The sequence below is a fragment of the Mesoplodon mirus genome, assembly GCF_964341445.2.
Source record: "Mesoplodon mirus genome assembly, chromosome: 5".
NCBI classification, from domain to species: domain Eukaryota; kingdom Metazoa; phylum Chordata; class Mammalia; order Artiodactyla; family Ziphiidae; genus Mesoplodon; species Mesoplodon mirus.
Window position 1 is genome coordinate 40,775,081 of NC_138980.1, and position 72,089 is coordinate 40,847,169.

At 42.2% G+C, this 72,089-nt stretch overlaps 1 protein-coding gene across 4 annotated transcripts; it reads right to left on the minus strand.

Moving 5' to 3' along the window:
* Positions 1-15,832: 15,832 nt before the first annotated feature.
* On the minus strand, positions 15,833-54,964 carry ZNF333 (zinc finger protein 333). 4 transcript variants are annotated; one of them, XM_082623713.1, is made up of 12 exons: positions 54,762-54,964; positions 52,111-52,154; positions 50,911-51,034; positions 50,393-50,488; positions 33,569-33,651; positions 30,425-30,541; positions 29,124-29,211; positions 22,327-22,415; positions 21,597-21,723; positions 21,084-21,179; positions 20,506-20,582; positions 15,833-20,003 (listed from the first exon to the last, which is right to left on the minus strand). In XM_082623713.1, the coding sequence occupies exons 1-12, from the start codon at positions 54,823-54,825 to the stop codon at positions 18,906-18,908; spliced, it is 2,103 nt and encodes a 700-aa protein (XP_082479839.1). In that variant the 5' UTR covers positions 54,826-54,964; the 3' UTR covers positions 15,833-18,905. The 4 variants fall into 4 exon arrangements, with proteins under 4 accessions (XP_082479839.1, XP_082479840.1, XP_082479838.1 ...); XM_082623714.1 differs by having other exon boundaries at positions 22,327-22,412; positions 50,393-50,491; XM_082623712.1 differs by having other exon boundaries at positions 50,393-50,491.
* Between the last annotated feature and the right edge of the window lie 17,125 nt (positions 54,965-72,089).

Here is a 72,089-nt window from a genome sequence, read left to right on the forward strand (position 1 = left end):
CTTCAGAGAGGAGTTGCGTTAGTTGTAAATGTATACTACAAACTCAAGGGCAATGACCAAAAATGTAAAAAAAAAAAAAAAAAAAAAAAGTTATAATGATATGCTAAGAGAAGAGAAAAAATGGAATCAAGTAAAATGTCCCCTAAAAGGTAGAGAAGACAGAAGAGAACTGGAAGACAAAAAAGAAACAAAGAACAAGGGCAACAAAAAATGGTAAAAATATGGCAGATATTAATCCAGCTACATCAATAATCACTTTAAACATCAGTGGTCTAAATACAATAAGTGAAACAAAAAAAACCTGCCACAGTAGATTAAAAAACAAAACAAAACTGGGCTTCCCTGGTGGCGCAGTGGTTAAGAATCCACCTGCCAACGCAGGGGACATGGGTTCAAGCCCTGGTCCGGGAAGATCCTACATGTCATGGAGCAGCTAAGCCCGTGTGCCATAACTACTGAGCCTGCGCTCTAGAACCCGCAAGCCACAACTACTGAAGTCCCCGTGCCCTAGAGCCAGTGCTCCACAGAAGCCACCGCAATGAGAAGCTCACGCACCGCAATGAGGAGTAGCCCCCACTCGCCGCAACTAGAGAAAGCCCGCATGCAGCAAAGAAGACCCAACGCAGCCATAAATAAATAGATAGAGAGATGATAGATAGATAGATAGACAGACAGACAAACAGATAGAATACCAAGGGGGTCAGCATGGATGAGTGGCTGGAAGGCTGGTACCAGGAAGTCATAAGGACTCACAGCAACCAGGGCTTGGAAATCCAAAAAAGGGCTGCAGACCCTACTAATTGCTCGCTGAATCAATCAGAAGCCTTGCACACCAGCTGCTTGGGATACTCTGCCTGAAGACACTTCCAACTGGCCATGGGCACACCCAATGCTCCATATACGTCAACCCCCACCCTATGTCTGGCTCCTCACATGACCCTCAGATGAGGAGCGCAAGACTGCACAGTAAGCACACACATGTAGCTCATAAGCACACACATGTAGCCGGCTTGACTTGGTGGGATTAGGAGCACATACAAACTTGAGCATTTCAGGGGAAGCAAACACAGCACCCAGCCTGGATGTGAGGGATCAAGGAAAGGCATAGAATTTTAAGAATTCTGTCCAAAAGAGGGAACAAGAGGCAGGAAGTGGGCATCCACAGAAAAAGCCTGAGAGAAGCTCAGAATATCCATCTGGGTTGAATGGTGAAGGTGTTTCTCTCCGAAAGCCAGTCAGTAAAAACTGGAGGAGGTGACTGTTTCTTCAAATGCAAAGACAGCAACACAACAGTTCATGAAAAATGAAGAAGGAAAAAAAAATGAAGATTGTAAGGCATTCTGCTAGCTCAACAAGAGAAGCCACAAGTATCTATTGATTCCAGAAAATAATGATGTTGGTTATTATTTCCATGACAAGAAACTGTTTTGTAAACAATCATACCTGAGCACTTCTGCTCTGCAAGCCTAAGCCCTGGAATTATTGATACATTCGAAAGCAACCAAAAGTAAGCTATAGACTTCAGAAACACCCACTAAGGGCAGGAAAAAAGGGAAACAAATTTGAACACAGGCATTGTACTAATGTTATATTTTACTTTTCTGAAATTCACCTCTTTCTTTAGTTTACAGTTACTGTAAAACGGTGACTAAAAAGTGAATAAAACTTTTTAGGCTGACAAACCCATGGAGAAGCAGGAACATTTCTCAAGCGGTAGCTACACCCAAGGGCTTCCCATGGGATACAGGATGTCTGTGCCCAGGAAAGACTCTGGGGGGAGACACCCAAGGGTTTCACACAGCCTAGATACTGGTGGTTATTCTCTGCTCTCCTCTCATGGTAAAGTATCCACAAACCAAAAACTACACCTTTAAACATGAGCCATTCACTGGCTGTGAAAATGACAAAATTCTGCATCCCCCTCTGCCAAAGAGTGGCTGTGGGACCCTGTGTAAGGATTTAAATTCTTGGATCCTTCAATGTTTGCTACTAAAAACTGAGCTTAATATTTACTACGTGTTAGGATTCAATGAGATCTGTGTAAGGTGTTTGCACAGTCCCTGATATATGGTGAGCATTAAATAACTTTTATTTCCATTAATAATACTATTGATTTTATTATTAAATAAATGAACGCATAAATTTTCTGCCCTGTAAAGAAAAATACCGTGTCTGTTTGACATGCACCACGGAGGACAAATAGTTGATAATGATGTTGTGAATTAGAGACGCAGTTGGCTTTGGGAAGGCGGGGAGGGACCTGGAATTTATGGATTTAATGCCAGCCCTAGGAAGAGCTAGGCTGGGGCGACAGGTTCGTGGATTTGAGACTCTGCTTCCCCAAACATTTGGAAAACTCAGGAGAAAACGGGTCCTCTTGGGGAGAAAGGTAGCACTGGGGTCCCCACAGACTAAAGCTCCACCCACACTTAAAGACCAGACACAGAGTCTGAAGACTCTACACGAGGTCAATGCACAATCTGAGGAGAGATGGGTTGCGGGTGCAGAGCTGCCCAGAGAGGCTCCGGGGCCAAAGTCACCACGCACAGTGATGGGACAGGACGCCCGAAGTCTCGGCTGCTGGCCCAGCTCCCGCGCTGAGAGCTGGAGGGGGCTTAGGTCTGAGCCGAGCCCCGGGCGGACTTGGGTCTGCAGACTCCGGAGTTGACCGCAGCAGGGTCCAGGTGCCACAGTGGCAGGTTCCGACTCAACCCCTCCTCCCCGTCCTGGGACACGTGGCCCCTCAACTCACCATTTCCTGGCTTCTGGGGTCCCCCTGCGGACCTCCGTTCCACTCTTGCCGCCTCTGCGGTTCACAGCATCATATACGCTGCAGAGAGACACCTGGGACCCGGCAGAGCCGATGAAACTTGACGCTGAGCACCTACTGGAGCCTCTAAGTGGTCGGTTACGTGTTGCCCCACCCACCTTCACGTGCTGCGCCCCTGACTGGACAGTTCATGAGACCCCACCCCCTTTCCCTGAGTGACAACAGGCAAGAAGGTTACGTGATTGAACATAATGAGTTTCAGCCAGTGGGCTGGAACTTGCCCCCTCCAGAGAAGTTTGCTTTTAAACAAGACTTTTTCATAGGTGTTCCTAACCAATATTATGCGTAATCACACAGTGAAAGCCACAGGGCTTATGGGGAAAATGGGATTGGGTGGGGTTCAACACTCAAAACTTGTCACTGACATTAAAAAAAAAAAGGAATCTAATAAAACAGCATCTTACATATATTGAACGGTTAAGAAATACAAAAGCACTACAAGAAACAGAGCACTTTACCTTGAAAGAGGCCTGTCCTTTGCTTGTAGAAGTGATCATCAGAAGGATTGACACTTGTGAGTTATAATGAAGAAGTGGAAGGAGTTACCTAAAATCACACAGAAAGTCAGAACCCGGATGGATATGGGGATCCCTCATAACACCTGAGAGGCACTGAATGAGCTGGCAGCGTCTTGAGCTGTGCTCATGTGTTTTGTGTATTTCTGAGCAGCTAGGTTCACCTGGGTGCAGTTTTCTGCAGTTAACTCCTGTGTCTCTTGTGTGCCTTGCAGATGAAATTGCACATAAGCAAACATGAAATTTACATTATGTTCAAATTGTTTCCAAATTTATCAATACCCAGAAAAATATCATGTTTTCAAACAAGCATTATAGCAGAACTGACTGCATGTTGATGTAGATATAATTTTTTTCTGAACCATTTGAAAGTTGAAAATATCATGACACTTCACCATTAAATATTTCAGCATGAATCACCCAGAATCAGGACATTGTCCTGTGTAATCATAATACCAATATCACGCTTCAAAAGTTGAGACTATTTTGGTATCATCTAATATTCAGTCCATATCAAACCAAGCAGAACCCGTGGGGACTTTACAGGGGACAGACTGCTGTATCCCCCACCTGATGTTCATATTGTAGAAAATCTTTAGCCTCCTAGGCCTTCCCGGAGTTCCAAAGAGCAAATTTAATAAGAGAAGGGGGAGAATGCTGAAACAAAGGAAAAGTGTCAAGCAAGACAAAATAATAATAGTTTAGCCAGAAAAAGTCAAGGACCTGAGTTCCTCCTCAAGGGTATATATAATAATCTGAGCTGTATCTTTGAGTTGTTTTTCTGATAATAAAACTCCCACCAGGTGGAAGAAGTTAACTGTATGCTGACCACAAACACATGGACCCCAGAGTGGCTGGAACCAGAAAGTTGATGCTGTTAACTCCTGAAATACCACCCTGTTACGTCACCATCCACCAATTAGAGAATTGTGCAGCGTGACCCTCTTCCTCACTTTGTCTATAGAACATTTCTCTTAAAGCCACTGGGGAGTCCAATTTGTTGATAAGTCCAACAAAGTTAGCCTAGGTACCCAACTAACACAATCGGCTATATAGTACTGTACTGTAATAGATTTATAATACTTTTCACACAAATAATACATAAAAAACATCTTTTTGCCTCCACTCTCTCAATTATTTTCATTTTTTCCCCATTTTTATCCCTTGGTGCTTCTTCACTGTACCAGCTACATCACCGCTGCTTTTACGCTTGCTTCCAGACATCTGGGCTTGAAATAAAGATGCTGTGCTACTGTACTCTATACGGTACTGTACAGTAAAGTACACAAAAGCACAACCACTTGTAGAGGATGCACGCACGTGACAATGTATGCCAGACACTTGAACTAACTTACATGATTGGACATGCGAACCCATGTTCGCATCTTTGAAAGTTCGCAACCTCAAGGTTCGTGTGTAGGGGACTTACTGTATTCCAACTGTCTTCAAATATTTCCTTTTTGTAGGTGGTTTTTTTCAAACTAGGATTCAATCCACCTTCCTATATCAGTTAGGTTATTGACTTTTCACTGTCTTTTGATTTAGTCCTACTCAGAACCTCACCTCCCTCCCGCTGTGTTTTTTATTATGACATTGACTCTCAAAGACGCCAGAACAGTATCTGGCTTTGTCTTCTTGCTTTTAATATACTCTTGAATAAAGCTATACTTGAAAGGAATTATTCATAGAGTAAGTCTTATTAAATGAGAAAATTGGTAAATTGGAAAAAAATGTTAGTGGGCAAATTGCTCCTCAGGCAAGTTCTCAAATGAGGCATTGAAGGATAAACGTGCCCAGGAGTGTCCTCAAAGGTGCCCTGGTAGGAGGAAGAAATGGGCTCAAGCCAAGACTAGTTGTTCTTCCTGACTACCTATTTCTCACATGTTCCCATGCCAATCCAACCCAGCATGAGGGTTTTGAAAGATTTCAGGGTTGAGCAAGAAAACAGATATGACCAAACACAAGGTGGCAGTAGCCCACACAAGCTTTACGAGGCAACACTTGGACGAGTATGCATGCGGGGGAGGTACCTGGGAGCACATTTTGAAGAGGTTATGGCACGGAAATCACTACTCAGAAGGGTAGAAGGGCAAGGGAACTCTCACTAGAGAGAGGGGAGGTCGTCAGTGAGGAAACGTACATGTCTAGTTGATGTGACTCAGCAGCCTCGTGGGGATCTCTGGTTTAGACTGCTCTAAAGGACATCAGGGATTAAGGCATTTTACAGCCACAGGGTTTATCTTTTTTATGGTATCACATGTTGTGTGCAGTTTCACAGGGTATGCAAAGCAGGCAGGTTCTAAACGAATTGGCAACTTTATCAAACAGTAAGCCTCTATATTAACAAGGGATTGATTCTAGAGCCTCTGTATTCTTATTCAATATTTTGGTTTTTTCCTCTGATAATGAACTCTGGAGATTATTTTGGTATATTACTATTTTCCATATTCTCTCTCATGTTCCCCCACCTAAAATGTCTTAGTTCTCCTTGAAAAATTCCCTTCCTTGTGAATTTGAGAATCAACATCTTTACTTTCTAAAAATTACATTATGGTTTTAACTATATTACATTAAATCAAATATTTTGGGTGAAAATCAGCTCTTTCCAATATTGTGACCATTGATAAAGATGGTATGTCTCTACTTAATCAGGGATTTTATTTCCTGTCATATTACTTCATCATAATGTGTTTCCTTTTCTCTATTGTATTTGTTAATTTATTTAAAAAATATTTATTTGGTTGCTGGGTCTTAGATGCAGCATTTGGGCTCCTTAGTTGCAGAGGTGGTCTCCTTAGTTGTGGCTCCAGGTCTACTTAGTTGCAGCTCCAAGTCTCCTTAGTTGCAGCAAATGGGCTCCCCAGTTGTGACATGCATACTCTTAGTTGTGGCATGCACGTGGGATCTAGTTTCCTGACCAGGGATTGAACCCGGGCTCCCTGCGTTGGGAGAATGGAGTCCTTATCTGTTGTGCCACCAGGGAAGTCCCTGTTGTATTTGTTTAGAATTCATTGATTTGTCATTATTTTTATGATTACCTTCCTTCCAATCCTCCAGATTTACTCTCCTCTTCTTTTTAAAATTTCCTGAGGCGGAGTTCAGATTATTGATTTCAGACATTTCTTCTCTTCTAACATAAGCATATAGTGCAATAAGTTTCCCTCTCGGCACTATTTTATTTCCATTCTACAAACTTTGAAGTGCTGTATTTTCATGTTCATTACTTTTGTCTATTTAAAAAAATTTTTTGAGGCTTTCAATTTTTACCATAGGTTATTTATAAGTGTGTTGAATAATTTCCAATTATTTGGAGATTTTCCAGTCATTTTTATGTTAATGCTTTGAAATTGGTTCCATCATGGTCAGTGAACATCCTCTGTATGATTTCAATTCTTTTATATTTCTTGAGTGATTTTTTAATGGCCCAGAATATGTTCTATTTTGGTGGATGTTTTATGGGGGCTTGACAGTAACATGTATTCTGATGTTGTTGAATGGAGTGTACTATAAATTTCAACCCAGTGTTCTATAAATGTCAACATGATACTGATGTTTGATAGTTGCTCAGTTTTTCTATATTCTTGCTGACTTTTTGTTGAGTAACACTATCACTTCCTGAAGGGGGGGTACTGAAGTCCCCAGTTATAATTTTGGACTACTCTATTTTTACTTTCAGTTATGTCAGTTATTTTTTTAGATTTTGATTTTATCGTGAATATTTTCATAAGTATAGAAAACCTCAAAGAATTTAGGTGAACACGTGCATACTCACAATATAGATTTTACCATTTTTAACACTTGCTCTGTCTCATAGCTATGAACAATATATCAATGAAACCATGTTATGTTTTGATGTGTCTCACTCTTTTTTTCCAGCTTTATTAAGGTAGGATTGACAAATTAAAATTATAGTACTTAGTTTGTACAGTGTGGTTTCTTTTCTCTTTAAGATGCACAGTATCATGACATATTATTTTTTGTTTCATGTATTGGGTTGGCCGTTCGTTCAGGTTTTTCCATAAGAGCGTACAGAAACCCGAAGGAACTTTTTGGCCAACCCAATATTTTGGTTCTCTGCTGTAATTACTATGTTCTTGGTGGACTGACATTTTGTCATCAGGTAATGTGCTTTTCTGTCCCTAGTAAATTTTTTTTGATACAAAATATACTTTATTTCACGGATACAGATACTCGGGATTTTATTATTACTATTGGGTTGACCAAAAAGTGACTTCGGTTTTTAAGTAAAAATAAAAGGCACATTTTTCGTTTTCACCAAGGACTTTATTGAACAATGTATTCATCTTTTTGTTCCACTACCCTCTGCCATTTTCAGGCAATTTCATAATTTCATCTTCCCAAAACTTTTTATCGTTTTGAGCAAAGAACTGTTCCAGGTGCATTTTACAGTCTTTCAGGGAATTGAAATTTTTTCCATTAAGAGAATTTTGTAAAGATCGAAATAAATGGAAATCCAAAGGTGTAATGTCTGGTGAATACGGTGGATGAATCAGAACTTCCCAGCCAAGCTGTAACAGTTTTTGCCTGGTCATCAAAGAAACATGCGGTCTTGCGTTATCCTGATGGAAGATTATGTGTTTACTGTTGACTAATTCTGGATGATTTTCGACAAGTGCTGCTTTAAGTTGGTCTACTTGGGAGCAGTACTTGTTGGAATTAATCGTTTGGTTTTTCAGAAGGAGCTCATAACAGCAGACTCCCTTACAATCCCACCATATGTACAACATCACCTTCTTTGGATGAAGACCAGCTTTTGGTGTGGTTGGTTCATTTCGCTTGCTCCAAGATCTCTTCCATTCCATGTTATTGTACAGTATCCACTTTTCATCACCTGTCACAATCTGTTTTAAAAACGGAACATTTTCATTATGTTTAAGTAGAGAATCACATGTGGAAATACTGTCAAGAAGGTTTTTTTGATTAACTTATGTGGAACCCAAACATCAAAGTGATGAACATAACCAAGCTGGTGCAAATGATTTTCAATGCGTGATTTGGATATTTTGAGTATGTCGGCTATCTCCTGCGTGGTATAACATTGATTGTTCTCAATTAATGTCTTGATTTGATCGCTCTCAACTTCAACCAGTCTACCCAGACTTGGAGCATCATCCAGCGAGAAATCTCCAGCACGAAACTTTGCAAACCACTTTTGACATGTTCGTTCAGTCACAGCACCTTCTCCATATACTGAGCAAATCTTTTTTTTGCATTTCAGTTGCTTTTTTACCTTTCTTGAAATATTAAAGCATAATGTGCTGAAAATGTTGCTTTTTTCTTCCATCTTCAATATTAAAATGGCTACACAAAAATTCACCAATTTTGATAAGTTTTCTTTGAATGCACACTGATATAACAGCTACAATCTAACAAAACTGTTTCAAATGAAGGTAAAGACAACCAAGTGCTACTAGAGCCATCTTATGGAAAAAACAGAATGAACATATTGGCCAATCCAATATTATTGTTTACATGTTATAACTTTTCCAATACATACAGTAAATTTACACTTGTTAAAATTGAAATTAGATTTAAAGAAAACCACTTTCCATTTATTTTTGAGGGGTATCCCACTGTAGTAATGGGTCCTGTTGATTATCCATTCATGCAGTGAAGGATGTTGGAGTACCATCCAGGTTTTGGCAATTATAAATTGAGCTTCTAAGAAGCATTTCTACCTGCAGTTTTTCATGAATGTAAGTTTTTATTCCTGAAAAGCAACTATCTTGAGTGGAAAAGTTGCATCAATTGTTGTGTGATATAATAGTATAAAAGAAAATACTGCACTGATATCTCAAGTGATTGTATTATTTTGCACTCCCACCAGCAATGGATGAGAGATCCAGTTGTTGCACAGCTTAAACAGCCTTTAGTATCATCAGCAATTTTCACTGTGGCCATTTTTATGGGTATGTATTATGCAATTAATGGGCTTCTAATATGGAAGTTTGAAGGCATAAATAATATAATTATTCCATCCAGCAATCCCACTCCTGGGCATATTTCTGGACAAAACTATAATTCAAAAGGACACATGTACCCCAATGATCATAGCAATATCCAAGACATGGAAGTAACCTAAATGTCTATTCACAGACAAATGGATAAAGAAGATGTGGTACAAATATACAATGGAATACTTCTCAGCCATAAAAAGGAATGAAATAATGCCATTTGCAGCAACATGGATGGACCTAGAGATTATCATACTAAGCGAAGTCAGTCAGAAAGGGAAAGACAAATACCATATGATATCACTTATATGTGGAATCTAAAATATGACACAAATGAACTTATCTGGGAAACAGAAGCAGACTCAGAGACATAGAAAACAGACTTGCAGACTTGTGGTTGCCAGGGGGAAGTGGGTGTGAGGGAGGGATGGATTGGGAGTTGCGGATTAGCAGATGCAAACTATCATACAGAGAATGGATAAACAATAAGGTCCTACTGTAAAACACAGGGAACTATTGAATATATTCAATATCCTGTAATAAACCATAAGGAAAAGAATATGAAAAACAATATATATATATATGTATAACTGAACCACTTTGCTGTACAGCAGAAATTAACACAATATTGTATATCAAATGTACTTCAATAAAATAAATTAAAAAGAACATAATGATTCTACATAAAAAAGGAAGATAGGATAATATATTTTGAATGTTTCTATTTGTGAACAGCAAGGAACTGTAAAACTATCAGAAATTCCTAAAATTTTAAAACTGCAATGAAGGTAGAAGGACGTGCTCTCACTCCCTCTTGCGAGAACACCAGAATCACAACTAACTGCAGGACAATCATCGACAGGAAGACACTGGAACTCACCAGAAAAGATACCCCACATCCAAAGACAAAGGAGAAGCTACAGTGAGACGGTAGGAGGGGCGCAATCACAGTAAAATCAAATCCCATAATTGGTGGGTGGCTGACTCACAGACTGAAGAACACCTATACCACAGAAGTCCACCCACTGGAGTGAAGGTTCTGAGCCCCAAGCTTCCCAACCTGGGGGTCTGGCAACAGGAGGAGGCATTCCTAGAGAATCAGACTTTGAAGCCTAGTGGGAATTGATTGCAGGACTTCGACAGGACTGGGGGAAACAGAGACTCCACTCTTGGAGGGCACACACAAAGTAGTGTGCACATAGGGACCCAGGGGAAGGAGCAGTGACCCCGGGGGAGACTGAACCAGACCTACCTGCTAGTGTTGGAGGGTCTCCTGCAGAGGTGGAGGGTGGCTCTCTTTCACTATGGGGACAAGGACACTGGCAGCAGAAGTTCTGGGAAGTACTCCTTGGCGTGAGCCCTCCCAGAGTCTGTCATCAGCCCCACCAAAGAGCCCAGGTAGGCTCCAGTGCTGGGTTGCCTCAGGCCAAACAACCAACAGGGAGGGAACCCAGCCCCACCCATCAGCAGTCAAGTGGATTAAAGTTTCACTGAGCTCTGCCCACCAGAGCAACAGTCAGCTCTACCCACCACCAGTCCCTCCCATCAAGCCTCTTAGATAGCCTCATCCATGAGAGGGCAGACAGCAGAAGCAAGAACTACAATTCTGCAGCCTGTGGAACAAAAACCACATTCACAGAAAGATAGACAAGATGAAAAGGCAGAGGACTGTGTATCAGATGAAAGAACAAGATAAAAACCCAGAAAAACAAATAAATGGAGATAGGCAGCCTTCCAGAAGAAGAATGCAGAATAATGATAGTGAAGATGATCCAGAACCTCAGAAAATGAATGGAGGCAAGATCAAGGAGATGCAAGAAATGTTTAACAAAGACCTAGAAGAAATAAAGAACAAACAGACATGAACAATACAATAACTGAAATGAAAAATACACTAGAAGGAATCAATACCAGTATACCTGAGGCAGAAGAATGGACAAGTGACCTGGAAGACAGAATGGTGGAATTCCCTGCTGTGGAACAGAATAAAGAAAAAAGAATGAAAAGAAATGAAGACAGCCTAAGAGACCAATGGGATAACATTAAACACAACAACATTTGCATTATAGCAGTCCCTGAAGGAGAAGAGAGAGAGAAAGGATCCAAGAAAATATTTGAAGAGATTATAGTCGAAAACTTCCCTAACGTGGGAAAGGAAATAGCCACCCAAGTCCAGGAAGCACAGAGAGTCCCATACAGGATAAACCCAAGGAGAAACACGCTGAGACACATAGTAATCAAACTGGCAAAAATTGAAGAAAAAGAAAAATTATTGAAAGCAGTAAGGGAAAAATGACAAATAACATACAAGGGACTCCCATAAGGTTAACAAATGATTTCTCAGCAGAAACTCTACAAGCCAGAAGGGAGTGGCATGATATGCTTAAAGTGATGAAAGGGAAGAACCTACAAGCAAGATTACTCTACCCAGCAAGGATCTCATTCACATTCTATGGAGAAATCAAAAGCTTTACAGACAAGCAAAAGCTAAGAGAATTCAGCACCACCAAACCAGCTCTACAACAAATGCCAAAGGAACTTCTCTAAGTGGGAAACACAAGAGAAGAAAAGGACCTACAAAAACAAACTCAAAAAAATTAAGAAAATAGTCATAAGAACATACATATCGATAATTACCTTAACTGTGAAGGGATTAAATGCTCCAACCAAAAGACACAGGCTTTCTGAATGGATACAAAAACAAGACCCATATATATGCTGTCTACAAGAGACCCACTTCAGACCTAGAGACACATACAGACTGAAAGTGAGGGGATTGAAAAAGATATTCCATGCAAATAGAAACCAAAAGAAAGCTGGAGTAGCAATACTCATATCACATAAAATAGACATTAAAATAAAGAATGTTACAAGAGACAAGGAAGGGCACTGCATAATTATCAAGGCATCAATCCAAGAAGAAGATATAACAATTATAAATATATATGCACCCAACATAGAAGCACCTCAATATATTCGGCAACTGCTAACAGCTATAAAAGAGGAAATCGACAGTTACACAATAATAGTGAGGGACTTTAACACCTCACTTACACCAATGGACAGATCGTGCAAAAAGAAAATGAATAGGAAACACAAATGACACAATAGACCAGATAGATTTAATTGATATTTATAGGACATTCCATCCAAAAACAGCAGATTACACTTTCTTCTCAAGTGTGCATGGAACATTCTCCAAGATAGATCACATTTTGGGTCACACATCAAGCCTCAGTAAATTTAAGAAAACTGAAATCATATCAAGCATCTTCTCTGACCACAAGGCTATGAGATTAGAAATGAATAACATTTCTAATGTTATTAGAACATAATAACACATAAAACGTAAATAACACAAACACATGGAGGCTAAACAATACGTTACTAAATAACCAAGACATCACTGAAGAAATCAAAGAGGAAGTCAAAAAATACCTAGAGACAAATGACAATGAAAACACGACAGCCCAAAACCTATGGGATGCAGCAAAAGCAGTTCTAAGAGGGAAGTTTATAGCTATACAAGCCTACCTCAAGAAACAAGAAAAATCTCAAATAAACAATCTAACCTTACACCTAAAGGAACTAGAGAAAGAAGAACAAACAAAACCCAAAGTTAGCAGAAAGAAAGAAATGATAAAGATCAGAGCAGAAATAAATGAAATAGAAACAAAGAAAACAATAGCAAAAATCAATAAAACTAAAAGCTGGTTCTTTGAGAAGATAAATAAAATTGATAAACCATTAGCCAGACTCATCAAGAAAAAGAGGGAGAGGACTCAAATCAATAAGATTAGAAATGAAAAAGGAGAAGTCACAACAGACCCCGCAGAAATACAAAGCATCTTAAGATACTACTACAAGCAACTTTATGCCAATAAAATGGACAACCTGGAAGAAATGTACAAATCCTTACAAAGGTATAACCTTCCAAGACTAAACCAGGAAGAAATGGAATATATGAACAGACCAATCACAAGTAATGAAATTGAAACTGTGATTAAAAATCTTCCAACAAACCAAACCCAGGGCCAGATGGCTTCACAGGCGAATTCAATCAAACATTTAGAGAAGAGTTAACACCTATCCTTCACAAACTCTTCCAAATATAGCAGAGGGAGGAACACTCCCAAACTCATTCTATGAGGACACCATCACCCTGATCCCAAAACCAGATAAACATTTAACAAAAAAAGAAAACTACAGGACAATATCACTGATGAACATAGATGCAAAAATCCTCAACAAAATACTAGCAAACAGAATCCAATAGCACATTAAAAGGATTGTACACCATGAACAAGTGGAATTTATCCCAGGAATGCAAGGATTCTTCAATATATGCAAATCAATCTATGTGATACACCATATTATCAAATTGATGAATAAAAACCATATGATCATCTCAATAGGTGCAGAAAAAGCTTTTGACAAAATCCAACACCCATTTATGATAAAAACTCTATAGAATGTAGGCATAGAGGGAACCTACCTCAACAGAATAAAAGCCATATATGACAAACCCACAGCCAACATCGTTCTCAATGGTGAAAAACTGAAACCATTTCCTCTAAGATCAGGAACAAGGCAAGCTTGCCCACTCTCACTACTATTATTCAACATAGTTTGGGGGGTTTTAGCCACAGCAATCAGAGAGTAAAAAGAAACAAAAGGAATCCAAATTGGAACAGAAGTAAAGCTGTCACTGTTTGCAGTAACATACTATACACAGAGAATCCTAAAGATGCTACCAGAACACTATTAGAGCTAATCAGGGAACTTGGTAAAGTAGCAGGATACAAAATTAATACACAGAAATCTCTTGCATTCATATACACTAATGATGAAAAATCTGAAAGAGAAATTAAGGAAACACTTCCATTTACCACTGCAACTAAAATAATAAAATACCTAGGAATAAACCTACCTAAGGAAACAAAAGACCTGTATGCAGAAAACTATAAGACACTGAAGAAAGAAATTAAGGATGACACAAACAGATGGAGAGATATACCATGTTCTTGGATTGGAAGAATCAACATTGTGAAGATGACTATACTACCCAAAGCAATCTACAGATTCAATGCAATCCCTATCAAGCTACCAATGGCATTTTTCCCACAACTAGAACAAAACGTTTCACAATTTGTATGGAGACACAAAAGACCCTGAATAGCCAAAGCAATCTTGAGGAAAAAAAAAAAAAAAAAAAAACGAAGCTAGTGGAATCAGCGCCCTGACATCAGACTCTACTACAAACAAAGCTCCAGTAATTAAGATAATATGGTACTGGCACAGAAATAGAAACATAGATCACTGTAAAAGGATAGCAACCCCAGAGATAAACCCACGCACATATGGTCACCTTATCTTTGATAAAGGAGGCAAGAATATACAATGGACAAAAGACAGCCTCTTCAATATGTGGTGCTGGGAAAACTGGACAGCTACAGGTAAAAGTATGAAATTAGAACACTCCCTAACACCATATACAAAAATAACCTCAAAATGGATTAAAGACCTGAAATGTAAGGGCAGACACTCTAAAACTCTTAGAGGAAAACATAGGCAGAACAATCAATGACATAAATCACAGCAAGATCTTTTTTGACCCACCTCCTACAGAAATGGAGATAAAAACAAAAATAAACAAATGGGACCTAATGAAACATCAAAGCTCTTGCACAGCAAAGGAAACCATAAACAAGTCGAAGAGACAACCCTCAGAATGGGAGGAAATATTTGCAAATGATGCAACTGACAAGGATTAATCTCCAAAATTATAAAAGCAGGTCATGCAGCTCAATATCAAAAAAACAAACAACCCAACCCAAAAAAATGGGCAGAAGACCTACATATACATTTCTCCAAGAAGATATACAGATTGCCAATAAACACATGAAGGATGCTCAACATCACTAATCATTAGAGAAATGCAAATCAAAACTGCAATGAGGTATCACCTCACGCTGGTCAGAATGGTCATTAACAAAAAATCTACAAACAATAAATGCTAGAGAGGGTGTGGAAAAAAGGGAACCCTCTTGCACTGTTGGAGGGAATGTAAATTGATACAGCCACTATGGAGAACAGTATGGAGGTCCCTTAAAAAACTATAAATAGAACTACCATACGACCCAGCAATCCCACTCCTGGGCATATACCCTGAGAAAACCATAGTTCACAAAGAGTCATGTACCCCAATGTTCATTGCAGCTCTATTTACAATAGCCAGGACATGGAAGCAACCTAGGTGTCAATCAACAGATGAATAGATAAAGAAGATGTGGCACATACGTACAATGGAATTTTACTCAGCTGTAAAAAGAAATGAAATTGAGTTATTTTTAGTGAGGTGGATGGACCTAGAGTCTGTCATACAGAGTGAAGTAAGTCAGAAAGAGAAAAACAAATACCGTATGCTAACACATACATATGGAATCTAAAAAAAAAAAAAAAGAAAGAAAGAAAAAAAAGGTTCTAATGAACCTAGGAGCAGGACAGGAAAAAAGGAACAGATGTAGAGAATGGACTTGTGGACACAGGGAGGGGGAAGCATAAGCTGGGACGAAGTGAGAGCATAGCATTGATATATATACACTACCAAATGTTAAATAGCTAGCTAGTGGGAAGCAGCTGCATAGCACAGGGAGATCAGCTCGGTGCTTTGTGACCACCTAGAGGGGTGGGATAGGGAGGCTGGGAGGGAGACGTAAGTGAGAGGGGATATGGGGATATATGTATACATATAGCTGATTCACTTTGTTATACAGTAGAATCTAACACAACATTGTAAAACAATTATACTCCAATAAAGATGTAAAAAAATAAAATAAAATTTTAAAAAAAGAATAAACTGCTGACAATGTGACAAAGATAAATTTCATGGGTACTATATTAAGTGAAAACACCAGACACAAGAGGGCATACTGTGTGGTTCTATTTCTCTGAACAGGAAAAACAGATTTATGGTGATAGAAGTCAGAAGAATACTGGTTACCTCTGATGATGGGGCTTATTGACTGGGCTAGGGCCCAAGGGAAACTTCCGGGGAGATAAAATATTTTATATTTGATGTGGGTTGTATAGACGTATATAAAATTCATTAAGGTATACATTAAAACTTATGAAATTTTACCTAAGTTTTTCCTCAATTAAAGAACTTTAAAACACAAAAATAGAATGTGAGTACAGGTTAAAATGGAGAATGGCCCCCTGGGATGAAGCTCTGTAGAGAGAGCCAGACTCTGTCACTTACCACCTTGCATACCTCTGTAAACTCACCTCAACTTTCCAGGCCTCAGTTTCCTCATCTGTGAATTGGGGATAATAACCAGTACCTTCCTGAAAGTCTGTGAGGACTAAATAACCTAAAAGATGCGAAGTTTAGGGTAGTAGCTACTATCTAGTAATAATAAGCACTAAATAATTATTTGCTAGTATGATGATGAATGGTTGAATATTCATTGCTAGGGAGAAAGATTGTCACTATAAGAATAAAAGGAACAATTATCTGGAAACTTAAGTCAAAAATCTTTTCATTTAATTCCATTTCTTCAAAATATGTGAAACTTAAAATTGACAGAATTACAAGACTTATTCAGTAATCCATACTTATGGTGGGAGAGTTTAATGTAGCTTTCTCAGTATATGATAGATAAGAAACTGCTAAGGACTGAATGTTCGTGCTCCCCAAAATTCACATGCTGAAGCCTCAGCCCCAAGAGGCCAGTATTAAGAGGTGGGGCCCTTGGGAGGTAACTAGGTCATGGGGATGCAGCCTTCATGAATGGGATCAGTGCCCTTATATAGAGACCCCAGAGAGCTCTCTTGCTCCCCTTCTGCCACATGAGGACACAGTGAGAATATGGCCATCTATGAACCAGGAAGTGGGCCCTCACCAGATGTCAAATCTACCAGCCTTGATCTTGGACTTCCAGCCTCCAGGACTGTTAGAAATGAATTTCTGTTGTTTATTAGTTACCCAGTCAACAGTATTTTTGTTATAGCAGCCTGAGCTAAGACAGAGACCAATATTTTAAAATGTGTAAAAGACTTTTAAACACAAATAATATGCTCCATCTAGTGAATATATGTAGAATACATTGATTTCAACTACCCACGAAGCATTTATAAAAATTGACCATATACTAAGTGCATCAGTTAGAGACTGCATTCAGCCATAATAAACCCATCCCTGCCTTCCCCCAGACTCCCCCCCCAAAAAAGACAATGTCATGTACCAGTAAGAAGTACATCTTATTCATGTAACAGAATGTCCAGAAATAAACAATCCAGGGCCGGTACAGCCATACAAGGACACCAACTGGGGAACCAGGATGGTTGTGACTTCTGGCCACACTCTCTTTAGCCTGTGGCTTTCACCCTCATGGTCACAGGATGGCTCCTCTAGCCCTGGACATGGTGTCTGCTTGTACAGAAGAAGGAGAGGGATCTGGCTAAATGAAACCACTCCTTTGCAACATCTTTCCCAGGACTCACACCCAGTGATGTCTCATACTGGCCAGGACTGGAGGATGTGGCCTCGCCTGGCAGCAAGAAGGACAGGAAGATGGAGGTGTTTTAATAGTGCACATTCCCTGATGGTGTTGTGGTTTGAATGATGCCCCCACAAAAGATATGTCCACCTGGCAACTATGGATGTGATCTGATTTGGAAAAGGGTCTTTGCAGATGTAATTAAAGATCTCGAGATGAGACCATCCTGGATATCTGGGTGGACCCTAAATCCAATGACAAGTGTCCTTATAAGAGACAGAAGAGGAGAAGACACAGACACACAGAGGAGAAGGCCATTTGAAAATGGAGGCAGAGATGGGAGAGATGCTGCCACAAGGCAAGGAACACCTGGAGCCACCAAAAGTTGGAAGAGGCAAGGAAGGAACCTCCCCTAGAGCATTTAGAGGGAGTGTGGTCCTGCAGACACCTTGATTTCAACTTCTGCCCTCCAGAACTGTGAAAGAATAAAATTCTGTTGTTTTAAGCCACAAAAAAAAAAATATAGTGCACAGTCCCAATCTGAACAACAACAAAAAAAACCTAAGTGCTTTTGTAAGCAAGAAGGGGCAATTTTGGTAGGCAACTAACAGGACGTGCCACACTAGACCTAAAAGCAAATCTCCACAAATACTTAACATTCAACAACATAAAGACCACACACCCTAAGAGTGTAATTAAATTAGAAACCAACAACAAAAAGGCAACTAAAAAGAAACACCCATATATATGCAGGAACTTTCTAGGATGACAGAAACAGTCTATATCCTGAAAGGAGTATTGATTACATACAAGTATACATCTGTCAAACTCATCCAACTGTACACTTAAGATTTATGCATTTCACTACAATTATACCTCTATAAAAATATACCCACGTACTTTTATTTAAAAACCTAATTCCATTTAACTCGTGTGTCAAAGAGTAAGTGGTAAAAGGAACTAAGACAATATGGAGAATTAAACCAAAATGAAAATATTATACATCAAAACATGGGATGTTGCTTAACGAGTACTATAAGAGATGATCACAGCCTTGGATGTTTATGTTTTTACAAATTGGAAGTTAATCAGCATGGGGCCCACTGTACGCAAGAGACACTGATAAAGGCAGGCCGCCAGTCCTGACGTTTTCTCTCCTGGCATGAGTCCTTTTATGCACGGTAAGTGAAGAGCTGTGCCTGAAGGCTTTCTCACACTGATTACATTCATAGGGTCTCCCTGCAGTGTGGGTTCTCACATGTACGATAAGGTGTGAAGACTGGCCAAAGGCTCGCCCACACTCCTGACACGCGTAGGGCTTCTTGCCGGTGTGGGTCCTCGAGTGTTTCCTGAGGGATGAGGGCTCACTGAAGGCTCGCCCACACTCCTGACACACGTAGGGCTTCTCTCCCGTGTGGGTCCGCATGTGACTCTTAAGGGTTGAGAGACGACTCAACACCTGCCCACATGTGGCGCACTCATAAAGCTTCTCCCCTGTGTGGATCCTCTTATGTACGTTCAGGTGAGTGCTCGTCCGGAAGGGCTTCCCACACTGGTTACATTCGTACGGTTTCTCTCTGGTGTGGGTCCGCAGGTGTGTCTTCAGCGATGAGTGTTCCCTGAAGGCTTTCCCGCACTGGCCGCATTCAAAAGGCTTCTCTCCGGTGTGAGTTCTCACGTGGCTCCTCAGAGAGGACGGCTGGTTGAAAGCTTTCCCACAGTCCTTACATTCATAGGGCTTCTCGCCCGTGTGGTTTCTCTGGTGCAAGATCAGGTTAAAGTTCCTCGTGAAGGTTTTCCCACACTGACTGCACTCGAAGGGTTTCTCTCCAGTGTGAGTTCTCATGTGCCGCCGCAGATTCGAGGAATACTTGAAGGCCTGCCTGCACTCCTGACATTCGAAGCACTTCTCCGCAGTGTGAGTCTTCTCGTGCCTGATGAGATCGGAGCTGTATCTGAACGATTTTTCACATTTGTTACATGCGTAGGTTTTATCCCCGCTATGGATTTTCTCAGGCACGATTAGGTGAGCAGTCTGGAAGAAGGATTTTCCACTCTCTCGGCATTCACAGGGGTTCCCTCCTGCAGGAATTCTCTGGTACTGAAAAAGTGGTTTGATGCTGTTAAAAGGTTTCCCTAGTACATTGCATTTATAGAGTTTTTCTCCAGTCTGAGGTTGCTCCTGTCAATTGAGGAAAATGGGAAGACCAGAGGCTTTATTGCATTCACAGATATTCTCCCCTAAGTGAAATGAGTGTAGGAAAGAGACATTCCTATAGCTGAAGATTTTACCATTTTAGTGTATCTATACCATTTCTACCCTGAGTTCCTTCAAGCAGATACTCTGTCACAAAGAGCTATCTTTTTCATTACTTTCATGGGGCTTCTTAGATGTAGTCTTTTTCTGAATTGTGTAAGGCTAAATTAAGTTTTAAATGCTCTACATCTGTGTCAGATTTACAAAAATGGTTAGCTTTGGGAACTGTGTAAAGCCACATCTTGATCTACATTTTGAGTTTTTCCCCAATTCATGACATTCACAGACTCTCTCCCAAGAAACTGCTTTCTCCTAGGTGAGTACCACTTGCCTTGAATCTCTCTCTGGGTTTCTTGTGTTTCTAACCTACAGAACCCCCACACATTTCCTACTGTAGAGGAACAAGAATAATCCCTTTATGCCTTACCCTTTTTGTGCCAATGGATGGAATCTCTGCAAAAATATCTTGGTTAGGAATTGACTCTTGGGGTTGAAGTTGAGGTTCTGGAATGAATTAAGGGGAGGAAATATTAAGCGCACAGAGAAGGAAACTGTGGGATCAAGATGACAAAAAAAGCTAGGCATGTGCACATTTTTTTTTAATACTGATCCTAAATATGGGAATAAACTATGAATAAGAGGAACGTATCAGAGAGTAAAGGAAAATTTTAAGGTGTTTGGCTATGTGAGGAGTCACGTAATCATAGGAACAAGGAATGGAAATAGTAGATAATTTACTAAGAAGGGATTCTATGAAGATTGGGACTGATGTTGAGAGAAAGTATTAGTAAGAACATACAGTGGGGAGGAACTGGATGAAATATACACATGGAAGTGCTAAATGTGAAAAGGAGGTAGGATAAATCTTTCTATGAAGCCAAAGTAAAGCATTAGAGATAAAAAGGGAAGGGAAAGAGGAAAGAAAGTGGAATTTACTGAGGGAGCTCAACCCAACAGCCTTCCCCATCAAGGGCACTAAGCACCCCTAATCTGCCTGGTGCTCACCTAAGTGGGTTCCTGGGAAGATCCCTCTCTCAGTGACACACAGCTCTTCTCTTTGCTCCAAATGGGAAAATGTACTGGCTTTGCAGAGTTGATCTCCTGCTCGTGGGAAAAGATGCAGGGTATGAGCAACTGTGCCTGCCATGCAACGGGAGCCGATATTCTGAAGTCTTTAGGGTCACTGGAGATGGGAATAGCAAAATGGGCGCACCTATATTCTGATGGCACGGCCGAGCTCTTTCACTAAGGAACCAAAGTACAAGCTCCCTCACTGGGTCCCGAAGGACAGCGGGAACTCTCCAGTCCCCAAAACCCGGCGCCTGGCTCAGGGACACACTTGAGAAGACAAGAAACAATGGACAGATCTTCATTTCCAAGAGGAAACCACTAGACTATAAGCACGATGAAGGCAGGACCTTCCTGTCTCTTCACCTCTCGATTTCCGAAACCAGCACAGTTCCAGGAAACCACAGTAGCTGCGCAAGTGTGTGGATGAAGCAGCGAGGCCAGCCTTACCCACAGAGGCCAGGTTCCTATAGTTCTCCAGCATCACGTCTCTGTACAGGCTTCTCTGAGCAGAGTCTAGAAACAGCCATTCTTCCGGTGTGAACATCACGGCCACATCCGCAAAGGTGACTGGTTCCTAAAATGCACACCCGTCCCTGCTCAGCCAGGGGCCACCCCAACCAATACTCAAGAGGACAGTGGGGGGCTTGCAGGCCTGGGAAAGGGACACCTCCATGTAGAGGATGTTCAGACACAGTTCTGAAGTCTCTCTGCTCAGGCCTCAGAACTAGGACTCTTCTCCATCTACTCTTCCCTCCCTAAATGACAGCATCCCAAGGGGTGGCAGAAAAGGACCTCAACTTCAAGACAGGACTTGGTTATTAACAACTAGCTGGGAAGCCCTTCCCCTCTAGCCCCAGGGTCCAGCAGACCTGATCGCATTACAGGCAAGAGAAAAATGTTTGGTAAATGACAACTGTTTGCTCTTGGGAGACCATGATGACTATAAGACAAGAACAGCTCACGTCCTCGTCCTGCTTTCCCTCCTGACATTCAGCTGAACATGGCCCTTGATAACCGGGGGAAGGCCTGAATGAGGGAGTGGGGTCACTGCCCACCCACCGTTAGAGGCCCAGTGCCTGGAAGCCTAGAGACCAGTCCTCTGGGGTCAAGAAACTCCCAGACAGGGGAAGGGGACAAGGAGGCAAAGCAAGAAGAAGAACAAGTATTTGTTACTTACCTGCAGACAAGTGTTCAGTGTCCCAGGAGCCACGGCTTCTGCCTCTGTGCTCTCCTCCCGGAGCCGGGTGGGGTCCTGAGCAGGCACTGCTGCAGGAGAAGAGGGGAGCCGTGAGGGTCTGGGCCTGGCCCAGTGACCCCACTTGCAGGGCCAAGGGCTGCCCACCCTGTGAATGACCGCATGTGCACACACATATGCACACACTCCCAGGGACACACACATGTAAGGTACAGAGATGCATGCACATATGCTTGCACACACTCCCGGCTGCTTGGGCACACATGTACACTCACACACACCAGTACACACGCATGCACACACTCACACAAATGTTTACATACACACAGACACACCATGCATACACAGTATGTGCATACCCACACTGACAAGCACACACACAAACACACAGAAATATACAGACATACACACAGACACACATGCACGCACACATGCACGCATGCACACACACGTTTCCTCTGTTCCAAATCTCTGGAGCCACAGTCTCAATTCACCAACAGACTCTGAAGTTTCTGGGGCACCCCTTTCTCCCCCTTGATTCAGCCCTGGGTCAGCTGTTCCACCTTAGCTGCTGGGCCCCTTCCTCTGCCCCAATTCCGCAGGGCCGATAGCACCCCAGGACTTAACCACAAGTAGGGGACAGAGAAACCACTACCTCCCTGTGAGTGTGCCTGAGAAGGAAGCATCCTTCCTTTCCTGCCTTCAAATCAATAACATCCCTCATACGCACCAGGCCTCTTCACTCTGGCCTGTTAGAGAGGAGCAAGTGATTCCCCAGCCAACCCTTGTCTCCCTGCACCCTCACCTCCCCTCTTGATGGGACCTTTCCCCTTGGTAATTGAACCTGAATCACGTCCAATCCCTGACCCCATGTCATTAGTTTCCCGGGGCTGCTGTAACAAAATACCACAACTGGGTGGCTTAAAGCAACAGAAATGTATTCTCTCAGAGTTCTGGAGGCCAGAAGCCCAAAATCAAGGTGTGGGCAGGGTCACACTCTCTCTGAGACTCTGGGTAGAGTCCTTCCTTGCCTCTTCTTGGCTTCTGGTGGTGAAGGTCAATCCTGGGCTTGTAACTGCATGTCCCTCTAATCTCTGCCTCTGTCATCACATGGTTGTCCTCCCCACTGTGTGTCCCTGTCTTCACATGGCATTTTCTCCTTCTTACGAGGGCACCATTCATATTAGGTTAGGGCCCACCATCATGACCTCATCTTAACTTGACGGCATCTACAAAGACCCTATTTCCAAATAAGGTCACATTCACAGGTACTGAGGGTTAGGACTTCAATATAGCTTTTTTTGGGGGGGGGTAGGCTGTTACAATTCAAGATGTAATACTCCACACTTCCCTCTAGCTACTGTTCTACCTCTCTGTTCCCCATCGTGGGAAATCTCTGTATCTGTTTTCTCACCTCCTACTCACTTCCCAACATCACCATTCCAAGGACCAGCACCTCACTAGGATCATCTGTGACCTCCATCCAGAGTGGGGATCTAGTTGACATATTCAGTCATCCAATCCCTCCATCTTAAAACCCACCCCCTTGGGCTTCAGTGCCCACCTCCCCCCAGCCTCCCTCCCGGTTTCCTGTATAGGCTCCTCCTCCATCACTTGCTGGTGTCCCCATGGCGCACACCTTCCTCTTCTCACCTTGTAGTCTCCGCCTCGGAAGGCACCGTCCCCGGCTCTGGGCGTCAATTCCCAACTACCTGACAAGGCCCAAATCTCCAGGCTGACCCTCACATCTGCACTCCAGACCCATATACCCAACCATTGGCTCTGATATCTCCACTCATCTACCTGGGGGAATACGAATGAAACATCCAAAATGAGCTAGAGGGGGGGCGCTTCTTGCCCCAGCAGGTGGAGGACAGAGATTCAAGCCACAGAGTATCATTCTCAGGCTTTGAACTTGCCCTGCTGGGTTTCAAACTTATGTGAGACCCAGGACCCTTGTTTCCTCTCCCTTTGGGAACAGGAATGTCTATCCAATGCCTGCCCCACCATTGTATTTTGGAAGGAGAGAACCTGTTTTCTGGTTTTACCAATTTACAGATGGAGAGGAATTATGCCCCCAGGATGGATCACACCCCCAGTCTCACCATACCTGATTTAGATTATTTAGATGACAAGACTTGGGACATTTTGAGTCAATATCTAGATGAGATTTTAGACAGAGTTGATGTTGGAATGGGTAAAAACTTTGGGGATGTTGGGATCATGTGACTGTATTTTGCATGTAAGGAGGATATGAATTTGGGGGGTCCAGAGAGCAGACTGTTATGAGTTGAACTGTGTCCCCCCAAAAAATAACAAGTCCTAACCCCCAGTACCTCAGAATATGACCTTACTTGGAAATAGGGTTTTTGCAGATGTTAAGATAAAGTTATGGTGGAGTAGGGGGCCCTTAATCCAATACAAATGGTGTCCTTATAAGAGGAGAAGAGATACCGAATGAGGGGAGAAAGCCACGTGGCAAGGCAGGGAGAGATGGGAGCGATGCACCCACAAGCCAAGGAATACCAAGGCTTACAGCAACCGCCAGAAGCTAGGAAGAGGCAAGAAAGATTATTTCCCTACAGGTTTCACAGGAAGCATGGCCTTGCCGACACCTTGATTTCAGACTTCTGACCTCAGAACTGTGAGACAGAAATTTCTGTTGTTTCATCTACTCCATCCCCCCCCAAAAAAATGCACTCATCACCTTCTTCTCAAAGCCTGTCCTTCTTCCAATGTCCCTGTTCTCAGATGAGCAATCCCACCCCCTCTGACCCCAACAATCAGTCAAAAAAAAAATCAGTGATGACATTTCTACACCCACTCCACCCACCCCATTCCCCTTCCTCCCACCCTGTCCCTGATATGGGGAAAGCCTATATCATACTTCTCATTTGGACCCACTTAAGTGTCACTCCTTCGGAGAGTCTCTCCTCCCCATTACCCTTCTTTTCTCTAAAAAGACCCTTTCCTTTCTTCACAGCCCTTACCTATCTATAACCAGCTACTTTTTTTTTTTTTTTTTTGCTTCCTTAGGTGATTATCTTCCTCTCCCCCAATGGACTGACAGCTTCGGAAGAACAAGCCTGGAGTCCTTTTCCTTTTGCTACACCCTCACCCCCCAACCGTGCTTGGCACATAAAAATGCCCTGGAATGTCTAGTAAACGAATGCACACATGACTCATCAAACTATCTCAACTCGACCTCCTGTGTACATCTTACATGGTTCCTAGCTTACCTGCTGTGAAGACAAGAGTTAACACAGCAGGCCTGACTGCTCTCCTCAGCAAGGCCTGCCAGCAAGGCTGACCCTCAGCTGGCCTCTGGGAACTTGGATTTCGAGAGGGTTCCCACCACGCTAACTGATAAGAGGGTCTCACTCTCTAATTACACTGTACAAACAGTGCGGTTTAGGCTGAATGCCCGTTTTCCTTCTGGAAGTCTGGAATTTAGGTATGTGCTGGGCAGAGGGTGCCTACATGACCAGCCCCCAGGGAAAATCCTGGGCTCTGAGTCTCTAATGAACTTCCCTGTAGATAACACTGCACACGTGTTGTCACAGCTTGTTGCTGGAGGAATTAAGCATGTCCCATGTGACTCCCTTGGGAGAGGACTCTAGAAGCTTGTGCCTGAATTCCTCCAGACTTCACCCCGTGAGCCTTTTCCCTTTGTTGATTTTGCTTTGCATCCCTTCAATGGAATAAATCATAGCCATGAGTACAACTGTAAGCTAAGTCCTGAGTCCTCCTAGCAAATTGTCAAACCTGGGAGTGGTCTTAGGGACCCCGACACATCTACTCCACACTCACCCCTAAGTCTAGGCCACCACCATCCTTTTCCTAACTGCCTCCACCCACCACTCGTATCCTCCCGAGGCCCATCCTCCTCCCAGGTGCTGAAAGACCAGGCTCTTCTTCCCCAGTGCCCAGTGGATTTTACAGATGCCATTCCTAGGCCTGAACTCCTCTCCCCAAACCTCCAAACAGACCAACATCTAAACGATACAGTAATTATTATGGTCTTAAGCCACCCCTGTCCCCAGAGGTCAGGTGGCAGTGTCTAGTATCTTAGCTCGGGCAGCTGTAACAAAATACCACAGACTGGGTGGCTTAAACAACAGAAATTTATTTTGTCACAGTTCTGGAGGCTGGAAGTCTGAGATCAGGGTGCCAGCATGGTCCGGCTCTGGTGAGAATGCTCTTCCTGGCTGGCAGACATCTGCCTTCTCACTGTGTCCTCACATGGTGGAGAACTCTGCTTTTTCTCTTCCTGTTCTTATAAAGACACCAGTTCTATGGGATCAGGGCTCCACCCTTAAGACCTCGTTTAACCCTAACAACCTCCTTAAAGGCCCTGTCTCCAATACAGCCACATGGGAGGTTACAGCATCAACATATGCATTAGAGGGGGACAATCCATAGCACCCGAAGACGTCTTTGGTCATCATGACTAGGGTGTTATGGGCTGAATTGTGCCCCTCCAAAGATTCATATGTTGAAGCCCTAACCCCTGGAATCTCAGAATATAACTGTATTTGGACATAGGGTCTTTTCAGAGGTCATTAAATTAAAATGAGGTCAGTAGGATGGGTCCTAATCCAATGTAATTGGTGGAAATTTGGACACGGACACATAGAGGGGAAATGCAGGAAGAAGACGGACATCAACAAGCCAAAGAACAGATCATGGCCCTCAGGAGAAATCATCCCTGCCAGCATCTTGATCTTGGACCTCTGTCCTCCAAAACTGTGAGAAAACAAAGTTGTGTTGTTTAAGCCACCCAGCCTGTGGTACTTTGTTATGGGAGCCCTAGCAAACTAATACAGGGGGAGGTGGTACTGCCAGCTAGTGAGTGGCGGCCAGGGATGCTGCTAAACATCCTACAACACGCAGGACGGCCCCCACCACAGAGATCCAGCCTCTGTGTCAGGAGTGCTGGAATTGAGAAACTAGGTCTAAACTTAAATTTCCCAGAGCTCCTCTCTGCCCCCCAAGATAAAGCCCTCCTGTTATACGCTTCCATTGCATTCCAGTCTCCATTTAAAAATATGACCACCAAGCCAGACTGTGAACTCCATGGGGGAGGGCCTCAGGGTTTGGTCTGTAATTGTTTCCCAGTGCCCATCTCACCACAGGATGACATCAGTGAGTACTTCAAGAGTACCTTCCGGAGCACTTCAAAAGCACAGAGCACACCAAGTACTTCAACAGTACTTTATGGCACAGATGGCCAAAAAGCACAGGAAAAGATGCTCAACATCACTAATTATTAGAGAAATGTAAATCAAAACTACAATGAGGTATCACTTCACACAGGTCAGAACGGCCATCATTAAAAAGTCTACAAACGATAAATGCTGGAAAGGGTGTGGAGAAAAGGGAACCCTCCTACACTGCTGGTGGGAATGTAAATTGGTACAGCCACTAAGGAGAACAGTAGGGAGGTTCCTTAAAAAGCTAAAAATAGAGCTACCATATGATCCTGCAATCCTGCTCCTGGGCATATACCCAAAGAAAACTATAATTTGAAAAGATATGTGCACCCCAGTGTTCACTGCAGCACTATTTACAATAGCCAGGACATGGAACCAACCTAAATATCCATCGACAGAGGAATGGATAAAGAAGATGTGGTATATATATACAATGGAATATTACTCGGCCATAAAAAAGAACGAAATAATGCCATTTGCAGCAACATGGATGGACCTAGAGATTGTCATACTGAGTGAAGTAAGTCAGACAGAGAAGGACAAATATCATATGATATCACTTATATGTGGAATCTAAAGAAATGGTACAAATGAAGTTATTGACAAAATAGAAATAGAGTCACAGATGTAGAAAACAATCTTATGGTTACCAGGAGGGAAAGGGGGGAGGGATAAATTGGGAGACTGGGATTGACATATACACACTACTATATATAAAATAGATAACTAATAAGGACCTACTGTATAGCACAGGGAACTCTATTCAATACTCTGTAATGACCTATAAGGGAAAGGAATCTAAAAAAGAGTGGATATATGGATATATGTAACTGATTCACTTTTCTGTACAGCAGAAAGTAACACAACATTGTAAATCAACTATACTCTAATAAAAAATTAAAAAAATAAAAAAATAAAACGAGTACATTATGGCAGAGCCTGGCCCAGAAGGCGTACCAAAAATATATAGAACAACAACATATAACCCAAATCTAAGAATTACTTCCTGTCAGTGGCATAATACAGATTCCAAATGTAAGACTGGATGATATGATTAATAAACAAAATTTATTATTCTTACAATAAGGCAAGATGGAAGGAAACAAACGCCTTGCAGTTCAAGCTACAATGTTATTTGTCCTCCAGAATTAATTTTTTCCCCCACTTCTCAGGAGATGCGGCTTTTAGCCTCATTTTTTAAAAGCTCAGTTCAAACATGTGCCACTTATAGTAAACTCAACTGTAACCTTCAGCATCGACATGCTTGCGCAGTGGAGAATTTAACCGTGCCCCAAAAGAGGTCTGGCCTTTGCCATAGTTGAGTAGGGACTGCTCTTCCGTAACAGAAAGATCTGAGACCAAAAAAACAAAAAAAGAATCCCAGCCCACAATCCCTACAAAGTGCCTTTCCCCTTGCGTATGTAAATAATGAGAGATTGCCTCATATATTCTCGCCCTATGGCAACGACCGCAATCAGAGAGGAAAAGGCGGCGGATGCAAGTTCCCAGACACAACACAGCACAGCAGGGCCCTCTGGCTGTCAATTCCACCCAGCTCTCACTCACCAGAACCCCCAGCCCCCAACAGGTTGAGGAGGCGCAGCGCAGGCTCCGGCGTGGCCACCCTCTGAATCTGCACAGCCACCTTCAGCCCCTGGACAGAGTGACGGGAACATTAGTCACACAGTCGGTGGGATCCACTCACACCTGCTCACCCAGACTGAATTGGCATGACTGGCCCTGCTTTGGGGAACACACTGAACATACAGGGACAGGCCCTGTTCCCCTGTCCAGCTTTACAATTCTTCAGTATAAAGTTAACCACTGTCGTGGAATTTCAACTCCAAGATGGGATGGAGAGAGGGAGCCTGGGTAAGGGAGGCTTCCTCTGAGCAGCCTCCAGTAGTGGGGGAAATGCTGGAGCAAAGAGGGGCAGTGGATGGCCAGCAGATTGAGGGGTAGAGGGAGGATGCAGAGGTGGACCTCTGCAAATGAGGGGACGTTAGTAAACTATTCCAGAGGGGAAGCCCTGCTGTGGGAGAAAGGACCTGAACTCTCCTCTACCGCCAGCCACTCCCTTGGGAAGGGTATTTGAACTGACTTGCATTTCTAAGGGATGCCTCTGGCCTCGGTGTCCAGGGTGATGCCCAGTGGCAGCAGGAGCCTGTCAGGAGCAGTTCCCGGGGGTCCAGGAGAAATAACGGTGGCTCTGGGCAGGGTGGTGGCACCAGGAACAGAAGGAGCAGTCAGAGGTAGGTTTATATTTTGGAGGAAAAGTTCGTAGGACTTGGTGGTGGACGGGAAGTCAATGTGGCAGGTCCCTCAGGGCAGGTGATGGGCAGGGACAGGTGAGAGGAGGCCCCTCCTCCTCAGCGCGGGGCTCATAGCACACCTTAAAGTGTCCTTCTCTGTAACTCTGTCCACCTCAGTACCAAAACACAAGGCCCTGAGCCAAGAACTTGGTTACCGGCCTGGACACTCTTCACACAGCCCTTGGACCCACTCATTCCTGTAGGTTTCCTGGCCATTGACAGGGTGGGAATGAGGGTGGAAGGACTGGACGAAGAAAGGCTGGACCCAGAGAGGCAGGGCCTGGACCCTAGTTGCTAGCCCCTCCCCTAGGACTGCTCTGGGCCTGACATCACACTAGGGATATTTACATTCAATGCAGAAACGCCACGGCGTGTACAGCAGTTCCTACCAGGAGGTAAGGCTGGGCCTCCAGCATGTTCCAAGTTCCCCCAACAGTTGGCAGTTGGCCCTAGATTCGTCCCTCCCTCCTGCCTCCCCACCTAACAAAACTCCTGAACCCCAGGCTTTCCTGGCTGGGGCTGGGGCCCTCCCAGCAAACCACTTCCCAGGCTTACTGTGTCCTCAGAAGACCAAGGTGACTCCTGGAGAGCTGACCGGTCCCCTGGAGTCAGAGGTGTCCCCCTCTCTCCCATCGTAGGCTTGATCTGCATCCTCAGGTCCAGCCCCAGCCCCTGGGAAAAGGCATGGAGGGTGCTGAGCAGGACAGAGGTGGTATGCAGGCTGTTCTCACCCTCAGAGACCCTAAGTTTGGGACTAGTGCCAACAGAATTTGGGGAACGTGGGCCTGGAAGTTTCAGACCTGGTGATTCCCCCTATTGCACTGTGGGCCCCTGCCACCCACGAGGACTGATCATGCCAGAGACTTGGAGACAGACCTGACCCCTTTCTGGTTCTGGAGAGGCCCTGTCTGGAGGATAGGCCACAAGCCCTTGGAGGCACTACAAGATATTTTACTAGAAAGGTTTCTATAGATAGGCTGGGAGCCCTTGGCTCTGAATATGAACTTCATTCTATGTTTTCTTAGAGTCCATATTTGTCTACCTGGCATCCATCAATCACCGGGCCAAACTAATGGCCACAGTTGTTTACATCTCCCGTGTGATCCACAGCTCGTACTCCGAACCACCTCCTTTATCTAGTTCTCACACACCAAGCCAACATTCCCCCTGCCCTAAATCACCAAGGCCAGTTACCAGACAACTGGGGACAGCCCCCATGCCTCAAGATCCCCCAGAATTATTACTCAACCTCACCAATCCTAAGCTGTTTACCCTGCCCTGCCTTGCCTTTCCTACAGAAAACCAATAAAGGCTCTGGCCTAGAGTCTCTCCTCACTCCTGTCAGCCTCCTGACTGATGCTGGTGCTTCCTTGTGTGGCCCTGTGTGGCGTGGCCAGCCCCCTCCTCTCAAGAAATGTAAGTCGCTGTCACTGGCCTCTCCACGTCATCCCTCAGTCACCTCCGTACATTGAAATCCCGGGGGGTACCATTTTGAGACAAATGTTTTAATCAGAGTAATTCTGATACAGAGCACTCTTCTGGAAGGTTTTTAGGGGTTCCGCCTAGTACAGGCACTGCGGATCCAGCAGAAAACAAAAGAGGTGAAACCACAGCCTTGAGGAGCTGGGAGTTGTGCAGGAGAGGAGGCGTGGGTGGCCCTGGGACAGTAGGAAGGCTTAGCCTGGAGATGCCCATTCTTTGGGGCTACAGGGCCTTGGTCTGTCCCTGGCCACCAGCACTTATTCACACGTGACCTAAGAGCTGCCATAAGGGGCCCCAGTGATTGTGACAAGGCTCAGTGACACCCACATGGCCTAGAAGGGATAACCAAAGGTTCAGCCACATCGACCAAGTATCAGGATGTGCGATCCTCAAGCAGAAGATCCTGGTGACTAAGACGGCAGTCTCTAGAGACAGGCCTGGATTTGACTCACAGCCTCACATATGCTGGACCACTTAGGGGCATATTCAGGGATGAACTGCTTGATTCCTCTACACAGAAGGAACTGTAGTGGGATTCCTCTATATAAAAGGAAGTGGACCACTTATGCCCACTCAGAACATTCTGTGACTGCCTGTGTTTCCAGATGCAGCAGAAGCCCCTCCTCTCCCACACTCAGTACTCACTACTGAGCTGGCAGTGAAGTTCTGTGGAAAGTGCTGGAACCCCATACTGAGAGGAAAGAGCCCACAGAAACCACAGAGGACACCCGTCCCTCATGGCCCGTACTCCCTCCCTCACACGGTCCATCTGCTGATTGAGGCATGGTGCCGGTAGGGGCCTGGAGCCGTTTTTACCAGCACCCATCTGTTCACTCCTTCATTCAACAGGCATCAATCGAGAGCTCTATAATGGCGCACAGAACACTCTATAATGGGGTTACTGCAACAACGACATCAGATGAGACCCCTGGGATCCAGCAGCTCCAGTAAGACATTTGCAGATCTTAAGGTCTCAAAAGCCAGCGCCCTTTCCCAAGCAGCTAGTGGAGGATGTTCTCTTCTGAAACAAGAGTGTAAACCAAGGACAAGGAGGATCTGGGCACTAAGGAGAGGGCTCGGCTGCCCTGGGGTCTGATGCCAGCCATGCAGGGGCGAGAGTTTCAGCTGCCTGGCAGCCCACTCCTCACGAGGCTGTGCAGGGTTGAGGCTCCGTGTTCTCAGGGCACAGGAATGGAAAAGGGGTCTCTACTACCCCGGCCTCCCCACCCCATTCACTGTGCCAGTGTCTCTGACACTCTGAGGCTGACACCATCCGTGATAGAGGTGGAGAGGCACATATTGAGGGAAGCTAGATATCTCATTGGCTCTGGGACAAAGAGGCCCAGCCTGGGGGTGAAGCTGGGCTCTGTATGTCCCTCTATCCAAATCTTAGCCCTAACCCTAAGCTTCAAAACCCCAAGAATGGGAACTCAAACTTGGAGGCTCGGTAGTTTAGGAAGGCAGGAATTCAGGGTCAAAGCGGGGATGGCAGGACTCCGCATTTTCTCACGCACCATACTGTGCAAGCTGGTTCTGAATGATTTTCCACTCTTTGACAAGGGCTTCCTTCCAGTGTGGGGTCTCAACTTGTCTCCCTAGGGGTGTGGGACCCCTGACAACTTTCCCACATTCTTTACAATCAGAGTGGCCCTCTCCTGCAGGTCCTCTTGTTCAGATCCAAGTTATAATTCCTCCAGGAGCCTTTCTCACCACTGTTAAATCAGCAGGTGGCTTCTGCCCAGGGGGAGGTTGCTCCTGACAAGCAGTGGATGATGACAAAAAAGTCACCCAGGGATGCTCCTTGTCAGGGGCACGTTTGCAGCATTTTCAAAGGTGCGCCTTGTTCAGACAGGTCGAGTTCTTCCAGGATGTTGCAGGTTCCACCACTAGGCTTTCTCACATCCTAAACTTCCATGGGCATCTCTAACAGACAGCGTGTTTCTGATCACTGTTGAAGAGTAAATCAAACTGCATACAATCGATGTCTGACTCTCAATGATGGACATGTTTACTCAGGGGAACTTTCTAAGAAGAAAGAATTTTAAGGGATAGGTGGGATTTGCCCAAATTCATGGGTCATGGATGCTCCCTCCAGACACTTCATGCCCTTGAGGAAAAGCCCTGGCTCAAATATCTGCCTGGCCCTGGTGTGCGTGTCACGTATTCCTCAACTTTTTCTATGAGAGGGAGTAAAGAATCATCACACGTGAATCTTACCATTTGCAAATCATGGGATGAATTTTCCTCCAAAATATCCTGCAGAGGAGTAGACTCTTTGGGTTTAAGTTGAGATTCCCAGTCTAAAATGAATTGGAAAAAAAATTACCTTCTTTCAGAAAGTAGTGGCATGATATTGACACACACAACATGTTTTTTTTTTTTTTAATATTGACCCTAAACTTGGGTCAGTACTGAAATGGAAGAAGGTATCAGTGAGAAAGTGAGGCTCTGAGAGTAGGAATTGGGCAGTGATGGGAATGAGGTGGAAATGAGAGACTTTTTCCCCAGCAAAGGAATCCGTGGAGATTGAAAGTGATGTTATCAGACAGTGTTATCAGGCAAACAAGTAAGCAATTAGACAAGGAACACACAAAGAAATGTTTGGTTTAAAGAGGAATTGGACAATAATTGTTTGTATGATATGGAGAAATTGGAACCCTCATGCGTCGCTGGTGGGAAGGTAAAATAGTGTGACTATTCTAGAAAGCAGTTGGACAGTTCTTCAAAAAGTTTAAAAAATGACCCAGCAATTCCACTTCTAAGTATATACTCAAGAGAAATGAAAACATATCCACATAAATTTTTTTTAATTTTTGAACTTTATTTACTTTTTATACAGCAGGTTCTTATTAGTCACCAATTTTATACACATCAGGGTATACATGTCAATCCCAATCGCCCAATTCAGCACACCACCACCCCCACCACCCCTGTGGCTTTCCCCCCTTGGTGTCCATAGGTTTGTTCTCTACATCTGTGTCTCAATTTCTGCCCTGCAAACCGGTTCATCTGTAACATTTTACTAGGTTCCACATACATGTGTTAATATGCAATATTTGTTTTTCTCTTACTTCACTCTGTATGACAGTCTCTAGATCAATCCACATCTCAACAAATGACTCAATTTCGTTCCTTTTTATGGTTGAGTAATATTCCATTGTATATATGTACCACAACTTCTTTATCCATTCCTCTGTTGATGGGCATTTAGGTTGCTTCCATGACCTGGCTATTGTAAATAGTGCTTCAATGAACACTGGGGTGCATCTGTCTTTTGAATTATGGTTTTCTCTGGGTATATGCCCAGTAGTGGGATTGCTGGATCATATGGTAATTCTATTTTTAGTTTTTTAAGGAACCTCCATACTGTTCTCCATAGTGGCTGTATCAATTTACATTCCCACCAACAATGCAAGAGGGTTCCCTTTTCTCCACACCCTCTCCAGCATTTGCTGTTCGTAGATTTTCTGATGAGCCCCATTCTAACTGGTGTGAGGTGATACCTCATTGTAGTTTTGATTTGCATTTCTCTAATAATTAGTGACGTTGTGCAGCTTTTCATGTGCTTCCTGACCATCTGTATGTCTTCTTTGGGAAAATGTCTATTTAGGTCTTCTGCCCATTTTTGGATTGGGTTTTTTGTTCCTTTAATACTGAGCTGCATAAGCTGTTTATATATTTTGGAGATTAATCCTTTGTCCATTGATTCGTTTGAAAATATTTTCTCCCATTCTGAGGGTCGTCTTTTTGTCGTGTTTATGGTTTCCTTTGCTGTGCAAGAGCTTTGAAGTTTCATTAGGTCCCATTTGTTTTTGTTTTTATTTCCATTGCTCTAGGAGGTGGGTCAAAAAAGATCTTGCTGTGATTTATGTCAAAGAGTGTTCTTCCTATGTTTTCCTCTAAGAGTTTTATAGTGTCCGGTCTTACATTTAGGTCTCGAATCCATTTTGAGTTTATTCTTGTGTATGGTGTTAGGGAGTGTTCTGATTTCATTCTTTTACATGTAGCTGTCCAGTTTTCCCAGCACCACTTATTGAAGAGACTGTCTTTTCTCCATTGTATATCCTTGCCTCCTTTGTCATAGATTAGTTGACCATAGGTTTGTGGGTTTATCTCTGGGCTTTCTATCTTGTTCCATTGATCTCTGTTTCTGTTTTTGTGCCAGTACCATGTTGTCGTGATTACTATAGCTTTGTAGTATAGTCCGTTTTTTTCCCTCAAGACTGCTTTGGCTATTCGGGGTCTTCTGTGTCTCCATACAAATTTTCAGATCTTTTGTTCTAGTTCCATAAAAAATGCCATTGGTAATTTGGTAAGGATTGCATTGAATCTGTAGATTGCTTTGGGGAGTATAGTCATTTTCACAACATTGATTCTTCCAATACAAGAACATGGTATATCTCCCCATCTGTTGGTATCATCTTTAATTTCTTTCATCAGTGTCTTATAGTTTTCTACATACAGGTCTTTTGTCTCCCTAGGTAGGTTTATTCCCAGGTATTTTATTCTTTTTGTTGCAGTGGTAAATGGGAGTGTTTCCTTAATTTCTCTTTCAGATTTTTCATCATTAGTGTATAGGAATGCAAGAGATTTCCGTGCATTAATTTTGTATCCTGCAACTTTACCAAATTCATTGATTAGCTCTAGTAGTTTTCTGGCGGCATCTTTAGGATTCTCTATGTATATTATCATGTCATCTGCAAACAGTGACAGTTTTACTTCTTCTTTTCCAATTTGTATTCCTTTTATTTCGTTTTCTTCTCTGATTGCCGTGGCTAGGACTTCTAAAACTATGTTGAATAATAGTGGTGAGTGGACATCCTTGTCTTGTTCCTGATCTTAGAAGAAATGCTTTCAGTTTTTCACCATTGAGAATGATGTTTGCTTCACATAAATTCTTATACATGAATGTTCAGAGTAGTACTACTCCCAACCACCACAAAGTGGAAACAAGCTAGATGGCCATGATCTTATGAAGATGAACAGAATGTGGTGCATCCACACAATGGAATATCACTCAGCCTTAAAAAGGAATGAAGCATTTCATGCTACTACATGGAAGAACCTCAAAAACATGATGTTGAGTGAAAGAAGACATATACAGATGTATGATTCCATTTATATGAGATGTCCAGAACAGGCAAATCCACAGAGACAGAAAGTGAATTAGTGGTTGCTGCGGGCTGCAGGAAGGGGGATGGGGGACTGCTAATAAGTATAGGGTTTCTTTTGGAGGTGATAGAAATGTTCTGGAAATAGATAGTGGTGATGGTTGCACAACTCTGTGAATATACAAAAAACCTCTGAATTGTACACTTTAAAAGGGTGAATTTTACAGTACATATCTCAAATTTTTTTAAAAAAAAGAGAAATCGGAACAGATCTTTTTCTGAAACCAACAAAAAGGAAGAGAGTTTAAAAGTGAAAAAAGGGACTTCCAGGGAAGATGGCAGAAGAGTAAGACATGGAGATCACCTTTCTCCCCACAGATACAACAGAAATACATCTACACTCCTACAGAACACCTACTGAATGCTGGCAGAAGACCTCAGACCTCACAAAAGGCAAGAAACTCCCCGTGTACCTGGGTAGGGCAAAAGAAAAAAGAATAAACAGAGACAAAAGGATAGGGACGGGACCCGCACCAGTGGGAGGGAGCCTTGAAGGAAGAAATGTTTCCACACACTAGGAAGCCCCTTCGCGGGTGGAGACTGAGGGTGGCGGAGTGGGAAAGCTTTGGAGTCGCGGAAGAGAGCACAGCAACAGGGGTGCAGAGGGCAAAGCGGAGAGATTCCCACACAGAGGATCAGTGCTGACCGGCACTGACCAGCCCGAGAGGCTTGTCTGCTCGCCCGCCGGGGCGGGCGGGGCTGGGAAGTGAGGCTCGAGCTTCGGTCGGAGTGCAGGGAGAGAACTGGGGTTGGTGGCGTAAACACAGCCTGCAGGGGGTTAGTGTGCCACGGCTAGCCGGGAAGGAGTCCGGGAAAAAGTCTGGACCTGCCGAAGAGGCAAGAGACATTTTCTTCCCTCTTTGTTTCCTGGTGCGCGAGGAGAGGGGATTAAGAGCACTGCTTAAAGGAGCTCCAGAGATGGGCACAAGCCGCGGCTAAAAGCGCGGACCCCAGAGATGAGCGTGGGATGCTGGGGCTGCTGTTGCCGCCCCCAAGAGGCCTGTGTGCGAGCACAGGTCACTGTCCACGCCCCCCTTCCCGGTAGCCTGTGCAGCCCGCCACTGCCGGGGTCCCAGGATCCAGGGACGGCTTCCCCGTGAGAGCGCATGGCGCGCCTCAGGCTGGTGCAACGTCACGCCGGCCTCTGCCACCGCAGGCTCACCACGCACTCCGTGCCCCTCCCTCCCCCCGGCCTCACTGAGCCAGAGTCCCCGAAGCGGCTGTGACTTTAACCCCGGCCTCTCTGAGTGAAGAACAGACGCCCTCCAGCGACCTACACGCAGAGGCGGGGCCAAATCCAAAGCTGAGACCCAGGAGCTGTGAGAACAAAGAAGAGAAAGGGAAATCTCTCCCAGCAGCCTCAGAAGCAGCGGATTAAAGCTCCACAATCAACTTGATGTACCCTGCATCTGTGGAATACATGAATAGACAATGAATCATCCCAAATTGAGAAGGTGGACTTTGAGAGCAAGATTTATGATTTTTTTCCCTTTTCCTCTTTTTCTGAGTGTGTATGTGCATGTTTCTGTGTGAGATTTTGTCTGTATAGCTTTGCTTCCACAATTTCTCCCAGGGCTCTATCCATCCATTTTTTGTTTTTTCGGTTTTTTGGGGTTTTTAAATTTTTTTTCTTAATAATTATTTTTTATTTTAATAACTTTATTATATTTTATCATACTTTATTTTATTTCACTTTACCTTCTTTCTTTTTTTCCTACCTTCCCTCCATGCTCCACCCCTTCTTTCTTTCTTTCTTTTTCTTTCTTCCTTCCTCCCCTTCCCTTTCCCTTTCTTCTACTTCTACTAGCTCTTTCTTTCTAATTTTTCTCTTTTTTATTCTGAGCTGGGTGGATGAAAGGCTCTTCGTGCTGCAGCCAGGAGTCAGTGCTGTGCCTCTGAGGTGGGAGAGCCAACTTCAGGACACTGGTCCACAAGAGACCTCCCAGCTCCACGTAATATCAAACAGCGAAAATCTCCCACAGATCTCCATCTCAACACCAGCACCCAGCTTCACTCAACAACCAGCAAGCTACACTGCTGGACACCCTGTGCCAAACAACTAGCAAGACAGGAACACAACCCCACCCATTAGCAAAGAGGCTGCCAAAAATATAATAAGTCCACAGACACCCCAAAACACACCACCAGACGTGGACCTGCCCACCAGAAAGACAAGATCCAGCCTCATCCACCAGAACACAGGCACTAGTCCTCTCCACCAGGAAGCCTACACAACCCACTGAACCAACCTTAGTCACTGGGGACAGACACCAAAAACAACGGGAACTATGAACCTGCAGCCTGCAAAAAGGAAACCCCAAACAGAGTAAGATAAGCAAAATGAGAAGACAGAAAAACACACAGCAGGTGAAAGAGCAAGATAAAAACCCACCAGACCTAACAAATGAAGAGGAAATAGGCAGTCTACCTGAAAAAGAATTCAGAATAATTATAGCAAAGATGATCCAAAATCTTGGAAATAGAATAAAAAAAATGCAAGAAACATTTAACGAGAACCTAGAAGAAGCAAAGATGAAACAAACAATGATGAACAATACAATAAATGAAATTAAAAATAGTCTAGAAGGGATCAATAGCAGAATAACTGAGGCAGAAGAATGGATAAGTGACCTGGAAGATAAAATAGTGGAAATAACTACTAAGAGCAGAATAAAGAAAAAAGAATGAAAAGAACTGAGGACAGTCTCAGAGACCTCTGGGACAACATTAAACACACCAACATTCGAATTATAGGGGTTCCAGAAGAAGAAGAGAAAAAGGAAGGGACTGAGAAAATATTTGAAGAGATTAGAGTTGAAAAATTCCCTAATATGGGAAAGGTAATAGTTCAAGTCCAGGAGGCATAGAGAGTCCCATACTGGATAAATCTAAGGAGGAATATACCAAGACACATATTAATCCAACTGTCAAAAATTGAATACAAAGAAAACATATTAAAAGCAGCAAGGGAAAAACAACAAATAACACACAAGGGAATCCCCATAAGGTTAACACCTGATCTTTCAGCAGAAACCCTGCAAGCCAGAAGGGACTGGCAGGACATATTTAAAGTGATGAAGGAGAAAAACCTGCAATCAAGATTACTCTACCCAGCAAGGATCTCATTCAGATTTAATAGAGAAATTAAAACCTTTACAGACAAGCAAAAGCTGAGAGTTCAGCACCACCAAACCAGCTTTACAACAAATGCTAACGGAACTTCTCTAGGCAAGAAACGCAACAGAAGGAAAAGACCTAAAATAACGAACCCAAAACAATTAAGAAAATGGGAATAGGAACATACATATCAATAATTACCTTACATGTAAATGGATTAAATGCTCCCACCAAAAGTCACAGACTGGCTGAATGGATACAAACATAAGACCCATATATATGCTGTCTACAAGAGACCCCCTTCAGACCTAGAGACACGTACAGACTGAAAGTAAGGGGATGGAAAAAGATATTCCATGCAAATGGAAACCAAAAGAAAGCTGGAGTAGCAATTCTCATATCAGACAAAACAGACTTTAAAATAAAAACTATTAGAAGAGACAAAGAAGGACACTACATAATGATCAAGGGATTGATCCAAGAAGAAGATATAACAACTGTAAAAATTTATGCACCCAACATAGGAGCACCTCAATACATAAGGCAAATACTAACAGCCATAAAAGGGGAAATAGACAGTAACACATTCAGAGTAGGGGACTTTAACACCTCACTCTCACCAATGGACAGATCATCCAAAATGAAAATAAATAAGGAAACACAAGCTTTAAATGATACATAAAACAAGATGGACTTACTTGATATTTATAGGACATTCCATCCAAAAACAACAGAATACATATTTTTCTCAAGTGCTCATGGAACATTCTCCAGGATAGATCATATCTTGGGTCACAAATCAAGCCTTGGTAAATTTAAGAAAATGGAAATTGTATCAAGTATCTTTTCCGACCACAACGCTATGAGACCAGATATCAATTACAGGAAAACACCTGTAAAAATACAAACACATGGAGGATAAACAATACACTACTTAATAACGAAGTGATCACTGAAGAAATCAAAGAGGAAATAAAAAAATACCTAGAAACAAATGACAATGGACAAACGATGACCCAAAACTTATGGCATGCAGCAAAAGCAGTTCTAAGAGGGAAGTTTATAGCAATACAATCCTACCTTACGAAACAGGAAACATCTCGAATAAACAACCTGACCTTGCACCTAAAGCACTTAGAGAAAGAAGAACCAAAAAACCCCAAAGTTAGCAGAAAGAAAGAAATCATAAAAATCAGATCAGAAATAAATGAAAAAGAAATGAAGGAAGCGATAGCAAAGATAAATAAAACTAAAAGCTGGTTCTTTGAGAAGATAAACAAAATTCATAAACCATTAGCCAGACTCATCAAGAAAAAAGGGAGAAGACTCAAATCAATAGAATTAGAAATAAAAAAGGAGAAGTAACAACTGACACTGCAGAAATACAAAAGATCATGAGAGATTACTACAAGCAACTCTATGCCAATAAAATGGACAACCTGGAAGAAATGGACAAATTCTTAGAAATGCACAACCCGCCAAGACTTAATCAGGAAAAAACAGAAAATATGAACAGACAAATCACAAGCACTGAAATTGAAACTGTTATTAAAAATCTTCCAACAAACAAAAGCCCAAAACCAGATGGCTTCACAGGTGAATTTTATCAAACATTTAGAGAAGAGATAACACCTATCCTTCTCAAACTCTTCCAAAATATAGCAGAGGGAGGAAAACTCCCAAACTCATTCTATGAGACCACCATCACCTTGATACCAAAAGCAGACAAGGATGTCACAAAGAAAGAAAACTACAGGCCAATATCACTGATGAACATAGATGCAAAAATGCTCAACAAAATACTAGCAAACAGAATCCAACAGCACATTAAAAGGATCATACACCATGATCAAGTGGGTTTTATTCCAGGAGTGCAAGGATTCTACAATATACGCAAATCAATCAACGTGATACACCATATTAACAAATTGAAGGAGAAAAACCATGATCACCTCAACAGATGCAGAGAAAGCTTTTGACAAAATTCAACACCCATTTATGATAAAAACCCTGCAGAAAGTAGGCATAGAGGGAACTTTCCTCAACATAATAAAGGCCATATATGACAAACCCATAGCCAACATCGTCCTCAATAGTGAAATACTGAAAGCATTTCCACTAAGATCAGGAACAAGACAAGGTTGCCCACTCTCACCACTCTTATTCAACATAGTTTTGGAAGTTGTAGCCACAGCAATCAGAGAAGAAAAGGAAATAAAAGGAATCCAAATTGGAAAAGAAGAAGTAATGCTGTCACTGTTTGCAGATGACATGATACTATACATAGAGAATCTTAAAGATGCTATCAGAAAACTACGAGAGCTAATCAATGAATTTGGTAAAGGAGCAGGATACAAAATTAATGCACAGAAATCTCTGGCATTCCTATGCACTAATGATGAAACTCTGAAAGTGAAATCAAGAAAACACTCCCATTTACCACTACAGCAAAAAGAATAAAATATCTAGGAATAAACCTACCTAAGGAGACAAAAGACCTGTATGCGGAAATTATAAGACACTGATTAAAGATATTAAAGATGATACAAATAGATGGAGAGATATACCATGTTCTTGGATTGAAAGAATCAACATTGTGAAAATGACTCTACTAACCAAAGCAATCTACAGATTCAATGCAATCCCTATCAAACTACCACTGGCATTTTTCACAGAACTAGAACAAAACATTTCACAATTTGTATGGAAACACAAAAGACCCCGAATAGCCAAAGCAATCTTGAGAACGAAAAATGGAGCTGGAGGAATCAGGCTCCCTGACTTCAGACTATACTACAAAACTACAGTAATCAAGACACTGTCGTACTGGCACAAAAACAGAAAGATAGATCAATGGAACACGATAGAAAGCCCAAAGATAAACCCACGCACATATGGTCACCTTATCTTTGATAAAGGAGGCAGGAATGTACAGTGGAGAAAGGACAGTCTCTTCAATAAGTGGTGCTGGGAAAACTGGACAGGGACATGTAAACGTATGAGATTAGATCACTCCCTAACACCATACACAAAAATAAGCTCAAAATGGATTAAAGACCTAAATGTAAGGCCAGAAACTATCAGACTCTTAGAGGAAAACATAGGCAGAACACTCTATGACATAAATCACAGCAAGACCCTTTTTGACCCACCTTCTAGAGAAATGGAAATAAAAACAAAAATAAACAAATGGGACCTAATGAAACTTCAAAGCTTTTGCACAGCAAAGGAAACCATAAACAAGACCAAAAGACAACCCTCAGAATGGGAGAAAATATTTGCAAATGAAGCAACTGACAAAGGATTAATCTCCAAAATTTACAAGCAGCTCATGCAGCTCAATAACAAAAAACAAACAACCCCATCCAAGAATGGGCAGAAGACCTAAATAGACATTTCTCCAAAGAAGATACACAAATTGCCAACAAACACATGAAAGAATGCTGAACATCATTATTCATTAGAGAAATGCAAATCAAAACTACAATGAGACAGACGGGCGCGAGCTGCGGCAGAAAGCGCGGAGCCCAGAGACGGGCATGGGATGCTGGGGCTGCTGCTGCCGCCGCCAAGAGGCCTGTGTGCGAGCGCAGGTCACTGTCCACGCCGCCCTTCCGGGAGCCTGTACAGCCCGTCACTGCCGGGGTCCCGGGATCCAGAGACGGCTTCCCTGGGAGAACGCACGGCGCGCCTCGGGCTGGTGCAACGTCACTCCGGCCTCTGCTGCTCAGGCTCGCCCCACATCCGTACCCCTCCCTCCCCCCGGCCTGAGTGAGCCAGAGTCCCCGAAGCGGCTGCTCCTTTAACCCTGTCCTGTCTGAGCGAAGAACAGATGCCCTCCGGCGACCTACACGCAGAGGCGGGGCCAAATCCAAAGCTGGGACCTGGGAGCTGTGGAAACAAAGAAGAGAAAGGGAAATCTCTCCCAGCAGCCTCAGAAACAGCGGATTAAATCTCCACAATCAACTTGATGTACCCTGCATCTGTGGAATACATGAATAGACAACAAATCATCCCAAATTGAGGAGCCAGGAGTCAGTGCTGTGCCTCTGAGGTGGGAGAGCCAACTTCAGGACACTGGTCCACAAGAGACCTCCCAGCTCCACATAATATCCAACGGTGAAAATCTTCCAGAGATATCCATCTCAACACCAGCACCCAGCTTCACTCAACGACCAGCAAGCTACAGTGCTGGACACCCTATGCCAAACAACTAGCAAGACAGGAACACAATGCCATCCATTAGCAGAGAGGCTGCCTAAAATCATAAAAATTCCGCAGACACCCCAAAACACACCACCAGACGTGGACCTGCCCACCAGAAAGACAAGATCCAGCCTCATCCACCAGAACACAGGCACTAGTCCCCTCCACCAGGAAGCCTACACAACCCACTAAACCAACCTTAGCCACTAGGGACAGACACCAAAAACAACGGGAACTACGAACCTGCAGCCTGCAAAAAGGAGACCCCAAACACAGTAACATAAGCAAAATGAGAAGACAGAAAAACACACAGCAGGAGAAGGAGCAAGATAAAAACCCACCAGACCTAACAAATGAAGAGGTAATAGGCAGTCTACCTGAAAAAGAATTCAGAATGAGGATAGTAAAGATGATCCAAGATTCTATTTCCATGATCCATAATCTTGGAAATAGAACAGACAAAATGCAAGAAACAGTTAACAAGGACCTAGAAGAACTAAACATGAATCAAGCATCGATTAAAAACACAATAAATGAAATGAAAAATACTCTAGATGGGATCAATAGCCGAATAACTGAGGCAGAAGAACGGATAAGTGAGGTGGAAGATAAAATAGTGGAAATAACTGATGCAGAGCAAAATAAAGAAAAAAGAATGAAAAGAACAGAGGACAGTCTCAGAGACCTCTGGGACAACATTAAACGTACCAACATTCGAATTATAGCGGTTCCAGAAAAAGAAGAGAAAAAGAAAGGGACTGAAAAAATATTTGAAGAGATTAGAGTTGAAAACTTCCCTAATATGGGAAAAGAAATAGTTAATCAAGTCCAGGAGGCACAGAGAGTCCCATACAGAATAAATCCAAGGAGAAATACGCCAAGACACATATTAATCAAACTGTCAAAAATTAAACACAAAGAATTCATATTAAAAGCAGCAAGGCAAAAACAACAAATAACACACAAGGGAACCCCCATCAGGATAACAGCTGATCTCTCAGCAGAAACTGTACAAGCCAGAAGGGACTGGCAGGACATAATTAAAGTGATGAAGGAGAAAAACCTGCAACCAAGATTACTCTACCCAGCAAGGATCTCATTCAGATTTGATGGAGAAATTAAAACGTTTACAAACAAGCAAAAGCTGAGAGAGTTCAGCACCACCAAACCAGCTTTACAACAAATGCTAAAGGAACTTCTCTAGGCAAGAAACACAGCAGAAGGAAAAGACCTACAATAACGAACCCAAAACAATTAAGAAAATGGGAATAGGAACATACATATCGATAATTACCTTCAATGTAAATGGACTAAATGCTCCCACCAAAAGACACAGATTGGCTGAATGGATACAAAAACAAGACCCACATATATGCTGTCTACAAGAGACCCACTTCTGACCTAGAGACACATACAGACTGAAAGTAAGGGGATGGAAAAAGATATTCCATGCAAATGGAAATCAAAAGAAAGCTGGAGTAGCTGTTCTCATATCAGACAAAATAGACTTGAAAATAAAGACTACTAGAAGAGACAAAGAAGGACACTACATAATGATCAAGGGATCGATCCAAGAAGAAGATATAACAATTGTAAATATTTATGCACCCAACACAGGAGCACCTCAATACATAAGGCAAATACTAACAGCCATAAAAGGAGAAATCGACAGTAACACAATCATAGTAGGGGACTTTAACACCCCACTTTCACCAATGGACAGATCATCCAAAATGAAAATAAATAAGGAAACACAAGCTTTAAATGATACATTAAACAAGATGGACTTAATTGATATTTATAGGACATTCCATCCAAAAACAACAGAATACACATTTTTCTCAAGTGCTCATGGAACATTCTCCAGGATAGATCATATCTTGGGTCAAAAATCAAGCCTTGGTAAATTTAAGAAAATTGAAAGTGTATCAAGTATCTTTTCTGACCACAGTGCTATGAGACTAGATATCAATTACAGGAAAAGATCTGTAAAAAATACAAACACATGGAGGCTAAACAATACACTACTTAATAACGAAGTGATCACTGAAGAAATCAAAAAGGAAATTAAAAAATACCTAGAAACAAATGACAATGGAGACACAACGACCCAAAAGCTATGGGATGCAGCAAAAGCAGTTCTAAGAGGGAAGTTTATAGCAATACAATCTTACCTTACGAAACAGGAAACATCTCAAATAAACAACCTAACCTTGCACCTAAAGCAATTAGAGAAAGAAGAACAAAAACATCCCAAAGTTAGCAGAAGGAAAGAAATCATAAAAATCAGATCAGAAATAAATGAAAAAGAAATGAAGGAAACAATAGCAAAGATCAATAAAACTAAAAGCTGGTTCTTTGAGCAGATAAACAAAATTGATAAACCATTAGCCAGACTCACCAAGAAAAAAAGGGAGAAGACTCAAATCAATAGAATTAGAAATGAAAAAGGAGAAGTAACAACTGACACTGCAGAAATACAAAAGATCATGAGAGATTATTACAAGCAACTCTATGCCAATAAAATAGACAACCTGGAAGAAATGGACAAATTCTTAGAAATGCACAACCTGCCAAGACTGAATCAGGAAGAAATAGAAAATATGAACAGACCAGTCACAAGCACTGAAATTGAAACTGTGATAAAAAATCTTCCAACAAACAAAAGCCCAGGACCAGATGGCTTCACAGGCGAATTCTATCAAGATTTAGAGAAGAGCTAACACCTATCCGTCTCAAACTCTTCCAAAATATAGCAGAGGGAGGAACACTCCCAAACTCATTCTACGAGGCCACCATCACCTTGATACCAAAAGCAGACAAGGATGTCACAAAGAAAGAAAACTACAGGCCAATATCACTGATGAACATAGATGCAAAAATGCTCAACAAAATACTAGCAAACAGAATCCAACAGCACATTAAAAGGATCATACACCATGATCAAGTGGGGTTTATTCCAGGAATGCAAGGATTCTTCAATATATGCAAATCAATCAACGTGATACACCATATTAACAAATTGAAGGAGAAAAACCATATGATCATCTCAATAGATGCCGAGAAAGCTTTTGACAAAATTCAACACCCATTTATGATAAAAACCCTGCAGAAAGTATGCATAGAGGGAACTTTCCTCAACATAATAAAGGCCACATATGACAAACCCACAGCCAGCATCGTCCTCAATGGTGAAAAACTGAAACCATTTCCACTAAGATCAGGAACAAGACAAGGTTGCCCACTCTCACCACTCTTATTCAACATAGTTTTGGAAGTTGTAGCCACAGCAATCAGAGAAGAAAAGGAAATAAAAGGAATCCAAATTGGAAAAGAAGAAGTAAAGCTGTCACTGTTTGCAGATGACATGATACTATACTTAGAGAATCCTAAAAATGCTACCAGAAAACTACTAGAGCTAATCAATGAATTTGGTAAAGTAGCAGGATACAAAATTAATGCACAGAAATCTCTGGCATTCCTATATACTAATGATGAAAAATCTGAAAGTGAAATCAAGGAAACATTCCCATTTACCATTGCAACAAAAAGAATAAAATATCTAGGAATAAACCTACCTAAGGAGACAAAAGACCTGTATGCAGAAAATTATAAGACACTGATGAAAGAAATTAAAGATGATACAAATAGATGGAGAGATATACCATGCTCCTGGATTGGAAGAATCAATATTGTGAAAATGACTCTACTAACCAAAGCAATCTACAGATTCAATGCAATCCCTATCAAACTACCACTGGCATTTTTCACAGAACTAGAACAAAACATTTCACAATTTGTATGGAAACACAAAAAACCCCGAACAGCCAAAGCAATCTTCAGAACGAAAAATGGAGCTGGAGGAATCAGGCTCCCTGACTTCAGACTATACTACAAAGCTACAGTAATCAAGACAGTGTGCTACTGGCACAAAAACAGAAAGATAGATCAATGGAACAGGATAGAAAGCCCAGAGATAAACCCACGCACATATGGTCACCTTATCTTTGATAAAGGAGGCAGGAATGTACAGTGGAGAAAGGACAGTCTCTTCAATAAGTGGTGCTGGGAAAACTGGACAGGGACATGTAAAAGTATGAGATTAGATCACTCTCTAACACCATACACAAAAATAAGCTCAAAATGGATTAAAGACCTAAATGTAAGGCCAGACACTATCAAACTCTTAGAGGAAAACATAGGCAGAACACTCTATGACATAAATCACAGCAAGATCCTTTTTGACCCACCTCCTAGAGTAATGGAAATAAAGACAAAAATAAACACATGGGACCTAATGAAACTTAAAAGCTTTTGCACAGCAAAGGAAACCATAAACAAGACCAAAAGACAACCCTCAGAATGGGAGAAAATATTTGCAAATGAAGCAACTGACAAAGGATTAATCTCCAAAATTTATAAGCAGCTCATGCAGCTCAATAACAAAAAACAAACAACCCAATCCAAAAATGGGCAGAAGACCTAAATAGACATTTCTCCACAGAAGATATACAGACTGCCAACAAACACATGAAAGGATGCTCAACATCTTTACTCATTAGAGAAATGTAAATCAAAACTACAATGAGATATCATCTCACACCAGTCAGAATGGCCATCATCAACAAATCTAGAAACAATAAATGCTGGAGAGGGTGTGGAAAAAAGGGAACACTCTTGCACTGCTGGTGGGAATGTGAATTGGTACAGCCACTATGGAGAACGGTTTGGAGGTTCCTTAAAAAACTACAAATAGAACTACCATATGACCCAGCAATCCCACTACTGGGCATATACCCTGAGAAAATCATAATTCAAAAAGAGTCATGTACCAAAATGTTCATAGCAGCCCTATTTACAATAGCCCGGAGATGGAAACAACCGAAGTGTCCATCATCGGATGAATGGATAAAGATGTGGCACATATATACAATGGAATATTACTCAGCCATAAAAAGAAACGAAATTGAGCTATTTGTAATGAGGTTGATGGACCTAGAGTCTGTCATACAGAGTGAAGTAAGTCAGAAAGAGAAAGACAAATACTGTATGCTGACACATATATATGGAATTTAAGAAAAAAAATGTCATGAAGAACATAGGGGTAAGACAGGAATAAAGACACAGATCTACTAGAGAATGGACTTGAGGATATGGGAAGGGGGAAGGGTAAGCTGTGACAAAGCGAAAGAGCGGCATGGACATATATACACTACCAAACGTAAGGTAGATAGCTAGTGGGAAGCAGCCGCATAGCACAGGGAGATCAGCTCGGTGCTTTGTGACCGCCTGGAGGGGTGGGATAGGGAGGGCGGGAGGGAGACGCAAAAGGGAGGGGATATGGGAACATATGTATATGTATAACTGATTAAATTTGTTAATTAAAAAAATTTTTAAAAAAAAGGAACTGGGGAGATATGAAAGTTCTCATTTTCTAATCCCAGCAGATATTATTTCATTGATATTCCATGTATGTATAAATTCACATAGAGCATGCATATTCCTTAAAAAAAAAAAAAAACTACAATGAGATATCATCTCACACCAGTCAGAATGGCCATCATCAAAAAATCTAGAAAGAATAAATGTTGGAGAGGGTGTGGAGAAAAGGGAACACTCTTGCACTGCTGGTGGGAATGTGAATTGGTACAGCCACTATGGAGAACAGTATGGAGGTTCCTTAAAAAACTACAAATAGAACTACCATGTGACCCAGCAATCCCACTACTGGGCATATATCCTGAGAAAAACATAATTTAAAAAGAGTCATGTACCAAAATGTTCATAGCAGCCCTATTCACAATAGCCCAGCGATGGAAACAACCGAAGTGTCCATCATCGGATGAATGGATAAAGAAGATGTGGCACGTATATACAATGGAATATTACTCAGCCATAAAAAGAAACAAAATTGAGCTATTTGTAATGACGTGGATGGACCTAGAGTCTGTCATACAGAGTGAAGTAAGTCAGAAAGAGAAAGACAAATACCGTATGCTAACACATATATATGGAATTTAAGAAAAAAATGTCATGAAGAACCTAGGGGTAGAACAGGAATAAAGACACAGACCTACTGAAAATGGACTTGAGGATATGGGGAGGGGGAAGGGTAAGCTGTGACAAAGAGAGAGAGAGGCATGGACATATATACACTACCAAATGCAAGGTAGATAGCTAGTGGGAAGCAGCCGCACAGGGAGATCAGCTATGTGCTTTGTGACCGCCTGGAGGGGTCGGGTAGGGAGGGTGGGAGGGATGGAGACGCAAGAGGGAAGGGATATGGGAACAGGTGTATATGTATAACTGATTCACTTTGTTATAAAGCAGAAACTAACACACCATTGTGAAGCAATTATACTCCAATAAAGTTGTAAAAAAAAAAAAAGTGAAAAAAGAAGAGCTAAAGGAACTTACCCCAAACAACCTTATTTCCCCTCAGAATAAAGAACCTTAAAAATGCCCTCAGACTGACACTTCCCAGCAGCACCCACCCTCAAGTCCCGGTCTGGATTGGTCACAATATGCTATGCCCCCTGGTACTCACCCACACCCGTGGCACAGAGAATGCCTCGTTCTGCTGTCATCAGCTCTTCTCTTGGCCCCACCTGGGAGACCAGACAGGCTTTGCAGGGTGAAGTCCCTGCTGGTGGAGAAAAACATACGTGCTGAGGGAAGGGAGGGTTTGCAGAGGAAAATAAATGCTTCCCCTGCCTGCCCGCCCTCCACCTGGACCTCAGCTCCTGACCCCGAGCAAGTACGCGGGGTACCTAAGTGATCACATCCAGTTTTTAATGAACTCAGTGAGGTTCTTTCGCAAGGGCCCAAACCACAAACGCTCCCTCTCTGCCCCATGGAACTGAGGTTCTCTAAGTCCCAAAGCCCAAGGTCAAGGTCAGTGAGACCCACACGAGTGACTGGAGAGAATTAAGTAAAAGCAATGCATGGAGCTGTTATCCTGTGGAAGCCCATGAACTGGAAACCCACACTACATCACTGTGGTCACGTGGCAGGCGCTTAAAAAGCATTTGCATACAGGAAGGACCGGAGTAGCACCAGCCTTACCCCGGGGGGCCAGGGTCCTGCAGTTGTCCAGCAGCACGTATCTGCACAGGTTCCTCCGAGCGTCATCCAGCAACGCCCACTCCTGGATGAGCCCCACTGCCACATCCTCCAAGGTGACTGATTCCTAAGACAGTACACATATTCCGGCTCAGCAAGGACCACCCTCACCATTCTGCAGGACGAGGGGTTATCCCTGGGGAAGGTAGACCCAATGCAAGAACATTCAGACAGTGTTCTCTCCAAAGCAGGGCTTAGCAAACCCAGCCTGCCTCCTGTTTGTCTGAATAAAGTTTTACTGGCAAACAGCCACACCCGTTTGTTTATCTCTATGGCAGTTTTTGTGCTACAAGGGCAGAATTGAGGAGTTGCTGGGACAGAGCTCATATGGCACACCCAGCAGAAAATATTGACTTTCTTTTAACATTTGGACAGATCCAAAAGTATAAGCTTTGGCTCTCTGTCACTCCACTAACCAGTGATGGCAGAGCCTGTTCTTCTCACCTTTACAGAGCTTTTCCTAAACTCCTTATTTAAGACATCAAAAGTTTGGGTTTGATCTTTTAATTTTCATGAAGTCCCTAGGACGCCGCCCAAGACACAGATAAGCATTTAGTCATTTTTTATGCTTGTTAAAATAGGACTTCCATTGCATCTGAGAAACTTGATGGCCTTTTAATCTCAGAATTCTCTACAACAGCACTGACTGGTAAAGCTCACTGTGATGATGGGAATGTTCTATGTCTGCACTTTCCAAAAAGAAAGCCACTGGCACGTGTGGCTACTGAGCACTTGAGAAATGTACTTTGGGTGACTGAGTAACTGAGGTTTTAATTTTGTTGGATTTTAATTAATTTTAATTTTACTGTATAGAGCCATGTGTTTTTGGTAGGTCTCACGAGCGATGGCAGGGATGGCCCTGGAGCTCTGCTGCTGCCGGCTCTAAATGAGCCCCACACTGCAGTCAGACTCTGGAATTAGGCACAGAACCCCACGGTCGCGTTGGGAACCCTCCACCCAAACCAGTTCCCTCCAGAGGTCATGTACTGAAAGAGGTTGCCAGGTCCTGGGGACGGGGCTAAAGATGCTCCACACTTCCCTCTTCTTTTTTCCTCAGTTAGGAGGCAGGCAGAGAGGAGACAGGGCTCAGAGTACATAACTATTCCCCCCACCAACCATCCTAACCACCCCCTTCCCCCTCACCATGATACCAGCGCCAGGGTTTAAAGTTTCAGTAGGTGTCCTTCCTGCAATAAGAGAGACAGAGGTAAAAGAAGAAATGAGAGTGGAAGCAGAACACCAAGCAGGGGTTTGGCCCAGGTAATTCCATTTCTGTGGACCACCAGCAGGGCGGCCAAGCGAAACATGCTTACCCGGAAATTATCTCAATAAGGAACATATGGGGCCCCGAGCCACCTTTCACACCACTGGCCCTGACCGTTTCTACTGTCTCCAGTCACCTAATAAAAGCATCATTTCTCCTCTTATCCTCCCTCAAAACACCTCTAACATCCTCTACGTTTCCTCCACTGCCCTTATCAAGTTGCGATTTTTAAATATGTATTTGTATAGGTAAGTTTGCCTCTCTCTCTCCAACCACGATGTAAACTCTCGAAGTACAGACCTGTGTCCACTTTTTTCAGGACTGCAAATCCTGCCACCAGAACAGCACTTGATAAGTACTCAGTACTTTATGTACTAGGGGTTGGCAAACTTTCTGTAAAAGACCAGACAGTAAATATCTTAAAATTTGTGGGCCACATGTATGGCAACTATTTAACGGTGGTTATAGCATAGAAACAGCCACAGGGAACACATAAACACGTGTTCCAATAAAACCTTATTAATAGAAACCAGCACTGGGGCAGATTTGCCCACAGGCCACAGTTTGTCAAGCCCTACTCTATATCATGTGGTGGAGAGAATACATCGATCATCAAATTCTCTCAGTTCTACCTCTTATGCATCGCAAACATTCCAACTTTTTCAATTCCACGATCACCACCAAGCCCCAACTTTTCCAACTCCACAATCGTCTGAGTCCTGAACTAACCCAAGCTGCTATATGTGTGGACTTTGCATTCATTCTTGTCCATCCTAAACACCATGCTCAACCCAGGAGTTGGTGGTTTGTTTAAATCACAAACAAAATCATATTACTCCTTACTTAAAACTCTGATTCAGTGGCTTCCCATTGGCCTTAGAACAAGGTCCAAAGTTTACCATGGTCTTCAGGGCCCTGCCCTCCTCTCCTCCTGGCTCATCCATTCCGTACTTTGTCTTCTGTGTTTTAGCTTTCCCTATCTTTTCTCAGCTCCTGGAATACACCAGTCTTTGTACTGCCTGAGGGATTACGCATCCACCGTTCTTTCAAATCTCCTCCCCACTCCGACTCCACAGCCTGACCCCTGTCTAGCTACATAAAACTCATCTTTTAAGTTCAAACATTTGTCCCGTTTAAGATATTTTTGCTGATCTCCTCCTCAAGTTCCCCTGTCCTGTGTTTCTACATCACCCTTGTCATTATTAATTTAAAATCTGTCTTCCCAGCTAGAATAAAACCTCCACAGGGGCAAGCACTAAATCTATTTCAGTCACATTGTTTCCCCTGTACAGGGCCCGGTTCACTGAGGGCACCCCCAATGAAAATGTGCCAAACAATCAACACTCCTCAAGAATAATTCAATATAGTTAGGCTAAGAAGGCATGCGCCCGCATGCACACTCACTCACACACACACACACACACACACACACAAACACATAAGACACCACCACAAGTCAAAAATAAAAATGACTTAAAATGCCTGTTCATATAACAAAAATCACAACACTAGATTTCAGCTGTCTTTAAGAAACGTTAATTCTTTCTAAAAACACAAAGCGGGACATGAATCCTCTCTAAAAACAAAGACCACATTCATCAAATTGAAATCTGATGCTTAATTTTCCTCCAGAATTAATTTTTTCCCCATTTCTCATTAGAAGTGAGTCTTAACCCTATGATTTAAAAAAGACATCCCATTTACTGCCAACTCAATTTCAATTCCCGGTACTAACAAAGCTTATGTTCTTTTTCCTGGAGTCCCATCTTTTGAAGCCTTATGGCGATTTACAGGCTGGAGCCAACTTGAAAAGAACTGAATAGTCTTATTTTTCTTTGATGTTAATAAGACTTGTGACGTAAGTGAGAAATAGCTTTTATTAGGACATGCTCCCCTTACAGTTAAGAAAACTGATACAAAGTAAAAGTCAGAAGGGAGGGAGGGAGGGAGGGGAAAGGAAAGGAAAAGGAAAAGAAAGCTAAGTTAACAGGTCCTAAGGTGAGCAAGTGCAAACTGTCAGTCACCAACTAATTCATCCCTTGATAGAGGGTACATTCCATTTTTTAAATTCACATGCCAAGTCACTCAAATCAGTTTGCACATGTAGACTCAGACCTAAATTTCCATTTGCAGAGCTAGATAACCTGAAACGTAATATGAAATAAAACGTTATTTATTAATAAACAGTTATCCTGCATATGGGAGATACGGTAGGCCTACAAATCGGGGAAGACGGGTGAGTGCTGGGGCCGGCTGGTGTCACCACTTCTTAGCTGCGGGACCTGGGCTGTACTTCGTGACCTCCCCTTCAACAGGCGGATGACAGTCCTGTTGGCCCGAACAAGGGGTACCTGAGAGCGACAGACCTAACAGGGGGAGCCCGGCTGCAGAGCCGAGCTGTGCGGGCCCCATCCCGGCCCCGGAGTTACCGCGGGGAGGAAGCACCTTGGCCCGGGCAGCCGTCCTAGGCCCTCCGGCCCCTCCCCGCGCCCGCCGAGCCTCCCCGCCCTCCCCAGGGGCCTGGCCGCACCTGCAGAACCGCCGGAGACACTCCCACCGCAGCGCGCCGCGCGGCCCCGTACAGCCGCCACCATCCGCCGCCGCTGCGCACTTCTGCTTCCGGTGTCAGGGCCGCCGGAAGCGGAAGTAGTCGGGGCACCGGCCCTCAGGGCCAGTGGCGGAAAGGTTGACTCCTTCACCCAACCCTGGAGGAAGAATTCTTGTTTCCTTCCCCAGGGCTGCGGGCGAGGTTAAGCTCTCGGGTGGGGCCTGACCGGACCTAAAGAGTGGGGTTGGAGCGGGGTGTATGCCGACTGGTCGGGGCTAAGGACAGAGCTGACGCCCGATGGGCGGGGATTGGGGCAGGGCCTGGGCTTGGTGGGCGGGATAGAGGCGGGGCCTCGCTGGCTCGTTGGCACGCTCGATGTTCTACTTTCCTCTCCCCCTTCCTTCCCCCCCACCCTGCCCCGCCTTGCCTTTCTCCTTTGCCTTAACCCAAGTCCCTGCAAAAACATACCCATAAGTAAGATTTTTTTGTTCAGAATTTCTGATTTCTTCTAAAAATAAGATTATATATTCTACTTCTTCTACAATTTGCCTTTCTCACTAAAAATAAGATGTGAAAATCTATTCAAGACAATAGAGAGATCTGACTGTTCTTTTTAAAATTATGTATTTGTATGTCGTACAGATAATACATACATACAGGAAAAGTTCAAATGGGGGATCTCCCTCCATCCCTAAGTTTTCCTCCACAGAAACAACCACTGTGACCAGTTCCCTGATATCGTTTATATTTCAAGCACTGCGTGTATTATTTCTCTCAATAAGTAACCTACAGAGCATCGGTTGATTGCTACATACTAAGGTTACAAAGCCCTTTCCTGCAAGGGTGCTACAAGTGGAGGATTGGAGGGAAGATGTGGAGAGAGAGATGAGGTTGATCCATTCCAATAAAACTAACTCAACACATTGTCATATGTGATGTATTAGCAGAATTTTTTTAACTGATAAGGAGATGTGGAAGAGAAATAAAGAAATTTGGCATAGTTGATTGAAAGCAGATCTTAAAGGATGAATATCAAGTCATGGAGAATGGTTAGTGCACTGGGTGAGAAATGTTGCAACTTGGGGGTATAGTGTGAGCAAAAACACAGAGGCAAGGGGGAAATACATGTTCTGGGAACACTGAGTAATGAGTTATGGCTAGAGATTAAAGCTCTTTGTGTGTGTTACTGTCACAGGAATACACAAATAGATCAAAGAAAACAATAGCTCAGAAGCAGACTCAAGCATGTATGGACTTTTAGTATGGGTTAGGGGGTAGTATTTCAAATCAATGGGGAAAGGAGGCAATTGGGAAAATTGGCTAAAGGATTAAGTTCTTAGATCCCCATTTCACATCATTCACAACAATAAATTCCAGGCGGACTGACTCAAACTTTAAAAAGAACTTTAAGATATTAGATGAAAGTGTAGGAATAGTATTCCTAACAGATTTTGCTTTATATTTTTCAAAGTTATGGTATCAGTTGTATAACCCAATGGTTAAGAGTACTGGTTTTTGATACTTACTAGCCAACCTGTGACCTACCTAATTTCTCTGTGCCTCAAGTTTCCTAAACTGTTGAGTGGGGGCAGTAATGAGATTGCACTGAGGATTGGATGATATAATGCCTGTATGCAAAACACTTATCATAATGCCTGACATGTTATAAATGCTCAATAAATATTGGCTACTATCATTATAGCTTTTCATGACATAACCTTATATCAGTATAAAATCTCCCCCTCTTCCCTTTTTAAAGTTGGCCTTTAATTTTAGTCTAACATTGCCATAACATCTTCTTGCTCTTGCTGTTAGTATTTGTCTGACATGTCTCTTGTTTTCAACCTCTTTGTCATTTTCTCTTAATTGATGTTTTTTAATAAATAGTACATAGCTGAAGAAACAAAAGAAAAAGAAAAAAGAAATAGTACGTAGCTGGATTTTGTTTTTTAACAAAGTCTGAAAGTAACTCTCTTCTAACAGGGGAACTTAATCCACTTATATTTAATGTGATTATTCATATGTTTAATGTACTTTTGCCACCTTATTTTACATTTATCTTATATTTTCTATTTATCATGTGTGTCTGTTGTAGGTTGATTGAGCCAGTTCTCTTTTTTTCATAATTTTATTTATTTTTTTATACAGCAGGTCCTTATTAGTCATCAGTTTTATACACATCAGTGTATACATGTCAATCCGAATCACCCAATTCATCACACCACCACCCCTACCACCCCCGCCGCTTTCCCCACTTGGTGTCGATACGTTTCTTCTCTACATCTGTGTCTCAATTTCTGCCCTGCAAACCAGTTCATCTGTACCATTTTTCTAGGTTGCACATATATGCGTTAATATACGATATTTGTTTTTCTCTTTCTGACTTACTTCACTCTGTGTGACACTCTCTAGATCCATCCACATCTCTACAAATGACCCAATTTCGTTCCTTTTTATGGCAGAGTGATATTCCATTGTATATATGTACCACAACTTCTTTATCCATTCGTCTGTCAATGGGCATTTAGGTTGCTTCCATGACCTGGCTATTGTAAATAGTGCTGCAATGAATATTGGGGTGTATGTGTCTTTTTGAATTATGGTTTCCTCTGGGTATATGCCCAGTAGTGGGATTGCTGGATCATATAGTAATTCTATTTTTAGTTTTTTAAGGAACATCCATACTGTTCTCCATAGTGGCTGTATCAATTTACATTCCCACCAACAGTGCAAGAGGGTTCCTTTTTCTCCACACCCTCTCCAGCATTTGTTGTTTCTAGATTTTCTGATGATCCCCATTCTAACTGGTGTGAGGTGATACCTCATTGTAGTTTTGATTTTCATTTCTCTAATAATTAGTGATGTTGTGCAGCTTTTCATGTGCTTCTTGGCCATCTGTATGGCCATCTTCTTGGCCATTCTTCTTTGGAGAAATGTCTATTTAGGTCTTCTGCCCATTTTTGGACTGGGTTGTTTGTTTTTTTAATATTGAGCTGCATAAACTGTTTATATATTTTGGAGATTAATCCTTTGTCCATTGATTCGTTTGCAAATATTTTCTCCCATTCTGAGGATTGTCTTTTCATCTTGTTTATGGTTTCCTTTGCTGTGCAAAACTTTGAAGTTTCATTAGGTCCCATTTGTTTATTTTTGTTTTTATTTCCATTATTCTAGGAGGTGGATCAAAAAAGATCTTGCTGTGATTTATGTCAAAGAGTGTTCTTCCTATGTTTCCCTCTAAGAGTTTTATAGTGTCCGGTCTTACATTTAGCTCTCGAATCCATTTTGAGTTTATTTTTCTGTATGGTGTTAGGGAGTGTTCTGATTTCTTCTTTTACATGTAGCTGTCCAGTTTTCCCAACACCACTTACTGAAAAGACTGTCTTTTCTCCATTGTATATCCTTGCCTCCTTTGTCATAGATTAGTTGACCATAGGTTTGTGGGTTTATCTCTGGGCTTTCTATCTTGTTCCATTGATCTATGTTTCTGTTTTTGTGCCAGTACCATATTGTCTTGATTACTGTAGCTTTGTAGTATAGTCTGAAGTCAGGGAGTCTGATTCCTCCAGCTCCGTTTTTTTCCCTCAAGACTGCTTTGGCTATTCGGGGTCTTTTTTGTCTCCATACAAATTTTAAGATCTTTTATTCTAGTTCCGTAAAAAATACCATTGGTAATTTGATAGGGATTGCATTGAATCTGTAGATTGCTTTGGGTAGTATACTCATTTTCACAATATTGATTCTTCCATCCAAGAACACGGTATATCTCTCCATCTGTTGGTATCATCTTTAATTTCTTTCATCAGTGTCTTATAGTTTTCTACATACAGGTCTTTTGTCTCCCTAGGTAGGTTTATTCCCAGGTATTTTATTCTTTTTGTTGCAATGGTAAATGGGAGTGTTTCCTTAATTTCTCTTTCAGATTTTTCATCATTAGTGTATAGGAATGCAAGAGATTTCTGTGCATTAATTTTGTATCCTGCATCTTTACCAAATTCATTGATTAGCTCTAGTAGTTTTCTGGTAGCATCTTTAGGATTCTCTATGTATAGTATCATGTCATCTGCAAACAGTGACAGTTTTACTTCTTCTTTTCCAATTTGTATTTCTTTTTCTTCTCTGATTGCCATGGCTAGGACCTCCAAAACTATGTTGAATAATAGTGGCGAGAGTGGACATCCTTGTCTTGTTCCTGATCTTAGAGGAAATGCTTTCAGTTTTTCACCATTGAGAATGATGTTTCCTGTGGGTGTGTCGTGTATGGCCTTTGTTATGTTGAGGTTGGTTCCCTCTATGCCCACTTTCTGGAGAGTTTTTATCATAAATGGGTGTTGAATTTTGTTAAAAGCTGTTTCTGCATCTATTGAGATGATCATATGGTTTTTATTCTTCAATTTGTTAATATGGTGTATCACATTGATTGATTTGCGTATATTGAAGAATCCTTGCATCCCTGGGATAAATCCCACTTGATCATGGTGTATGATCCTTTTAATGTGTTGTTGGATTCTGTTTGTGAGTATTTTGTTGAGGATTTTTGCATCTATATTCATTAGTGTTATTGGTCTGTAATTTTCTTTTTTTGTAGTATGTTTGTCTGGTTTTGGTATCAGGATGATGGTGGCCTCATGGAATGAGTTTGGGAATGTTCCTTCCTCCACAATTTTTTGGAAGAATTTGAGAAGGATGGGTGTTAGCTCTTCTCTAAATGTTTGATAGAATTCACCTGTGAAGCCATCTGGTCCTGGACTTTTGTTTGCTGGAAGATTTTTAATCACAGTTTCAATTTCATTACTTGTGATTGGCCTGTTCATATTTTCTATTTCTTCCTGGTTCAGTCTTGGAAGGTTATACCTTTCTAAGAATTTGTCCATTTCTTCCAAGTTGTCCATTTTATTGGCATAAAGTTGCTTGTAGTAATCTCTTAGGATGCTTTGTATTTCTGCGGTGTCTCTTGTAACTTCTCCTGTTTCATTTCTAATTTTATTGATTTGAGTCCTCTCCCTCTTTTTCTTGATGAGTCTGGCTAATGGTTTATCAATTTTGTTTATCTTCTCAAAGAACCAACTTTTAGTTTTATTGATTTTTGCTATCGTTTCCTTCATTTCTTTTTCATTTATTTCTGATCTGATATTTATGATTTCTTTTCTTCTGCTAACTTTGGGTTTTGTTTGTTCTTCTTTCTCTAGTTCCTTTAGGTGTAAGGTTAGATTGTTTATTTGAGATTTTTCTTGTTCCTTGAGGTAGGCTTGTATAGCTATAAACTGCCCTCTTAGAACTGCTTTTGCTGCATCCGATAGGTTTTGGGCCATCGTGTTTTCATTGTCATTTGTCTCTAGGTATTTTTTAATTTCCTCTTTGATTTCTTCAGTGGTCTCCTGGTTATTTAGTAACATATTGTTTAGCCTCCATGTGTTTGTGTTTTTTCATTTTTTTCCCTGTTATTCATTTCTAATCTCATAGCATTGTGGTCAGAAAAGATGCTTGATATGATTTCAATTTTCTTAAATTTACTGTGGCTTGATTTGTGATCCAAGTTGTGATCTATCTTGGAGAATGTTCCATGTGCACTTGAGAAGAAAGTGTAATGAGCTGTATTTGGATGAAATGTCCTATAAATATCAATTAAATCTATCTGGTCTGTTGTGTCATTTAAAGCTTCTGTTTCCTTATTTATTTTCATTTTGGATGATCTGTCCATTGGTGTAAGTGAGGTGTTAAAATCCCCCACTATTATTGTGTTACTGTCGATTTCCTCTTTTAGAGCTGTTAGCAGTTGCCTTATGTATTGAGGTGCTCCTATGTTGGGTGCATATATATTTATAATTGTTATATCTTCTTCTTGGATTGATGCCTTGATCATTATGTAGTGTCCTTCCTTGTCTCTTGTAACATTCTTTATTTTAAAGTCTATTTTATCTGATATGAATATTGCTAGTCCAGCTTTCTTTTGATTTCCATTTGCATAGAATATGTTTTTCCATCCCCTCACTTTCAGTGTGTATGTGTCCCTAGGTCTGAAGTGGGTCTCTTGTAGACAGCATATAGGTGCGTCTTGTTTTTGTATCCATACAGCAAGCCTGTGTCTTTTTGTTGGAGCATTTAGTCCTTTCATGTTTAAGGTAATTACCAATATGTATGTTCCTATGACCATTTTCTTAATTGTTCTGGGTTTCTCTTTGTAGGTCCTTTTCTTCTCTTGTGTTTCCCTCTTAGAGAAGTTCCTTTAGCATTTGTTGTAGGGCTGGTTTGGTGGTGCTGAATTCTCTTAGCTTTTGCTTGTCTATAAAGATTTTGATTTCTCCATCAAATCTGAATGAGATCCTTGCCATGTAGAGTAATCTTCGTTGTAGGTTCTTCCCTTTCATCTCTTAAAATATTTTCTCGGGTGCTTTCTCTCTGTTTTCTCCTCTGGGACCCCTATAATGTGAATGCTGTTGTGTTCAATGTTGTCCCAGATGTCTCTTAGGCTATCTTCATTTCTTTTCATTCTTTTTTCTTTATTCTGTTCTGCAGCAGTGAATTCCACCATTCTGTCTTCCAGGTCACTTATCTGTTCTTCTGCCTCAGTTATTCTGCTATTGATTCCTTCTAGTGTAATTTTCATTTCAGTTATTGTATGTTCATCTCTGTTTGTTTGTTCTTTAATTCTTCTAGGTCTTTGTTAAACATTTCTTGCATTTTCTCGATCTTTGCCTCCATTCTTTTTCCGAGGCCCTGGATCATTTTCATTATCATTATTCTGAATTCTTTTTCTGGAAGGTTGCCTATCTCCATTTCACTTAGTTGTTTTTCCGGGGTTTTACCTTGTTCCTTCCTCTGGTACATAGCCCTCTGCCTTTTCATCTTGTCTATCTTTCTGTGAGTGTGATTTTTGTCCCACAGGCTGTAGGATTGTAGTTCATCTTGCTTCTGCTGTCTGCCCTGTGGTGGATGAGGCTATCTAAGAGGCTTGTGCAAGTTTCCTGATGGGAGGAACTGGTGGTGGGTGAGCCAGTTCACTTCACTCTTCTCAATTTGCTCCAACTTTTCTTCAGTATGTTAATTTGTAAAAGTACAAGTTATGGTCAAAATTAAGAGTATTATTTGGTGTTGTTTCCTGATTATCAATTATTTTGTCCTTTTCTGCCTTGTTTTGTATTTATATTATTAAAATCATCCATGTTATTCAGTACTTATTTTTTTAATATATCACAAAGAAAAACACTGATGGATTTAATAGACTTAAATTATAACATTCTCTATATTAAACAAGAGTAAAGAGTAAATGATAAGTGATAAACTTGGAGATCTATTCCTAACATAAAGAGAAGATTATATCCTCAGTAGAGTTCTTGCCACACCAACAATACAATCACGAATAACACCCAACAGGAATTGACAAAAAAAAATGCCCCATAGAACAGAAATGGTTATAACAACTTAAAGTCATCCATGTTACTTATTTTAAAATGTTATATATTATGGGAAATATAAAGAAATAGAAAAAATAATTTCTTTATATACTACATGTTCCAAAATTTCACTGTTTACTCAGTAGGCTTCTTTGATCTGGAAATTCATGTCTTTCAGCTCTGGGAAAGTATTTTATATTATTTTCTTAGATAACATGTTCCTTTTGGATATTTTTTCCTTTTTGTTTCTTTCTTTCTAAAACTCCTCAGACTCTTTACCTTTTTGGTCTCCTTTCTTGCAGAGTGTCACCACTTTATATCTAATCCTTTTATTGAATTTTCTTGTTGGCTTCCATAATTTTAATTTCTTAAAGCTCTGTCTTATTCTTTTCTTACTTGCAAGTATTCTTGTTTTATCTTTTTGAAGATACAAATTAAAAGTGTTCTTAACAGTTTACTTGTTCCCAGAGATGATTTTAGGACAGTATGGAGTCTCCTTAACACAAACACTATCACAATTGGGAATCCACTGAGGCTGTGAGTTTATCTGTAGCTGTAATTCTGCTACCTGCAAGATAAAACTTTAAGGTTAGCTTTAGACTATTTCAGCCTGAGGATGTAGGAAATAAGATATTCTTTTAGTAAAGTAAGATAAAGTCCCTGATTCCCTGACAAGTGACTTGAGCAAATATTTTAGAACTTTGAGCTTGTCATTCTTTTTTTTAAAACTCCCCATCACATATAGAAGCAACCAACTGGCCTTGCAGTCCTCGAATTCCTCACTTGCTCCTTGGACTTCAATGCCAGTGACCAAAAGCATATGTCATTGTCCAGGGCACCTTCTGACTGGGGACCGCTTGCTCAAACCTCAGCTCTGTCCTCTACAGCAGCAGGGAAGCCTGACTGGGCAAAAGGAAGGAGACAAGACATACGAACATTGTGTACCCTAGAACTCAGCATGGCCTGTCCACTCACACACCTAAGTGTGTTACTCCATCTATCCTCTTGTTCCTCACTGTGTTTTAAGTTGATTTAGTAAACCATGTGATTTAAGTATTTCAGTTTGGCCTGTGAACTTTTCTATGCTGTGACCTCCAGCATGGCTTGCCTGGTGATATAGTTGGAGCCTGTCATTGCATTAAGGTAGTTTCCCACGTGGCAGGCACAGACACCAAAACCCAGACACTGATGTGACCAACCCTGGGTGCTGGATGCTAACTCTTGATCCTCTGGCACTGGTAACCCCAGAAAACCTTGTATAGCTGCTGCTACTGTTACCAGAAGAGGAGGTCCAGCTGCTTGCTGTTCAAAAGCCAATAAAGAGGCAAGGTTGGTGGAAAGGAAACTTTGCTTTATCCTGGACAACAGCAACCAGTGGGAGGGCAGACTCCTGTCCAAAGGCTGACTCCCTCTCCCACTGACAATCAGTGGGCAAGAGCTTTTATAGATGGAGGGAGGGGGCTACATGCAGAAACAGCACAGTCAGCTCTGACAGTCATCTTGAAATTGGTCATCAGTGGTCTGAGCAGCATCATTTTGATTGTTTTAAGTACAGTTAATCTTCACTTCCAGGGTTGGTTTCTTCCCATTTCCTTGAGGCCAATTCTTGGAATTGTGCCTGAGAGGTGAGCTTTTACATTATTCATTGTTTTATTCCTTATACTTGACTTTATTGTTTGGGAGGTGTGGTGTAAGGCCTAAAATTAAGGTCCACTATTATGTGCTGCCTTGATATCTGGGGAAAACTGGGATGGTCTTGAATGGCCTACTGTAAGTTCACCTCCTCACTCTGCTCCCACAGAAATGATCCCCTAGCAAACAATCCTCCTTATCATGGGGACCAGGCGCAGTTCCTGCTGATCCCCGAATAGCGGGCTTCAGTGCCTTGCCAGCCTGCAGAATTATTCAAACAAGCCAATCACATCTACCCATGGGAACGAGAGGGCACTTCATCCTCTTATCACTACAAAGCCTGCCTCTGACAATGCCTGGTTATTCACTCTGTTGTTGAGTATAGCCCCCTGGAATCCTATGTGACACATGGCATCCTCCCACCCCCCAGGGCTATGAATATACGTGATATAAATAAATATAATAAAGTGCTGTCTATCCAGTATCAGATGTCATGTGTTCCACTATCCCCATAACAGTTGGGCAGGAATCCCTCCCTCATCCAAGAGGTGAAGAGGAGACAATCAAAGCAGGAGGGAATATAAATCATAAATCTTTTTAAAGCACCATTTAGAGAGAATAAGTCAGGATCTCAAATGTCTTTACCCTTTGACTCAGTTCCAACAAGTTACTCTGTAGAAATATTTGCGCAAGATCTCAGTGATAAAACACATAAGGATGTTCATTGCAGTATTATTTGTTATAGGGTGAAAATGGAAGCAGCCTAAGTGTCTTGTCTATCAGTAGGGAATTGAATAAATAATTCCACACAATGCAATGTGGTGAAGTCATTAAAATTGAAGTGATATATAATTTACAATAGCTACACAAAATATGTCAGTGTTATGTGTTAACTACATAGCAACACCTTTATTTTAATCCCCTAGCATTTCTCTATTCCCAAACTTGCTCTGCACCAACTCTCTGATTTTATTACCTAGAACTATTTGCATGAAAATGCATTTTTTAACAAATAAAAGAAAGAAAATCAAATTTTGTTAGTGCCATGAATGTATTTCTTTCCCCTAAAGAGTAAATGGATTGGCATGATTAACCCCACTTGAAATATGAGAAAATTGAGATTGAGTAAAATTAATAACCCTGACATAAAATCACTGAGCACAGAGAAGGTGTATCTTAAACATTTGTTGGATGAATGAGTAGATGATGGGTGAATGGATGGTGGATGATGAATGGATGAATGGGTGGGTGGATGGGTGGATGATGGGTGGGTAGGTGGAGGGATGAATAAAGTTCCTAACTCCTATTTTTATGCACTTGTTGCAAAATTTAGCTTATTAACTTAATGAGTATCTTTGGACCTGAATTTTCAAATGCAATAAGAACATATTAATAGATTTAAGGTGATATAAAAAGGCACTAGTTAATATTTCTGTAGGATTTGCTTCAGTTCCTCATATCCCAAAGATTTCGACCTGTTTCATAAACCCAGCACTTGAAGCTGCTTTGAATTTCTTATTCCGTAGGTTCCCCGGAAGGTGGCAGTATGGTGTAAGGACTAAGTACTCTAAGTTCAAATAGGATTCAACCATCATCAATAAAATAATATTAATAACAAGGGATCTTATTTGCACCCTGCCATGATCCAAGTACAGTGTTCATTGTTTTCCAAGCATAAATGTATATTTAAATGTTTACAGTAAATAAACATAAGAGAAGTTTTCCCCTATTTCCAAATAAGATAATGTTGAACTTACTTTATAATGAATTTTACACTTGACCTTATTTTTTTGGTAAATACAGTTGTGAAAATTTAGTTACAGACTCTTTTAAAAAAATGCTCCCCTTGGGCTTCCCTGGTGGCGCAGTTGTTGAGAGTCCGCCTGCCGATGCGGGTTCGTGCCCCTGTCCGGGAAGATCCCACATGCCGCGGAGCGGCTGGGCCCGTGAGCCATGGCCGCTGAGCCTGCGTGTCCGGAGCCTGTGCTCCGCAACGGGAGAGGCCACAACAGTGAGAGGCCCACATACCGCAAAAAAAAAAAAAAAAAAAAAAAAAAATATTGAAAAAGAAAAAAAGAAAAATCCCTTTGTTCTTGGGGGGGGGGAATACACTCATGACATTAACAAAATTTTATTTTTTTCTTTTATTTGTTTTTTTAAAATATATTTTCATGGAACTAGTTCTAAGGAGTAGGCCAGGAAATGGGGCCAGGGGAGGTACTAACATCATCCTCTACACCAACACTTAACATGAATTAAGCCTGAGTGACATCATAATCCTTGAGACTGTAAAGAATTAAGAATTACGTGTAAGCTGCTCACCCCTGGCTTTATCATGTGATGATGCAACATGGTTTATGGGAAATCATTATTTTGAACACTTTAAAATGAAGAGGAAGTGACATTCATATTCTGTATAGCAACTTTTGAGGCAGTGGGTAAACATAACCAGACAAAGTTTTGAGCACTGTAGTGAACAGTCCTGGTGCTCTGTCCAGATCCCATTCATCACTTTGCCTGTCAAGTTATGTACACACCCCACCCCCAGAGGCAGCCCATAACCAATGACTGACTAAAACAGGGAGATGAAAGGCTTTGCCTCAAGATGGATCATCTCCATGGTACCCACTCCAGAGCTCCCCCATCGAATTAGCTGGGACAACCCATATCCTCCCTAAAATAATCATGTGCATTCCAACCCCTTTTCCCCCTGCCCCCAATAAACCATGTACATCCCAACAATTACCCCCCAACAAATTATTTGCATGCTAACTGTTCCCCCAAATATATCACATGCAGTGTAACTGTTACCCTCCAAAAAAATCATTTGCACACCAACACTTACTTACTCCTCCAACAAATTATGTCATCCCAACCCTTACTAACCCAACAAATCATGTGATCACAACCCTGCCTCTCAGACACATCAAGTACATCCAAACCCTTACAAAAGCATGTGCATTCCCCAACAAAACATGTGCATCTTAATTACTACCTCAAGATCTTCTAAAAGGAGACTGGCCTAAGATAACCACATCATAAAGGAAATTCTGTCAATTAGTAGAAGTTACTTTTGGAGCTATTGTGAAGGTTTCCTGGGAGGAAATATCTCTTCTGGGTCTGGGAGTTGGAAGAGGAGCTAGAGTTAGAGAGAGAAAGGAAATTTCAGGTAAAGGGAACAGTATGTGCAAAAACAAGACTCCATGAGAATGGGGATTTTTGTCTGTTCACTATTTTATCTCTTGGACCAAGAATGGAGCAGTGCCCTCTAGGGTGAGGCTGGAAATTGAGCCTGGACTCAGGTATGTAGATGCCCAAAGATTCCCATTGCTGAGAGCTGCTGGCCCCCACCACCAGGAGATCTTTCAGGAGCTAGTCAGTGACTTGAAGCAGCTGATAACTACTCTAAGGTTTACAACAATGAATAAACAAAAATCATTGCCCTATGGACCTGGCATTCCAGTAGTGGAGAAAGGCAATAAACAAAATAAATAAAGTAAATAAGCAAACTGTTTTGTATATTAGAAGGTGGTGGGTACAATGAATAAAAATAATTGGGCAATGGGGATGGGGCATGTGTGTGTGTGTGTGTGTGTGTGTGTGTGTGTGTGTTTGATTTTAGACAGGGCAGTCAGGGAAGGCCTCACTGACAAGGAAACACTTAACCAGTAACTTGAAATGAGGAAGTGAGCCATATGATTACCTGAAGGTATCTGAGGAAAAGCATTTAGATACAGGGAACAGCAAAGGCAAAGGCCCAGAGGCAGGAGAGTGCCTGGCATCTTCAAGGAAAGACAAAGAGCCAGTGTGGTCAAAGCAGAAAAAGTGAGGAGGAGTCTGGGAGGAGATGAGGGCAAGGATGTCACAGGGGCAGATCATGCAGGGCCCTACAGGCCACAGTGAGGAATTTGGCTTTTACTCTGAGTGAGGTGGGAGTCACAAGGGTTCTCAGCAGAGGAGGATCAGGATCCGACATGGATTTAACAGGATGACATTACCTCTGACCTCAGTAAAGCCTTGTTAAACATCACAACCTGGCTGAGATGAGCCAGGAGGAAGCAGAAAGAGTTTCTGAGTCTAGGGCATGAATGTCAGGGCTAGGAAGCAGCACAAGACAGTGACCTCATGGAGGTCAAAAGTAGCAAAGACAGCTACCTGGCAGTAAGGTGAAAGGTCTGGCATGTATGGATGGATGGATGGATTGGAGATGGACAGAAAGATAGGTGGGTGAGTGGATGGATGGAAAGGTAGGTGGGTAGGTGGGTGGGTGGATGGATGGATGGATGAATGGATGGATGGATGGATAGAAAGGGCATCTGTAAGGTGGACCTGCAGGAAACTCTGAAAAAAACACTGAGACAGTTTTAGAGGGTCTGGTTTTCAGCAAGGAAGTCCCTGGAGTTTTATGCTGTAATAACTTGGCTATAAAAAGCTATTATAGGGGCTTCCCTGGTGGCGCAGTGGTTAAGAATCCGCCTTCCAACGCAGGGGACATGGGTTCGAGCCCTGGTCCAGGAAGATCCCACATGCCATGGAGCAACTAAGCCCGTGTGCCACAACTACTGAGCCTGCACTCTAGAGCCCACGAGCCACAACTACTGAGCCCGTGCACCACAACTACTGAAGCCCATGCATCTAGAGCCCATGCTCCACAACAAGAGAAGCCACCACATTAGGAAGCCGGGCACCACAATGAAGAGTAGCCTCCGCTCATCTCAACTACAGAAAGCCCACGTGTGGCAACGAAGACCCAATGCAGCCAAAAATAAATTAATTTAAAAAAATGCTATTATAATCTCATCTCATCACAGGTAAAAAGCTAGGGATACTTGGTTTATCCTTGTGTGCTCTACTGAGGAGTGTAAGGGTGGTAGAGAGCCAGCAATGGCTTCTGGTTCTCTTTTGGGTTCTTTTAATAAATACTTCATCATCATACTGTTGGTAGACCAGAGAACAATACCGTGCAGATCTGGGTTCTCAGACTTGAGCATGCATCAGAATCACCTGGAGAACCTGTTAAACACAACTTGCTGGGCCCCACCCCAGACCTTCTGGTTCATCAGATCTGGGGCAGAGCCTGAGAATCTGAATTTCTAAGTTCCCAGATGATGCTGATGTTGCTGGTCCAGAGACCATACCTTGAGAACTAGTGATGTAGAGAAACATGGACATTGAAACATAGACTTTGATAGCTTTGTGTTGAAAGTAATTTTGAACATTCTGAATGTAAAGAAGTTTCCAAAATATCTTAACTAACTTATTTTCCACTTCTGTTTTCCTTTTCATATATAAGAAAGAGTGATATGTTGTAAAAAGTTTTTTCCAAATAAATCTACAACAGCTTGTTCAATAAGGATAACATAAAAATTCTAAAGCATAAGAAGGCATTGTGTCATAGTTTGTTACGTTTGGTGGTACATAAAATACGGGCGTACCTTAAAATTAATGATGCCTTAGGTTTTGGTTACATACGGAATGCATAGAGAGGGAAGATGTTAACTCTACCTTGGGGTAGGGAAAGGGGCAGAGTAGGGCTCTGGGGGATCTACCTTAGGGGTCAAGGAAGGACATACAAAAGAATGCACACATGGAGGACTTGGCCAGGGGCAGAGCAGTGGAGGAAAAAGGGAAATTCCTGGTGGAGGGGACCACACGGAGGCTGGACCATGCCTGGGCAAGTACTCAGGGCAGTTGAGCAGCCTGAGGGAGAGGGGTGGGAGATGAGGCTGGTGAGGTGGACTGGGGCCAGAGTGAGTATGATTTATGTGCCTATGAAGCACATTTAGCCTGCAAAGTATCTGGGGGGCTGTGAGGCAGGTGTGTGCTGGGCTCAGATTCTTGTTTCAGAAAGTTTTCCTGGATGCGAGGTAGAGCATGGGATGTAAAGACAACCATGTAGGAGGCTGTTGAAGTTATCCCATATCAGAGATGCCTTAGGGACAGAAAATTTGAATAATTTTCCCAACGTCACACAGCTAATAAGTGCCCAAGCCAAGATTTGAAACTAGGCAGTCTGGCTCTAGAGCCAGGAGTCTGCAATAGCATTGGCCTGACCATTAGGTGGCACTGCCTCTCTTTCTTGATCAACTCTTGCCTCCAACTCTCACCCCCTCCCCACTTCCCCCTCTCCAGAGGACCACTAGGGAGAAACAACAGGAAGGCCCAGTACACGGCTGCTGGGCCAGTGGGATGTTGAGAGCCCAACAGTCTTACTATGTAGGACTCATGACCATGTCCACCCCAATAACTGGCTAATTCCACCATGCTCCAACCACCCAAGGAGGTCCTTGTTCATCTCTCATTCACACACTACTCTCCATCTCTCTCTGGAGTTGACTATACTTGGTGCCTCCACTTCTTCACCTCCCATTTTATCCTCGATCCACTTCATTCTGGCTTCCATCATCATCACTATCACCATCACCACTTTCACCACTATTATCACCACCATCATCACCTCCACTCCCATGATCTCTGCCACCACCTCCACTGTTTTCACCACCATCAGCATCACCATAGCCACCACCTTTATCACCACCAGCACCACAAGTACAATTGTCCCCACTGCCACCATCACCTCCACCACCACCTCTGCTAGCTTCACCAGCACCATCACCACCACCTCCACCACCTTCATTACCACCATCATCCTTACCACGGGAACTACTCTTAGAATAGAACAACCTCCTTCCTGCTCTGTTCTGTGAATATTTTTCAGTCTGAATTCATTTTGGTCTCTTTCCTTGGTCTTCCATGACACCATACTCTACTCATCTCCCCACATCTGTCTGACCACTCTTGCCCTCTCTCGTCTATTAGCTGCTCCTCCACTCCCTGATTTTATTTATTTTTTATATAAATTTATTTATTTATTTATGGCTGGGTTGGGTCTTCATTGCTGCACGTGGGATTTCTCTATTTGCGGTGAGCGGGCTTCTCATTGCAGTGGCTTCTCTTGTTGCGGAGCATGGGCCCTAAGTGCGCGGGCTTCAGTAGTTCTGGTGTGCGGGCTCAGTCGTTGTGGTGCATGACCTTAGTTGCTCCACAGCATGTGGGATCTTCCCGGAGCAGGACTCGAACCCATGTCCCCTGCATTGGCAGGTGGATTCTTAACCACTGTGCCTCCAGGGAAGTCCCTCCACTCCCTGATTTTAAATTACTTACTCAGAACTCTATTCTCACTCTATAATCACTCTCTAAATGACTTAATCCATTATCATGGCTATAACTACCATCTACTGGCTGGGGGTGGGAGGGAAAAACCTCTTTTTTGTGATCTAGATTACATATACAATGTATATTGAAATAACAATACCTCAAAATCAACTTACCCAAAACTTAATTTTATCTCTCCCCCAAAACCTGCTTTTCCTCCAATGTTCCCTTTCTCTGTAGTTCTATATAGAAAAGATTGTGTTAATTTTGTTCACTGCTATATCCCTAGAAAGTAGCACAGGTCTTGTCACTCAATAAGATTTGTCTTAATAAATATTTGTTGAGAGAGGCAGTGACTCCCAAATCCTGCAATTGTTCTCGATAGCTCCAAATGACCAAATAATACATCACCTTCTACCAGACTTTGAGACTCCAGTCAGATCTGGTAAGTGCCATATTTTGAGGGGGAAGGGGGATCACAGATTTGTAAAAAATGACACTTTCAGAAACTTTAGATAAGGTAGAGATACCATAAATTCTAGCTTACCCACCTCCAAACCACAGGGTTATTTAAAGTTTATTTTGAGCCTACAGTCACTTCCTGCTCCTCAGACAATGTTCTGTAATTAAAGGGCATTGCTTTCCTAGGGTCAATTGATTCTGTAATCCCAAAGGCAATCAACAATAGCTAGGAAAACCTACTACCAAGGGAACATCTGAAAACCAGTGAAGAAAAGGTAAAGAGAATAAACTAATGAAAAACAGAACCATGAGTCTGATGGTGAAAGATGGAAGAAGTTCACTTTTCTGTTAGTGGTTTCCTATGTCAGCTGACCTAAGATACATGTCAAGTCTCATGAGATTTCCTATAGATAGGAAAAGTGGTCGAGAGGGAGCACGGTAGGGAGCTTGGAGAGCTGACTGGCAAGGGTTACCTGCACACAGGAATGCAAGGGTCATCGTTTCTTCCAGGTATGTGTAACCTTAACCTACCCCATATCAGGGGCTACTTGTTTCAACAGCTAGCTGTCTTTTCCTTCGCCTCTTTCTTCTGTTCTTTGAACACTCTCCTTTCACCCTTGGGTTATGGTTTCCTTCCTCACCACCCTATTCAAACTACGCTCTCAAA

Coding starts and splice junctions, on each gene's coding strand:
- ZNF333 (XM_082623712.1), bottom strand. CDS start 54,825: ATGGTGGCGGCTGTACGGGGCCGCGCGGCGCGCTGCGGTGGGAGTGTC. Junction 29,212..30,424: donor CTTGGTCTTCTGAGGACACA/GTAAGCCTGGGA, acceptor CACTCTGTCCAG/GGGCTGAAGGTGGCTGTGCA. Junction 20,004..20,505: donor CATCCATTGGCACAAAAAGG/GTAAGGCATAAA, acceptor CTCAATTGACAG/GAGCAACCTCAGACTGGAGA.